Raw genomic sequence first — 67,011 nt, forward strand, 5'->3', positions numbered from 1 at the left:
GGGATGATTGAATCGCTAATACCAGTTATTTGGAGTATCTTTATCTGCTGATTGTCAAACTCTGGAAAACACATATTGCTATTGTGGTGTAGGCTCTGGGGCTGCTGTCCCTCCATCCCGCATTCATCTGAGTCTAAATACACCCCTTTGAGCCATGACCATGTAAGCCACGCCCACCATTTTACACAAGCCATGCCTGTATTTCACACCACATTTTCCCCTTTTCATATGCCACGCCTATAACGGCATGCCCTGCCCCCTAATTATAATACAACTCTGCCTACAGCCAAAGTGTCCTGGAATTTTTTTTTTTTTTTACAATGTTGGCAACTATGGTAATGTACAAAGGCCTACATAGGGAAGGGAAAATATTCGCACTCCAGTTGCTAAAAATTTGCCAAGTGCCAAATGTCTAAGAATTCTCATTTCAAGTAAAAAGAGCTTTACAGTGGGTGTCCCAGTTATTCCCCCACCCCTTTTACAGTAGGTGTCCCAGCTCACCTCAGTCTCCTGGAATGTAGGTATCTTCTCCCTCTCAAGTCATGTGATGAGGGGAGAGACGGCCAGCAGACTGTCGATCGCCCCCTGCTGGCTGGAGGGAGGAGAGCCTAATCCAAGTGTCAGCAGGAGTGAAATTGCTATCGCTCCTGTCAGTGAGGAGCTTCTCAACACAGTACCAGGTACCCACTTGACCCTGCCCTTGTACTAGCCCTGGTTTCAGTATCTGTATGTGCTGATTTTATATATATTTTTTTCTTTTCTCTGAAGGAGCCTGGAACTGACCCTGCAAGAATAGAAAATCCCTGTCTGCCACTAAGGCACTTTGCTTTTAAGGCCTGTTGGGGGCTGCCAACATACAGCTTTATTTGTGAACTAAGTGGTGTCAGTCTTTTACAAATGACTAATTTACAGAGTATTTTAAAAGTGTGATCCTACTAGCAGAAAGATCCTGAATTAGTCATATGTCTAAGACCCCTTTCACACTGAGGCGGTTTTCAGGTGTTTTAGTGCCCGAAAACCGCCTCTCATTCATTTCAGTGTCACTTCTCACTCAGGTGGTGCGCTTGCTGGATCTGGGGGGGGGGGGGAGTCCTGCAAGCAGCAACTTTAGGCGCCCTGCCCATTGACCTGAATGGGCAGCGCTTCCAAAGCTATTTGCAAAGTGGGTTAAAGAACCTTGCTGGCAGCTAAAAAGCACCACATAAATGAGCGCTGCTGCAGCCCCAGTGTGATCTAGTTGCAATTCACGCATATGCTCATACTTGCGTTATGTGTAAATGACTGCACTTAAATGTAAATCTTCCCTGCATGACTGATCTTTAGCTCGCTATGCGCTTTGTTCCATGGACCACAATGCATCTGGGTTCAGATGCATAAAGTGTTGCCTGTGTGCAAGAGGCCTACAAGAGTTTATACAAGCACCTGTGTGTACCAAAGTAAAGTTGCGCAGGCCATTCATGTCTATCGGTCATCTTGGCTTACCTCATGGGGGGGGGAAAAATATATGATGACGTTTGCATTGCAAAAGCTCCAAATATGTATTATGCACTTTGTTTTTGTTTTGTTTTTTCCTCATGTAGTAGTGTAAATAAGCCCTTTACATTGGCAGAAAGCATGTGTAATATAAAATCCTGCCATTGTCTGAATACTTAAAGCGTAGAAATGTTTTCTGAACTTGACTCTGTGGCACAGCATGGGTTAACAGGAACCAGAACTAGTTCCTTATCTGTAACGGCTTTTGTCTGTCTGCGCTCAGGGATAATAAAGATGGCTATACAGTGTGTGTGTGTGTGTGTGTGTGTATTGCCTTTCTCTGAGGTGCACTGCTGTAACAATGGGGCTCCTGTATGGCCTTGAAATTTTTAGGCTGGGAAGTGTAGTGTGAGCAGAAGGGCTGGACTTAGGGTGTCCTTGCAGTTCTGTCCTTGGAGGGGATTGAGTGAGGTGATGGGGTGTGTCTGCCATGTAATGATGTAGTCACAGCTTCAGACCTAAACCAAGGATCTGGCCACTCCTCTAGCTCATTCAGACAGAAGCTGAAGCCACATTGAGATCTCCCTCCAGCCTTCCACAGCCTAAGATCATGTATGTATATGCTGCTCTTTATTTGCCTTCTGTTCTATGCATGCCTTTACTGTGCCTTTCTTCAGGCGACAGCAGCGCAGGGGTTAAACGCAGTGCTTTGTGCGTCTCGCTAGTGGCATCAGCAGGATGAAGCGTCACTTCGGTTACGCTTCAATCTTATTACAGGAGGACCAGTGTGACCCTGACCACCTCCTGGCAGTGGTCCCTGCCCTATGATACCCTGGCATCTCCTTAGACTTGGCAGTAGCTTCAGTGATGCTTTCATTGCTGCCTTTTCTGATCTCTGTTCTAGTTCATAGGAATGGCGTAGTATTTTATTCTGCACCAGGCTCCTTAACCTGTTTTATTCTGGTATTTCTCTTGTGTAACATTGCTGCTTTAAAAAAAAAAAAAGCTTTCTGTCTTGACAATGGAATCCAGCACAGGCCTGTTTGTAGGACGAGAGCTGGAGGCTTGCCAGATCTCTATCTACATTTTAAAGGCCCTGCTCAACGACCATTTCTACGTATGAAGGAATTGCTGACGTCCTCACTGTCGGTTTTCCGTTCTCTTCCTGATTCTAAAAATACTTGGTCGTTGTTTTGACGCAAAGATCCGTTCCCATTATCGTTCCTATTTTCTTGATTCTACAATTGCTAAGTGACGCTGAAGCCGATTGTACAATCTGATTGTATAACTGCTTGTTGTTGTGTAGGGGCCTGCCTGAATTTGATGCAAATAAAATGAATGGTTTAAGTTTGTCTTAAAGTGGTTGTAAACCCTTTTCCACCACTTGTACCTGCAGGTAAGGCTTGCCTGTAAATACTGTAAATCTTCTGCACGGTTTAGATTTATCATGTATGCTTGCGCCGATGACATTGGCACAAGCTTATATGGTTAATCTAAATCATGACCGGTGGCTCCCACGTGTGTGTGCGGGAGTGATGTCATTGCGGCTCCGGTCAATCAGTGCTGGAGCCTGGAAATAACTCTGGGGGGGGGGGGGGTGCATGTCACTGGTCACAGCAGTATACAGGGACCGCTGCAACAGCTTAGTTCTAAGGTAAGTATTTCATAATGAGCTAGTATGCAATGCATACTAGCTCATGCCTTTTCGTCTAGCATGGGGGTTTTTTTTTTTTTTTTTTTTTTGTTTCTAACCACTTTAAGTCTAGTACATGCCCCTAGTGTGTGTGGTTTTTCTCAACCCAGCGGATTGAATAAAAAGTTAACTGCCTCAGAGCCACTTTGCTAACAATCCAATGGGGGTTATTTACAAAAGGCAAATCCACTTTGCACTTGAAATTGCACTTGGAAGTGCAGTTGCTGTAGATCTGAGGGGGACATGCAAGGAAAATAAACAGCATTTTAGCTTGCACATGACTGGATAATAAAATCGGCAGAGCTTCCCCCTCATTTCAGATCTACCCCTCAGATTTAGACTGCACTTCCAAGTGCACTTGTAGTGCAAAGTGGATTTGCCTCCCTGCTGTTCTAGTGTATTCTGACAGGGGAACCTCCACCCCCCCCCCCCCCCCTCCCCCCAACCACATAGGCAAAGCTGTGCTGCAGGCAACAGATATGTGGCCTTTATTGGGTCCTCAGCTCTAGCGTTGAATGGTATGATTCATCAGTATGTGCCAACCAGCATAGGAGTAATGGCTGCCGCTCTGCTTTTTTTTAAGTATCTTGGTAAACGGAGATGAGGATGACACAGCCCCCAGTGCTAAGACGAGTATTTCGTAACTGACAGGGGAGTTCTTGGAAGTTCATACTATACAGGAAACTGAACATCTAGTTAGTAACTTGGAGGAACGTCACAGATCTAAAGTTTAGGGTAGGAGGCTCTCTTCTAAATCTGACTACAGATGGCCCTTAAACTTCAGCTAATGTAGTGCACACAGGCTCTCTATATGGAGCACAAACATGGAAATGTTGCTTTATAGCAGTGATGTCTGTCAGTCGTATGCTTCCCATCAGAGGAGGCACTTATGACCTCCTATATCAAAGTTAACCAGTACTGTGACTTAAACTACAGGGGGGGGGGGGGGGTGATGGGGTGGTGTGTGTGTTTTTGTTTTTTCCCTAGTGTTGCACACCCCCCAACATTTAATATTCCCAATGTGCCTCCTATTCCTTGCATTGCTTACCTGGTGGTCCTGCCAGTCCCTCTGCTTTCCTATCACACTAGACAGAACAATTTTTAGTTTTCAGGCTGTACTGAGAACATGGCCTGATCTCTCCAATGATCAGACTTGTCCTTTTTTCATTCAGCCTGTCCCCATCCATCCCCATCATACAATGCCGATTGATAATCCAGTCCAGTGGCAGCTGGTACTCAGAATTTGTGGAGGGAGGCAGGCAAACAAATTCCTGGGGGGGGGGGGCGGCAGAACCCCATCAAATGCAGCCTCAGGCACTTTGCCAGTATGTAGAACTGATCTCTTCTCTCCCCCCCCCCCCCCCCCCCTGCCAGGGGGAGAAAGATGGCAGTGCTGCAAGGAGATTGACAAGTGTCAAAAGGCAGTTCACTTACCGGGCTGTGGTGTCCTCTCCTGCTGTCTCCTTCCATGGGCAGCAGTGGTGTCTGCTCTTCATGCTTCCTCTGCTCAGGCCATGCGTTCCACTGAGTGGCTGACGTCACTTCCGGTTTATCACTGCACAGGGAAACGGGAAGGGACGTCTTAACTCAGAACAAAGCACCCGGCCAGGTGGAAGTTGTCCTGTGCTATGGATTGCGCCACATGGCAATTCAAAACCCCACAAATGAAGCGTCTTGTCTGCAATCACATGACTGCATAGATGTGGCGCTTCCCATAGTGCACTGTCTGGCACCTGAACACGGTGCACTTAAAGGACTTCTTATTTTTTTTTTTTTTCTTTACTGCCAGGGGGTTGGGCAGTGGACGGAACCTGGAACCAAATTTGCATATGTCATTTTCGTGGCCCTTATCACATGCTAATGCCTGACACCCCCCCCTTGACTGCTTGAGCGGGGGGGGTCAATGTTGGGGCACACTGGAGATGTGGACTGATGCTCAAGACTGCAGTCCAGGTCTCGGCAGTTGCATGCACACTTTGCAGTGTTCACTTTAACAGCATTTGTGTTCCCTCCAAAATGAATGGCCTGCTTTAATGCATGGTAATGCAGTGTGTAAATAGGCCAATTTAGCGCAGAATAGAGAACCACTGTTTCAATCAAGTCGCTATTTCCAAAAGGGGGGGAGCCACTAATTTTGTAAGTGCTTTTATACGCTAAGATAACTAGTTTGCTGAGGCAAGACTAGTTTGAATGTGCTACTGTACCTGTAGGAAATTTTAAAACGGCCCATTCAATTTAAAATGGAAGTGAAAGTGTATATCTGCATAAGGGAGCTATGGGAATAACGGCAGACACTGGTCTTGCCACTGAATGACTGTGACGGGGCAGCAGCATGTCAACACAAGTTTATTAATTGGCAGGAGCAGGCTGAGTTCCCAGCACAGCCAGAAAACTTGCCATGCTCATTCCTAGTGTCTGCAGTAAAGCAGAGGGACAGTTTGGCAACTCCCAGCTATCTTACACAAACAATAAAAAAAAAATATATATAGTTTTGTCATTAAAGCACATGGTACAGCAGGCACACATCAGAAATGGGGTAACTTTATTTAAGAACTGATGGAGCCCCCATGCATCTGACAGGAGAACATGCATATTAATGCAATCTGCACATCTGATCCTAGTCTAATGGAGACATGAGTATTGAATGCCCTCAACTACAGGCACCTTATTTTCAAATCATTCCCTTGCTTCTGAGTTTTACATTTTCTGCAACACTGATAATACATGGCAGGAAATCTTAGCCTGTGATGGGACAGCTGGAGAAAAGGAGTTTGCACAAGTTAAAATGGCTGGAAACTTTCAGATCCTTACTGATCCCCAGTGGTAAGTAGAATGCAGGCAATTACCTGTAAAGTCTAGCAGAATCCATTTTGGCTGTATAGCTGGTAGGTGATTGCTGCAGACTAAGTATATGAACATGCTTTGCATAAAAATGTTTAGCTTGGGCTTTATAGCACCCACATTGCGCATGTACTACTGACTCAAATTCATGTGCCAGGAGTCGCGAAGTAATACTTTTTTTTTTTTTTTTTTTTTCTTAGTCACCATGGCAACTGTACAAAAAAGCCTCCTTTCTTCTGTGGCAAAAGAGAAGACCTCTACTCCCAAAAACAAGGTCACAATCGTAGGAGTTGGTCAAGTTGGCATGGCTTGTGCCGTCAGCGTCCTTCTGAAGGTATGTGCTAAAAATAACTCTGCTATTGTTGAACATGCGTCTGTCCTACAGAGAGGTGACCTTCACTTGGCCATATCAGACTACACAGAGCTTTTAACTGCTGCTAGGCTTTTGAATAGCTTGGATGCTGAAGAGATTGTGTTTTTACAGAAGCAGGATGTTTTTTATTTATTTATTTATTTATTTTTTTCCCTAGTAGAAATGGCTAAAACAACCCCATTCTGGACCATGGGTATTTAACATATTGTATGCATGGTTTTTACATGCACATAGTGTAAGGCCTTGCTCAACTAGAATAGATTACCTCCCTTCTACAGGCTAAATGGCAAGGCTTTGCAAGACAAAACCAGTCTGCAATGGCATGCAGCTGCTGGTGGGTTCCACTGACTTTGGATTCTTTTGCTAGCAGCACTGTGAACCACCATGGCAATGTGTACAGACCTGAGCAGCAACAATTTGGTGGTTGGTTAAAAAAAATGCAGAGATACAGCTGTTTTGCTGCCTCTGAACTCTTCCTAAAATAGGTAATCAAAATATGGCACTGCACCCATCTGTGCTATGCCAGCCAAAATCTAGTACTGGATGAAATTGGGAAAATTAGCCTGTTAAATGTTTGCTGTCCACCGAGCTTCCCTAATGGGAGACCCAGCAAAAAAGTAACATTTGTAAAGGTTCTAACCCTGCTTCATGCTGGACAGCATAGTGCCCTTGATTTAACATTAAAAGGGATGTACTAAAACCTGGAGAAACTGAATAGCACCAAATCAACTTATCTTCAGCTTGTTTTGTTGAGCTTTGAAAACTAGCTGGTTCCCATGCATGGCTGTTCCAGATTCTGTTTGCTCCAATCTTGGTAAATTTTATCCTAATGTCTTCAAATATGGTGGCTTCAATATTATTATATCTTTTTTTTTTTTTTTTTTTTTTTTTTTTAAGGAACTGCCTGATGTGCTTGCCTTGGTTGATATCTTGGAAGATAAACTGGAGGGGGAGAAGCTGGACTTGCAACATGGAAGTCTGTTTCTTAAAACGCCAACCATTGTGGCAAACAAAGGTAGGTTGTGTTTCTCAGACTAAAATTGTAGCAACTACTCTTTGGAGCAGGGGTCTTCAAACTATGGCCCTCCAGTTCAGGAACTACAATTCCCATCATGCCTAGTAATGTCTGTGAATGTCAGAGCTGTACAATGCCTCATGGGATGCGTAGTTCCGCAACAGCTGGAGGGCCGTAGTTTGAGGATCCCTGCTTTGGAGTAACAACCTTATTGTGTGTTCAGTGCATGTCTTTGTAAAGAGTGGCAAATTAACAAGCTGATCCTATCACACATCCTATGGGCTTGTAACGTGTCTCTGCTGCATGAGGTCTCAAGCATTATCAGCCCCACAAATGTGTAGTGGACTACAGAATATAGTCTCCTTGGGCTTTGGAGAGATTTTCTGTAGTCCATGATCAGGTGCACTTGGCCTGGGGTTACAACTCTGTTCCTTATAATCTGCAGTGTCACCTGAGACTGGAAGTGTTCATAAGATCACCAGGTGATAGAGAAGCTGTGGTTGGCGGGTCACAAATGCAGCCACCACTGTTGAGAACTGGTAAGCTTCAACCTTTTTATTACACTTTAAAATGGTCATCACAGGCACCACTGGTACGTGGATCATGCTAACAAGTAAATGCCAATGGTGTAATATTAGAATTGCAGGCCTCACTGTACAGGAGACTGTTTTAAACATGGCTTCTCTTGGCTACCTTCAGAAATGGGTGTGGTTTTTGTTTTGGTGGGGTGTTCCTTCCCCCATCTTGCATCTGAACTTCTGTTGACCTCATCATCTGAGCGTTTTGTAGCTTGAAGCCTGAAGCTACAAAATGCTGGGGGGGGGGGAGAGAGAATCTATTCTCAATGGAGATGGTTCACATCTCCACTCCATGTCGCCTGAAGCACAAACAAGTTCTGGACCTTTTTTTTTTTTTTTTTTTTTTTTTTTTTTTTTTTCCCGAATTGCTCGAATTGAGCAGATTTGGGCGTTTTTCTTTAACATTTGGTGACCTTTTGCCCTGCACAATCGCAGTAAATTTGCGCGATTTTCTGCTTCGAAAACGCTACGCTCAGGTGTGAATGCAGCCTAAAGAGCTACTTGAGGGGAAAAGCTGCTTGGCTCTAATCCACTGACTTTACTATGCTAAGGCCATAGTACAGTGCAATAAAGCTACTTTAACTGTTCAGTAAACCAATTGATAAGGATGTGAAGACTAGTACAGATGGTCTCATTTGTATTTGTTTGTCTGCAGACTACTCAGTAACAGCTGACTCTAAACTTGTTGTGGTCACTGGTGGAGTCCGTCAACAGGAAGGGGAGAGCCGTCTGAACCTTGTACAGAGAAATGTCAACGTCTTCAAGTTTATTATCCCTCAGGTGGTAAAAAACAGCCCTGATGCCACTATCCTTGTGGTTTCCAATCCAGGTAAGTACATGATGTCCTAACCAATTTGGTATTGGGCAAAACCACATGATAAAGAGTCAGGTTTATTAGCTGGAGCACTTGACTACAAAATGCTACTTGTTGCTTTCAAGAATGCATAGTTGCTGAGGAGATGATGCTGGTTGCATTCTAAACTAGTGCTATGCAGAAAAGGATGGCGTTTAGTGTTAATACTAGGGCTGTTGCTGATTAAAATTTTCATGTTTGATTAAAACGCACATGGAGATCAAACTGCTTTTAGCTGATCTCCTTGCATTGCAACTCTGCATTAGACAGTGGTAAATGTGGTATACAATCACCTGACACTAGTTGGTGTCCACAATCCATAACTTAACACAAATATGTTTTAAAGCGGGAGTAAACCCGCATAGATAGATAGATTTTTTTTTATTTTTTTCCCCTGCAAGGGAAAAGTCATAATGAGCTAGTATGCACCACACACTAGCTCATTATGAAATACTTACCTTAGAATGAGGCCCCAACATCTGGCCCGATCTACGCCGAGGGAGCTGACCTGTTCCCTTGGCATGTCTTCCAGGTATTGCGGCTCCAGCGCTGAGTGGCTAGAGCCGTGATATTGTTACTCCCACGTGTGAGAGATTGCTTTCTGGCGTCTGCTGTACTTTCAGCCGAGAAACCCCCTGTGCACTGACATTAATATAAATATTATTATTATTTTATTTTTATTTTTTTTCCTCCGGTCTAACTAATCACTCTCACATTATGGCATGGACCCTGTGCAAACAGGTGGGTATCAAAAGGTTAATGCAGACCATAAACTTTTCTCACATCTTTTTAGATCTCCGCAAGGATGCCAGGTCATGGGTAGAAAGAAAAGATCTAAGTGCTCACTGCTTAAGTATAAGATTTAACTTTTGTGTTCAAACACAAACTACTCACATAAAGATGATAAACACAGCATGTAAAGCCAACAATAATCATGTTGTTTCCATAGGGCAGCAGTGGGTGACATCATGCATAGCTCCTCTCCATATGCTTTATGTTTAATCAACTTCGACATCACTAGACTAACCCCCCCCCCCCCCCCTTTTGTTAGCAGACAGAGGCACTAGGGGGAGGAGTCCAGTGATGTCACTGGAACTCCCTGAAGACCCAGAGGCTGGCAGAGAGGCGAGTACCAATCAAAAGAATTTTGATTGCTCAAAAAATTATCAAATTTATCTTTAATTTCCACAGCTCTAGTTAATACCTGGTTTGTCATATGAGCTACTGCATATGTAGAAGCAAAATATTGGTATGCTTTTAAGCTGATAAAATACCAGTTGGAAGCTTGTTACTCTAACCAATATGGTGACTTTTTTTTTTTTTTTTTTTTTTTTGTTAGTTGATATCATGACCTATGTAACATGGAAACTAAGCGGTTTGCCACAGCACAAAGTCATTGGAAGTGGAACCAACTTGGATTCAGCAAGGTTTCGCTACCTAATTGGCCAGAAACTTGACATCAACACTTCAAGCTGCCATGGCTACGTTTTGGGTGAACATGGGGATACCAGTGGTAAGTGACAATGCTGATTTTTACTAGTGTATGGGGGTCTGTCGACAGCACTGTACCTCCTTGGTGGAGTGTACTTTTGTAGCCATACAGACCAAGGTACTTTTAAACAATGCTGGTAATCTGGTCTGTTGGGAGTTCCTCTGTGAATTGAACATAGGAACAGTAGTTCAGATAAGGGTGGCCTGCCACATGATGGGAAGGTGAGGGATCGTGGGGCAAGTGACAGGTCTGAGAAAAGTAGAGCAGTAAAGGCTAAAGGAAGACCTTGCATGTAAAACTTTACAAACCTTGTGACCATTTGTTAACCACTTGGTTCCCACACTACGTCTATTGACGTCATGGGGTTTCGGTGGTTATATCTAAATGATGCCTGAGGCCATAGACATCATTCAGATATTGCAGTTTTCAGCCGGCGATTCCCTACACCATAAGAATGATCATAGCGGCTGTTCTGCCGCTTGATCATTCTTGCGGAAGGGGACGCCCCCTCCCGCTGCCCTCCGGTGCTTCTACCGACTCACCGTTTCCATCGGTGAGTCGGTCACAGGATCCGCCGGCCCCAGCAAGTAATCATGGAGATTTCCGGCGGACTAGATTGTCCCCGGAGTCTCTATGATCGTTCGGAGGCCGGGTGCGATGTTATGATGTCACGCCCGGCCTCAGTATTCAAATTAACGGCGCCGATCTGGCTAGGAAGCCATGATCGGGGTGTTATTTTTTTTTTTCTGAAAAAAACGCGTTTGAAAAATTGCTGCGCAAATACCGTGCGAGATAAAAAGTTGCAATGACCGCCATTGTATTCTCTAGGGTCTTTGCTAAAAAAAATATATAATGTTTGGGGGTTCTATGTTTTTTTTTCTAGCAAAAAAATTAGGAATTTTACATGTAGGAGAGAAATGTCAGAATTGGCCTGGGTCCGAAGTGGTTAAATGTGTTGTAATCTTTTAACAGTTCCCATTTGGAGTGGAGTGAATATTGGTGGAGTCACCCTTCAGTCACTTAATCCTGATATTGGAACTGACAAGGATTCAGAGAACTGGAAACAGGTCCACAAAGATGTGGTTGCCAGGTAAGTCTTCTTGATTCTCAGATCTGCACTGGAAAACAAGCTATGCTGTCAAGCCTTCCCATTAATGTTTCTCCACCACGTGCTCTGTATTTTTTTATATATATATATATATATATATTTCTCTCTACAAAAGTTGCATGCAATACTTCAAAAACTGTAAAACTTTTGCTAGGGCTCCGGCCCTGATTTTCTCTAAATCAGGGGTCTCAAACTGGCAGCCCTCCAGCTGTTGCAAAACTACAAGTCCCATTATGCATTGTGAGGCTGACAGTTACAAGCATGATTCCCACTTGCAGAGGCCTGATGGGACTTGCAGTGTCGTAACAGCTGGAGGCCCCTGCTCTAAATCATCATTGCACTTAAGCTGGAAACAGCTTCAGCCATAGGTCAGTTGATGGGAATCTCTCCCATGGAGCCATTATGTTCTCCTGGTGGGGGAGCCATCCCACTAGAAGTGATTAATGCTAGCGGCTATAGAAGCTGCTAGCTAAAATCGGACAGGCTGGTTGAGGTACTTCAGCCTGCCCATACATTGGTCTATGACAGGCTTTAATATGTTAGTCACTAGTGCCTTTTGTAATAGCACAATATTGCATGAGACCACATTGGCGGGCTTTAGTAGTACAACTGCTTTGATGGCTTTTGGACAATAGTCCCAATTCATTATATACTGGTACAATGGGGGGGGGGGGGGGGGGTGTGAAGTGCAAGGAAGATATTGGGCCCTTTTGAGGGGTAACTGTTGGTTGTACTGGAATCAGGTCTGTCAACTTTAATACATCACACATGCCTTGTGATGTGGCCTCATGTCACAAACTCTTGCATACTAAGATTTGTATTTTGCCATTGTAGTGCTTATGATGTAATCAGACTAAAAGGATACACCAACTGGGCTATCGGCATGAGTGTGGCTGACCTGGCAGAGTCCATTCTTAAGAACCTGAGCAGAGTCCATCCCGTTTCAACAATGGTAAAGGTAAGTAAAATGTGGTGAAGAAAGCTTTAAGTGATCTTTGGAAAAATTCTATACCTTTGATCCCATCTGTGGCTGGCTTCTTAGTTCATTTTTTTCATCTCGTGCTGCTGTACAATCTCCTGCATAGCCACTAACTGGCACATGACAATCTGCTGCTATGTGGGCAGGTGTGAAATTTTGCTAGAAGGTAAAATGCACCAAAACCTGCAGGGAGCAGTTCATTTAAATTCTTGAAGTGCAGACTTTCTAAATTTTCTCCTAATCATGGGTGTTTTGTGAGTAGTTTATTAACTGGCTTTTGTCTTCCTTTTGCAGGGCTTTTATGGTATTGAGAATGAAGTCTTCCTGAGTCTCCCATGTGTCTTGAACGCACAAGGTCTAGTTCAAGTTGTAAATCAGAAACTGACAAATGATGAGAAGGCTCAGCTGCAGAAGAGTGCAGAGACCCTGTGGAGCATCCAGAAAGATCTCAAAGACCTCTGAAGTCCTAATAAAATGCCATTACAGTCCACGCCTTGCCTTTCTTACAGATTCCAGGTTTATAGTGTAACAATGGTTGTCAGAATAAAATCTGATGGAACTGAAGTGCTTGGTGTCTTTGAATCTCACTACAAATTGGCAAAGCCCATTAAAGGGTCACAACATGGCAACTTGTATTTATAGAATTAATCTGGCTTATTGAGAACCTTTACTCAGATGTAGGCTGTCCTTGCTGACTTGTGGAAATAACTTAACCCAACTGTCATAGGAATCTAGTTTAAGTATGTTCAAGAATTAAATCTTTTGGAAGAACAAAAACCAAAACTGCCTTAAAAGTAGTTAATGTAGCGTTTTGGCTGTTTAGGTATGTGAACAGTCACAAAATGACATGTATTCAAATTGTATATGGACCATTTTGGTGCTTTGAGCTACAAAACTCAGGTGTGACATACAAGTGTAAAGATTCACAAATGTGCACTTAGACTGCAGCATTGCACCTACAACCATTGGATCATGGGTGCAATGTCATGCTCATGCAGACACTTGCTACAGCTTTCTGCCTGTACCTCTTCCAAGACTATTTTTAGCATGTTATCAGCTGGCCGCCGGTAAAAGGCCACTATTTGGTCCTTTACCCTAATATGATCCACTGTGTCCAAGGCTATAGCATTGTGAGCAAGTAAAATGTGTTCTGAGACTGATCTCCTGTAGCGTTTCACCGTCCAGGATATGTTTTTTTACTTCTGTGGTGCACCACCTTAATTACTATAATATCATTTCCACCCACTTTACGGTTGCCTTACTCCAGGGGTAGGCAACCCTTTAAGTCAGGCATATGCAATTAGCGGACCTCCAGCTGTTGAACTACAAGTCCCTTGAGGCATAGCGAGACTCTGACAGCCACAAGCATGACACCCAGAGGCATGATGGGACTTGTAGTTTTGCAACAGCTGGAGGTCCACTAATTGCATATCCCTGCTTTAAGTGGTGAACAATATAAGAGAAGTCAAAGATCACCAGGCAGTGTCTCCTCCTCAAACCTAATTTAAACCTCTGCAGTACTAGCGTGTCCTAATTGGATGGCAATCATGGGTTTGGCTGCTGCCTCATTAGCCAAACCCATAAGGTGTACACTCACTACAGCATAAATTAGCACTTTACTTTACTCTACTTTTCTTTTTTTTTTTTTTTTTTTTTTTTTGGATGCTGCCCATTCATGGAATTGGGGCTTACTCTGCATGCTTCTGCAGGGTAAAAGAGGTTAAAACTGGTGTGCTCTACTGCACAAGGTTGCAGTGCAACCTCTGGATTATGCTTAGGTGCTACACCCACCAACCAGGACAGGGTGTACAATGCCTCCTGTGATGCGTACACACCTGGCCACTACAGCTGAAGGGTGTGGAGTGGTCTACCTGCAGCATGAGTGCAGTGCACCTGACTTTCTTCAGTAATCTTCCAGGAGGGCACACCTGAGATGACAAGTCCCACCTGACAGGAAACACAATCAACAATGTTTAACCACATCAATACAGTGCACTTACACCCCCTTCCTGACCAGACCAATTTTCAACTTTCAGCGCTCTCACACTTTGACAATTACTCAGTCATGCAACACTGTAGCCATATGAAACTTGCGTCTTTTTTTTTTTTATTTATTTTTTTTTTTCACACAAATAGCTTTCTTTTGGTGGTATTTAATCACTAGTGGGGTGTTTTTATTTTATTTATTTTTTCTTTTTTGGTGCTATAAATAAACGCCGTAAATTTTGTGGAAAAAAAATGCCATTTTTTTTTCCATCAAATTTTTTTGTAAATTAGTAATTTTTCTTAATTTTTGGCCAAAATTTATACTGCTACATATCTTTGGTAAAAATAACCTAAATGAGTGTAAATTATTTGGTCTTTAAAGTTGGAGTCTACAAACTATGGTACCAATCACTGAAAATTGATCAATCTGATCAGGCCTTCAGTACATCAGGTGTATCTCATTTCTTGAGACACTAACAAGTCAGGAAAGTACAAATACCCCCCCCCCCCCCAAATTACCCCTTTTTAGAAAGTAGACATTCCAAGGTATTAAGTAGCATGATTTTTTTTTTTTTTTTTTTTGTAATTTATTTTTCCCACAATTCTTTGCAAAATTACAAATTTTTAATTTTTTTTACAAAATTGTCATAACAGGTTTTTTTTTTTTCTCACAGAGCATATGCATACAACAAATTACATCCCAAAATACATTCTGCTACTCTTCCTGAGTATGGCAATACCACATGTGTGGGACTTTTACACAGCCTGTCCAACATTGAAGAAGCATCTTCAGGCGTTTTACGAGCATAAATGACACAGCCACCTATTACACTTTTTTGAAGGCCCTGGAGCACCAGGACAATGGAATTGCCCCCAAAAGCAGACACCCCAACGTATAATCTGAGGCATGAGTCCTTGGAACTTTTTTTTTTTTTTATACAAAGTTGTTCATTTATCAGATATTTCCAACACATAGCAAAGATGACACCCCAAAATACATTCTGCTACTCCTCCTTAGTATGGCGATGCCACATGTGTGACTCTTTTACACAGCCTGGCCACGTACAAAGGCCCAACATCCAAGTAGCACCATCAGATGTTCTAGGAGCATAAATGACATATAGTTTCCTGGCAACCTATCATTTTTGAAGGCCCTTCATATTTCTAACACATAGCATGTACATACCAAGAATTACAATCCAAAATAAATTCTATTGTGGAAAGGGTAAAAAAAAAAGCATTACCTGTGTAGTATCCACCAGAGCGCTGGTCTAGGCAGCAGGCAGGGATGTGCGTAGCGACGGCAATGGTAATTATCAAGGCAGCCGGCAGGAATATTGTCTATAGTCAGCACAAGGATATTGTCAGCACGGCAGTCCATAGAAATTGTCCAGGCAGAGACAGCCAGCACAGCCATAAGATTGGTCCTGGTACACTGTTACCTGCAGACACTCATTATCTCCACGCTCTCCAGCCCTTCCTAAACATACTGCCTCTTGCTACAGCTAATTATTTGCATAGTCCAGGTAGCGGTGTGGTCCGTTCATGTGGCAGGCAGAGGCATGGTGGCAGTAAGTCAGCGGCAGGCTGAGGGCCGCAATCATGTAAGACCTGTGCACAGGGGTAGAGGCTTCGACCCACCCAAATCTCTATGAAGCCTCTGGACTCCAGACCCTATTCCGAAAACCGGAAAAAACAATAAAAATTGTTTCCTTCATCCGGAAAAACATTTCTGGAGCCCCTCACATGCGAGACCCCTGTGTCCTAGAGTAGCAGGGCAATAGATCAGTCCAAGCGGTAGGCAAAAGCATAGTCCATAAAACAGGCCAGGGTCAGATGACATGAAAGCAGTCCAAGCGGTAGGCATAAGCGTAGTTGGTAAAACAGGCCAGGGTCAGATGACGTGAAAGCAGTCCAAGCGGTAGGCATAAGCATAGTTGGTAAAACAGGCTAGGGTCAGTTCACGTGGAAGCAATCTAAACGGTAGGCAAAGGCATAGTCACAGAACAGGCCAGGGTCAGTTCACGTAGAAGCAGTCCAAACAGTAGGCAGAGGCATAGTCAAAAAACAGGCCAGGGTCAGTTCACGTGGAAGGCAGTGGCATGGTTATTTGGAGAAGCATGAAAAAATGGTCAGCACAGATAATGGAAATGGTTAAAAATATGGGCTAATATTTTAGGGATGTATGATAGTTTGAAGCATTCACCAATGCAAAGGCCAGGTTGGGAGGGACAATCGGGACAATGGTAGCTGGTATCTTTTCGAAACCCTTTTTTGGTGCACACGCGACATTTTTTTTGCCGTCTTCGGCCTGTTTCAGATGGTGGAATTCTGAAGGGGAAGTGGCGCTCACGAAGTCGGCAAACAGCCTCAGAGCGAAGGTCTTCTGGGGGGGGGGTCTTTGGTGATAGATGAGGGACATGACAACTTCTTCTATGAATTTTAGGAAGGGGGTGGGGCTTTCCATGGATTTGGTGTAGACTATGTAGGAATTATAAATGGCCAAATGGATTAGATAGATTGCTACTTTCTTGTACCAGAATCGGGACCTCCTTATTGACAAATAGGGCTGAATCATTTGATCGTTGAAATCCACTCCCCCCATGTAGAGATTATAATCTTGGACACACATTGGCTTTTCAGTGGGACCTTGTCGTCTTTGAACCTCAATTGTAGTGTCCTCATGGATGGTGGACATCATGTACACGTCCCTTTTATTCTTCCACCTCAAGGCCAGCACTTCGTTGCATCTCAGTGATGCTCTTTCCCCCCTTCGCAGCTTTTTGTTTGCCAGTGATTGTGGGAAGCCCTTTCTATTTTTTCTGCAGGTTCCGCAGGCCAGGGTTTTTGCAAGGTTTAAGTGTCTGAAAAGGGGCAGGCTGGTGTAAAAGTTATCAAGGTATATGTGATATCCTTTGTTCAGAAGTGGGTATGCCAGGTCCCATACAATCTTTCCAGTTGTGCCCATGTAGGCCGGGCACTCAGGGGGCTGGAGCTGGGAATCTCTTCCTTCATATATGTGGAACGCATACAGATATCCCGTGGCTCTCTCACACAGCTTGTATAATTTTATTCCATATCTGGCCCTTTTGCTAGGTTTATATTGCTTTATTCCTAGCCGGCCTGAAAAGGGTACCAGGGACTCATCGACACATATATTTTGATCCGGGACATAGAGTTCTGCAAATTGTTGGGAAAAGAAATTTATCAGTGGGCGAAGTTTACATAACTTGTCATAATTTGGATGATTGTGGGGAAGGCACTCGGTGTTGTCTCTAAAGTGAAGAAAGCGCATTATCTTCTTGTATCGGGACCTGGACATTTCGGCAGAATAAATAGCCATGTGGTGGATGGGTTGGGTGGACCAATAGGCATGTCCTTAATTTTTTTTTGTAATACCCATGTTCAGGGTGAGGCCCATAAAAATGTTGAACTCCTCCAAATTGAGATCTCGCCACTCAAAGGGACGGGCATATGATGAGTGGGGGTTATTGGCAATATGCTGCTGGGCATATAAATTTGTCTGGTCCACAACTAATTGCAGAAATGTGTCGGGCAAAAACAGATGAACAAAATCGATCTCTGAAAAATTTTGGGTGTTGGTCTGCACACCTGGCTGTGCTGTGAAAGTGGGAAAAATTGGTGATGCCGAGTCGGAAGGCAGCCATGTAGGGTTGGCAAGACCATCTGGCATAAATGTAGAGGCCCTGGCTCTTGGGGGATGCGACACTCTAGTAGTTGGATTAGAATTTCCTGTGCTGCTCAGGCGTGATGTGCCCGCACTGGTACTGGGTCTGGGCAATTGTTGGTGGGGCCCATCGCCGGCAGCAAAGCTGGTACTAGGCATTTGTTCCCGGGGCCTAACGCTGACAGCAACGCTGGTATTGGGCCTGGGAATTTGTTCTTGGGGCCTATTGCTGGCAGGAGCTCTGGGCCTGGGAATATGATCCTGGTTTTCAGAGGGCCTTGCCCTTTTAGGAGGGGTCCCATTCTTCCTCCGAATCATTTTCCGATTCACTATTCGGGTTAAATGCCGAATTTGATTCGGAATCGGAATTGGAATCTGATGAGAATTCCCCGTTGCTCTCATCGGTCATGGAGAGGATCTGGAACGCCTCCTCACTGGTGTATAATCTTTTGGCCATGACGCTGATGGCTGTGTGACAGGTGACGTTCACTGATGGGCTGTGCGATGGGTGGCAGGTGATGACGGTGTGACAGGCCACGGACTGTGATGGGTGATGGTCACTGATGGCTGGCGGTCACTGATGGGTGATGGTCACTGATGGCTGGCAGTCACGATGGGTGGTGGTTGATGGCTGGCGATCACTGATGGGTGACAGGTGACGAGTGATGGCTGGCGGTCACTGATGGGTGATGGGTGACGGCTAGCGGTCACTGATGGCTGGCGGTGACTGATGGGTGACGGGTGATGGTTGGCGGTCACTGATGGGTGACGAGGAATGGCTGGCGGTCACTGATGGGTGAAAGGCGATGGCTGGCGGGCACTGATGGCTGGCGGTCACTGATGGGTGATGGTCACTGATGGCTGGCAGTCACGATGGGTGGTGGTTGATGGCTGGCGATCACTGATGGGTGACAGGTGACGAGTGATGGCTGGCGGTCACTGATGGGTGATGGGTGACGGCTAGCGGTCACTGATGGCTGGCGGTGACTGATGGGTGACGGGTGATGGTTGGCGGTCACTGATGGGTGACGAGGAATGGCTGGCGGTCACTGATGGGTGAAAGGCGATGGCTGGCGGGCACTGATGGGTGACAGGCAATGGCTGGCGGTCACTGATGGGTGACAGGCGATGGATGGCGGTCACTGATGGGTGACAGGCGATGGCTGATGTGTGACGGCTGGCGGTGGCTGATGGATGGCGGGTGAAGTCTGGTGGTCACTGATGGGTGACGGTTGATGTCTGGCGGTCACTGATGGGTGACGCCTGGCGGTGGCTGATGGGTGACAGGTGATGTCTGGTGGTCACTGATGGGTGACGGGTGATGTCTGGCGGTCACTGATGGGTGACGGCTGGCGGTGGCTGATGGGTGACAGTTGACGGTCACTGATGGGTGACGGGGGACAGCTGACGGTCACTGATGGGTGACGGGTGACAGCTGGCGGTCACTGATGGGTGACAGGTGCACCGCTGACGGTCACTGATGGCAGTCTCCTAAGTGACAGGTTCACTTTATTGGGTGACTGTGGTGACTGTTGGGTGACAGATGACAGTGGGGGGGGGGGGGGGGGGGGCGGCGGCGATCTGATCAGTGTGGTGTTTGTGCAGACACTACAGAACACAGATCGATAACTCGCTGCTCCAGGCTCTTCTCTCCTCACACTGGAAACGGTGTGTGAGGAGAGAAGAGCTGGGAACAGTCAGTTACCACTCTGTGTTTACATTTAGTGATCGGCTGTGAAAAGTTCACAGCCGATCACATGGGTAAACAGCCAGCCAATGGCTGTTTACCGGCATCGGTGACGAGCAGTGTTCCCGGGGAACACGCCGCCACCGATATGAACGAGCAGCGCGCTCCCGATCCCGCGCATGCGCCGTTTACATAATACGAGCACTAGCTGTGATCGGCCGTGACTTCATCACGGCCGATCACATGGTAAACAGCCATGACCAATGGCTGTTTACCACCCTCAGTGGTGAGCGGTGTCTCCGTGACACGCCGCCACCGAGGGAACGGGGATGCGCGCGCACGATCGCGCGCATTCCCTGTTTAAACGGGAGGCCGTCATATGACGGCCTCCCGCCACAAGAGCTGCGCCACCTGGCCGTCATTTGACAGCCGGCGGTCAGCAACAAGTTAAAAGGCACACCTGTCCCTCCAGTTATTGTTTTCCCGGCAGGATGGCAGCAAAACCTGTTTTCTTTCCTTAACCACTTTCAGACCAGACTTTTTTTATTTATTTTTTTTGTGATTTGGCACTGTGCCGCTTTAACTTGCGCGGTCTTGCGACATGGCTCCAAAAAAAATTGACTTTATTTATTTATATATATATATATATATATATATATATATATATATATATAATTTTTTACATTTTGCTATAATAAATATCCCACCAAAAGTGTGTGGGTTTTTTATTTTTTACACTAGTAATGGCGGTGATCAGCAATTTTTATTATGGCAGACACCAGACCTTTTTGACACTGTCATTTATACAGCAATCAGTGCTATAAAAATGCACTGATTCCTGTGTGAAGGGGTTAAGTGTGTCCTAGGGGTGTGTTGCTAACTGTAGGGGGCGTGGCTGTGTTGTACACATCACTGATCTCTGCTCCAATCACAGGGAGCAGACATCAGTGTCACTGTTGCTAAACAGAACAGGCAGATGCTTGTTTACTTTAGCACATGGGTGCTCAACCTGTGGTCCTCCAGCTGTTGCGGAACTACAAGTCCCATCATGCCTCTGCCTATGCTTGTAACGGTCAGTGGCTTGCAATGCCTCATGGGACTTGTAGTTCCTCAACAGCTGGAGAGCCACAGGTTGAGCACCCATGCTTTAGCATCTCCCCATGAGATGATTGCGGGTAAGTGCGTGCCGATCGAGTCCATGGGACCTGCGATCGGACTCGCAGAGGTCCTGACAGCGCGCGCCATGGCATGGCGGCAAATTTAAAGGGATGTACCTGTACGCGCCATTCTGCCCTCGCGTGTGGCGGTCGGGGAGTGGTTAAAAGAGTAAGGTCTGGGACCGAGGTCTCACCGCTGGAAAGTCAGATTAAAGCAGTCTGTGGTGGCTGCAGAATTTTATAGGTTAGCAGGGAGAGTCTGTGCAGGCTATGAAGGAATGCCGGCGCTTAAGGTGGAGATGCTGGCGACCCTACTGTCATTCAAAGCCTCTGAGAAGCGAAAGGGGCCCAGTCCCATGGCCCCTTCCATTAGGGAGAGCTCCCCCTCTCAGGATGGGACATCCACAGGCTATACTGGTGGCGGAGGCCTCAGATCAATACTCATGAAGGAGGAGAGTAGTCAGTCTGAATCTAGACTAGGGGCCATCTCTTTGCAACCGAAGCCTTGGAGACCCTCCATGTCTGTCTATACCTCCTGAGGGTGTTTAGTAGGGATGAGCTTGATGTTCGACTCGAACATCGGCTGTTCGCACGTTCGGCGAATACCAAACGTTATGGGCCGTTTGCGCTACAAATTCGTGTGGTGCTCACGGCCCACAATGCATCGCAGTGCATTGCTGGCTCATGATTGGCCAAGCATGCACTGTGACCCCGCATGCTTGGCAATCACAGCGCCGGCAGCAAGGAGAGCCATGATTGGCCACAGGCAGGATGCCTGTGGCCAATCATAGCTCAGGCTGTGTAGTACACGCCCCAGCGCGGCGGCCTTGTGTAGTGTGTGTTGGCATCTGTAGGAGTTAGTGGGTGTTCTCTGTGTACCTGCAACACAGTATATGCCGTTCGTTATCGGCCGATTTAGTGTTCTTGAGCTTTTAGCAATCTGCAGGAGATTCTGCGTGCCCTGACCGCACTATACACCATTATATCCACCTATATTGCTCTTCTGTAATAGAGCTTTCCGTCAGCTGTAGGAGATTGTGGGTGTTGTCTGTGTGCCCTGACCGCAGTATACACCATTATATCCACCTATATCGCTAGCTATATTGCTCTTCTGTAATGGAGCTTTCCGTCAGCTGTAGGAGATTGTGGGTGTTGTCTGTGTGCCCTGACCGCAGTATACACCATTATCCACTTATATAGCTCTTCTCTAATTGAGCCATCTGCAGGAGTTAGTTGGTGTTGTGTGCCTCGAGCACAGCACAGTATACACCAGTATCTACCCTTTAATTCCTGTTCTATAATAAAGGCATCTGCAGGAGTTTAGTGGGTGTTGTGTGCCTCCAGCACAATATACACTACCCAATTGCTGGTTTTCCCATCTCCCTTCAGGCTATTACCATGTCTGGAAGGCCAACAAGGAGAGGCAGACAGGCACGAGCCGATAAGAGGGCAAGCTGGCTCTGTGTCTAGAGACAATGATGCTGGTCGTGGGCGCGGTGCATCGTCATCATCAGCACGTGGCCATGGGACACGCTTGTCCTTTTCGGCAGCTGGACGTGTTGAGCCGCATCATGCCGAAGACTTGGTAGAGTGGATGGCCAAGCCCTCTTCATCCTCCTCATCCTCTCTCACTCAGGCTCAGGGTACTAGCAAAGCAGCTGCCAACACATCGTCTTCCCTCGTCTCAATGTCATCATCAGTGACTCCTTCCCTAGACCCACCACGTCCTCCTCTTTGAGCAGTGTTGGGTACATGCTCCAGGAGGATGCCCAGTGTTTTGTAGGCTCTGATGATGATATTCAGCTAGAGGAAGGCAGTAGCGTGAGCGCAGAGAGAGGAAATGCTCAAGAAGGACAGCAATCTGGCAGTCATGTTCCACAAGCTGCAGCATACTGCCAGGTTTGCTCCAGCGATGAAGAGGGAGGGGATGATGAGGGCACTGACTCCACGTGGATGCCTGGTAGGAGAGAGGAGGCACATATCCAACGAGGCAGGATGCCCTCCGGGGACCAGCTTAGGGGCAGCACACCGACTGAATCACACCGCAGAGCTCCGCCTGTGCAGGGCGCTGCCTCTGCGCGTTATTCTAAAAGTTCTTTGGTGTGGGCCTTTTTTGAGACGTGTGCATCAGATTGCACTGCTGCTATTTGCAACATATGTCTCAAGCGTATCTCGCGTGGCCAAAACATCAGCCGCTTGGGCACCACACGCTGGACCAGACATATGTTGACCTGCCATGCAGCTCGTTGTCAAGCGTACCTCAAAGACCCACACCAAAGAACAAAGCGGACCTCTCCTTGCTCCTCATTAGCTGGGATCTCCAACCCCACTAGACCTTCAGTCCTCTCTGAAACCTGCTCTGAGAGGAATGAAGGTGTAGAATTAGGTGTGTCACAGCCAAGTGCTTCTGGGCACTCTGCTAGCAGTACACCCACGTCCGATTATAGCAGACAAATTTTCCTGCCCCAGCTGCTGGACCGTCGAAAGAAGTTCACTCCCAGCCATCCACATGCCCAGCGGCTGAATGCTAGCTTGGCTAAATTGCTAGCAATTCAACTGCTGCCTTTTCAGTTGGCCCCCTTCTGTGAGTTTGTACAATGTGCGGTTCCTCAGTGGCAGGTCCCCAAATGCCACTTTTTCCCCATGGAAGGCGATTCCGGCTCTCTACCGGCATGTGGAAGGCAATATCCTTGCCTCGCTAGACAAGGCGGTCAGCGGTAAGGTGCATATTACCGCTGAATCCATCAGGCATGGACAGGGACTTTACCTGTCTTTCACAGCCCATTGGGTCATTCTTCTGGCAGCTGGGAAGGATGCAGGACAAGGTGCAGTAGTGTTGGAGGTTGTTCCGCCACCACGCCTCCAAAATGCTACTACTGGTTGTGACACACCTCTCTCCACCACCCCCTCCTCTTCTTCCTCCATTGCCTCTTCCAGTGCTCTGTCCTCAGAACCAGCGGTGCTCCGTAGGTGTTCAAGGGGCTACGCAAGCAAAACTATACCATACGATGCCGTACAGTGCCTGCGCTGGTTTGTTTGGGGGACGAGCCACACTGGGGCAGATATTTTGTCAGCTCTGCAGGGGCAGGCCGAGAGGTGGTTGATGCCACGCTAGCTTTAGCCATGAATGGTGGTCTTCGACAATGGCACCATCCTCCTCTCCGCCCTCTGACAGGGACAACTGACCCATGTGCCCTGTGTGGCTCTCGTCCTTAACCTGGTGGTGCAACGGTTCTTGGGCAGGTACCCGGGCTTATAGGATGTCCTGAAGCAGGCCAGGAAAGTCTGCGTGCATTTCCGCCGATCATTTAATGCCTGTGCTCGGCTGGCTGAGCTCCAAAAGGAGTTGAACCTGCCCAAGAACCGCCTTATATGTGACATGCCCACCAGGTGGAACTCAACATTGGCCATGCTGCAGCGGCTGCACACGCAGCAGAGGGCCATCAATGAGTACCTGTGCGACTAGGGCACCAGGACAGGGTCAGGGGAGCTCAGTTTTTTCTCACCACGCCAGTGGGCCATGATCAGGGATGCATGCACTGTCCTGTCACCGTTTGAGGAGGCCACAAGGATAGTGAGCAGTGACAGTGCATGCATCAGTGACACTGTACCTCTTGTCCGCCTGTTGGAGCATACGCTGCATGGAATAATGGACAGGGCTCTTGAGGCAGAACAGAGTCAGGAAGAGGACTTCTTTGCCTCTCAAGGCCCCCTTTATCCAAACAGTGTTCCTGCTGTCCCACCCTTCACACAGGAAGAGGAGGAGGAGGATGATTGTGTCAGCATGGAGGTGGAGGCTGGCACTCAGCATCAGCAGTCTTGTAGGGATTATCACATCCCTTCAAGACTGCCTATGCTGAGTGACTGTCCTGTTATGTTGATTGTCTATCCTCTTCCTCCTCCGCTGATATGTTGGAAGAATGTTTTTGGTTCTGGGTGATGCCATCAGCCCAATTTTTCAGCCCCTGTTTAACAGGGGCATGTAATACAATTTTTTGATGCAATGCTTTGCAGCAGGGCTCATTCCTGCACTACAACTAGAGTATATGGGAGAGGTTGCAGTGTCGTGGCACCAGTGCCTAAGGCCCAATTTTTCAGCCCCTGTTTAACAGGGGTGTTTAATTACAATTCTTCACAACACTGAGAGTAACTGTGAGGACTTATAGTGTTGTGGCGCCAGCACCACAACCACCAAAGGCCTAATTTTTCTACCACTGTTCAACAATGGAATGTAATTACAATTCTTGATAAAATCGTTCATAGCAGGGCGCTCCAGCCCCCACCAAGAGTCACTTTGAGGACTTACAATGTTGTGGCAACACCAACACCTTGTTCCGCCATTTCTGCAGGGCATATAGGGCAGGCCCCTACTTTCAAACATTCAACTTACAAACGTCTGCTACTTGCAAATGGAAGGAGACAACAGGAAGTGAGATGAAAAAAGACGGACGGCAAAACAAATTATACAGGGGTGATATCCCTTCCCTATGTTTTCCAAAAAGCTTAAAAATAGATTTTTTGACTGGAGCTACACTTTAAAAATGTACCAGTTCAAAATTACAAACAGATTCTACTTAACACAACAAACCTACACAGTCCCTGTCTTGTTGGCCTGGGGGCCCCACACCTTTCCTTTTTTTAATGTGGGTACAGGGTTCCCCTTAATATCCGTACAAGACCCAAAGGGGCTGGTAATGGGCAAGGGGGCTACACATGCCATTTTTCTCAATGATTTTCATCCATATTGTTGGAACCAGATATTACATTAAAAACGCAAGCAGTTTTAAATGACTTTTTTTCTGTTAAATGTCATTTTGTGCAGGGACTGTTCTAAACATGGGAAACACGTGGCACTTCACAGGCATACTATAGACACCCCCCAGGCACGATATTTAAAGGAATATTTCACTTTTTTTTTCACTTTAATCGTCATTAAAATCAGTGCTCCTGCCAAAACTGCCATTTTTAAAAACATTTTAGGCATTGAGCCAGGTCCCCAAACCCTTTTTAGGACAGTATCTTGCATATTAGCCATTAAAATGAGCACTTTATTTCGAACGATCGAGTCCCATAGACTTCAATGGGGTTCTAAAGTTCGTACGAATTTGCGGTCCATTCCAAAGTTCTGATACGAACCGAACCGGGGGTGTTCGGCTTATCCCTAGTGTTCAGCTGCCAGCTACACGGGTAGCTGGCACAAGATAAACTGTAGAGGGGACTCGGAAAGCCTCAAGCCAAGTCCTTCCCAGTGCACCAGTCTCTTAAGGATATTATCCTAAGGGAATAGAAGGATCCAGAGCGCAAAGTTTTAAAACTAAAAGCCTGGAAGCGTAGATGTTCTCTTAAGACAGAGGAGGAAGAAATGTTCTTTAAGATGCCACCTTTGGATGCTTCTTTAGCACAAGTATCCAAACGTTCGGACCTCTCCTTTTGAAGATTCCGGGATCAGATGGATAAAAAGTCAGGAATCTTGTTACGCAGAGCATTGGATGCCAACGCTGCAGCTATGGTAGAAACAGAACTGCCCTATCGGCAGCTCTTCTAAACTCCACTAAAATAAATCTTTGGGTAAAAACCTGGGATGGAGATTTTACTTCTAAATTGCATCTTTGTGGGATACCTTTTGAGGGCTCTTTGGGGCAGGCTTAGAACAAGTCCTATCCCGATCATCAGATAAAGGCAAAAAATTCCCAGAAGGGATGGGTGGGATTTTTTTTTTTTTCGAGGCCCTCAGTCAAAAGACCGTTTCAAAGGCATGAGGGAGCCTAGGAAGAAGTGAGGGTCTGGTAAGGGCAAGGAGAAGGTGGCATCCTTTTTTTCCAGGCCCGTATTCTCTAACAAGGAGTCCAAATGACGCCAACATAAAGGTTGGTGGAAGGCTCTCGTGGTTCCTTCCCCAATGGGAGAACATCACGCATAGCCCTTACAGTATAAGTCTTGTAAAGGGGGGGTTACAGACTGGAATTTCTATCTACCCCCCCCCTCCAAACTTTACTCTCCCATCTCCCCAGGGACCCACTAAAGGCAGAGGGCCTTTTGGAGAGTATCGGGTTCTGGCAGAATAGGAAGTCATTACCCCTATTCCTGCGGGTCAGATTGCCCGGGGGATTTACGATCACATATTTGTGGTACCAAAACCCTTGGGCAAATTTTGACCAATTATAAATTAAGGAAGGTGAACCGGTATTTGTACAAAAAGTTCTGGATGGAGAGCATTTACACGGTCAGAAGACACCTCCAAGAAAGCGTCTTCATGATCTCGCTAGACTAAAAAGATGTTTATTTGCATATTCCCATTGCCAAGAAATGTCAGAAATTCCTGTGGTTTGCAGTTCAAACCAGGGTGTCCAATACTGGCAGTTCAGGGCACTCCCCTTTGGCTTGGCAGCCAGCCCGAGGATCTTTACAAAGGTCCTCGCCAAAATGGTGTCATTTCTACACCTACAGGGGATAGCTTTAATCCCTTACCTGGATGACATGCTAATTTACAGCCCAACCCAAGAACAGCTCCAGTCCAAACGAGACAGGGTGCTGTCAACCTTAAAGACCCTGGGTTGGTCAGCCAGAAGTCCTCCCTAGATCCTGCACAATCCAAGATTTTTTACTTTTTTTGGGGGGTACTGGACTTGGTGACCCAGAGAATCTTCCTTCCTCAAGTAAAGATTGCAAAAGTGCAGAGGGCTGTGTTCACTCTTCAACAGAGAGGGGAGGCCTTTTTGAGGACCATAATGAGTATTCTGGAGCTGATGTCATCTTACATCCCTGCGGTTCACTGGGCCCAGTTCCACCATTAGGGGTCCCAGGGATTCCTTTTCTCCTTGGGATGGGAGAAATGAATCCCTGGACCTAAGGGTTACCCTCTCGAGGGAGGTAAGGAACTCCCTGGATTGGTGGCTCAACCCATCCAATCTGTTTGGGAGGTTGGAACTGGAACCAGCAGGACTCTCTGAATATAACTACGGATGCAAGTGGCTGGGGAGCTCATCAAGGAGATCTTTTCGCCCAGGATTCTTGGGACCCGGAGCAGACCTTGGCTTCCTCCAATTTCAGAGAGCTGCTAGCAGTCGGAAAAGCTTTAAGCTTTTTCAGAGATCAAATTCGGGGTCAAGAAGTACAAATCTTCTCAGACAACATAGTAGCCCTGTCCTATCTAAATCACTAGGGGGGAACAAGGTTGAGAGAGTTAATTACAGAGGCTGACCCAGGAAATCAGCAGAGGAAACTGTTCTCTCAATCTCAGCAGTCCACATAGAGGGTTCCTTAATGTGCAGGCAGACTTTCTCAGCAGTCAACCCATTCACTAGGGGTAGTGGGAGCAAAGTATTTTCTCTAGTTTGCCAATGCTTTGGCAAGCCGGAGATAGACTTGTTTGCCTCCAAGAATAACAGGAAGGTACACAAGTTCTTCTCTCTGGCCAGAGGACAGGGCTCCCGGGGAGTAGATGCACTAGCCCACTGGGATTTTGCCCTGGCATATGCGTTCCCTCCCCTGGTGCTTATTCCCCGGGTTCTACAGAAGCTATCCTGGTCAGACGGGTGCCTTATTCTGATTGCGCCCTGGTGGCTGAGATGGGCGTGGTTCCCCATTCTGAAGAGATGGTTGGTGGCTCTTATTTTCCATCTCCCCTACAGGTGCGATCTCCTCCACCAGGGACCAGTTTTACACCCAGATCCCTGCTTTCTTTCCCTGACGGCCTGGTGTTTGAAAGGGAGATCCTAAAATGTAAGGGCTGTTTGGAAAAAGTGATTGATGCACTTTTGTCAAGCAGAAAGCCAGTCACTAGACAGATTTACGCTAAGGTCTGGAGAGTCTTCTCTCGCTGGGCTCAGTCTCTTCAGATAATCACAGTGGTCCTGGATTTTCTCCAGGATGGGGCTGACCAGGGTTTATCAGTCAATACCCTCAGAGTTCAGGTTGCAGCCTTGTCAGTCTTTCTGGATTGTAAATTGGCTCCTAAGCCACTCATAAAAAGATTTTTGTCAGCTAGGGCGAGAGTTACCCCGGTGAAAACCAACAGGTTTCCACCTTGGGACTTATCCTTAGTATAAGATGTCCTAACTAAGGGGCCTTTTGAGCTGTTGGCTCATGTTTCAGTTCATTTTCTTTCCCTTAAGATGGCTTTCCTTCTTGCGATCACAACGGCCAGAAGAGTCAGCGACCTACAGGCTCTGACAATTAAAGAGCCTTTTTGTTGCTGCTAGAGAATAGGCTAATCCTCAAACAGAATCCTTTATATTTGCCAAAAGTGGCCTCGGTTTTTCACAGGTCACAGGAGATTATTCTCCCCTCTTTTTGTCAGTTTCTTAAAAATAAGGAAAAAAAGTTAAATTTATTAGATGTTAAAAGATGTCTATTGGGCTATTTAGAGAGAGTGAGTGAGTTCAGAAGGACAAACCATTTGCTAATTAGTTTTTTGGGCCAAAAGAAGGGTCTTCAGGCCTCCAAGCCAACGATAGCCAGGTGGATTAAACAGACTATCACTGTAGCCTATGAGCATTCGGGCAAGCCCGTCCCAACTCATTTAAAAGCTCACTCTTCAACTCCGTTGCAGAAGGGATTCCCATCCCAGCTGAAGCGCTCCTGGAGCCTATCACAGTGCTGCCAAAAGAAGTCAAAGATCCTACAATCCCCCAGAGCTATCGTCCTATATCCCTCCTTAACGTTGCTGTTAAAATCCTGGCGAAAGTCCTAGCAAACAGACTTGGGAGTCTCATGCCCCAGATTATCCACCCAGATCAAACGGGGTTTATTCAGGGAAGGGAGGCAAGAGATAACTCCATCAGAGCTATTCAACTAATACATTGGGTCCGCACCAGCCCCAACCCAAAACCGTACATTATTCTTTCTACTGACGCCGAAAAGGCTTTCGATCGCGTCAATTGGACATATTTACAGGCGGTGTTAAAGGCTCAGGGGCTGGGAGTATGCATGTTGACCTCGATTATGGCCTTATACTCCTCCCTGCGCACAGGTCAAGGTGAATGGGGTGTTCTCCTCCCGCTTCCCGATTCAAAATGGCACGAGACAGGGGTTCCCCCTCTCTCCCCTCCTCTTCGCCCTGGTACTTAAGCCATTGCTATGTACTTTGAGAGCGAATGCAGATATAAGGGACCTGAAGGTGGGGAAGACTGAGCACAAACTGTTGGCATATGCAGACGATGTGCTCTTTTACCTCTCTGAACCCCTGATCTTGTTGCCAGTTCTGATGAGAGAACTAAAGAAATTCGGAGCGCTCTCCAATTTCAAGATCAACTTCTCTAAGTCAGAGATCTTACCTATTCACTTGACCCCCATCTCTGATGACCAGCCTACAAACAGCTTTACCTTTCACATGGGCCAAATCCTCCATTAGATACTTTTTTTTTTTTTAATCAGAAAGGTTTTTATTGTAACACAAACAGAGAAACACATTAGATTTTCTCAAATACAATCCAGCAACACTCTATGTTCTCATTGCACAAATATGGCACCAATCCACAGAAAAGTCAGTAACGTACGGTGCAAGACTATAACCAGTGATTCCATTTTGAAAAAAACATTCAATGTAAATTCAAACTACCCACTCCCCCAGATCTCCCTTGTCTGCAACATCACTCACAAAGTTCACCCCTGGGCTCAGACTTAACTCATTCCTAGCTCCAATATTTACTGATACTCTGAGCCCCTGTACACACGGTCGGACATTCTGCCAACCAAATCCGTCGGATTTTGTCTGTCGGATCTTGCCCGAAACTGTTGCATACACACGGTCGGACTAAGTTGTTGAAAAATCCAATCATTCAGAACGTGATGACGTAATTTCGTTACGATGGGACTACGTTCAGGCTAGTAGCCAATAGCTTTGATGTAGGAATTTGATCTGAGCATGCGTGGCACTTGGTCCAATCAAAATTCTCTACACATAATCAGAGTATGTCCAATCGAACCGGTTGGTTGGAAAATATTTCCAACAAGTTGGAAAATTGGGTCCGACGGATATCCCGACAGAATCAGTCCGATGCATACCACACACAGTCGGATTATCCGACAACGCGGTCCGATAGGACACATTCTGACGGATTCTCCGACCGTGTGTACAAGGGCTAAGGACATATAAACAATTTAAAGCAATAATCTATCCAACACCAAGTCTAGAGGTGAAAGGCCAGGGGTGTCCAGCCAGGGCGACCACAGTTTGTCAAATGTTTGTGGGCGTCCTCTATGTTGGTAGATATATTTTTCCAGCCAGAGTGTGTCCCCATCTGTGCTATCCACTTCCCAAGCGCTGGGGGGTCCTCCGCCTTCCAGCGCCTAAGGAGCAGCTTGCGGGCCTGAAACAAGGCCCTGGCAATGGCCGGTCTCTGACTCTTTCCTGTTAGGATGTCGTCCACTATCCTTAGCAGACAAGGCTTCAGGTCCATCGGCACCGTGACCCGAAAGGCACCATTAATCGTGGACACGACCCCCGTCCAGAACCTGTGTAGTTTGGGGCAGCGCCATAACAAGTTGATGAGGTCCCCATGACCTTTCACACACCGGAGACAATTAAAGTCCGCCCTCACTCCCATTAAAAATAGCCTGGCAGGAGTATAGTGGGCTCTAAGAACAATGTATAGTTGGGACAGTCGGGCTATGTTTAGCGAGCATAACTGTATCGCCTGTAATGCTTCCTCCCACTGTCCTTCCTCAAAGGTGCCTACGTCTTCCTCCCATCTGTTCGTCACTCCCAAGGGGAAATCCCCCAGATGGATCTGGAGGATCATAGAGTAGCACCTGGATATAAAGCCTCTGAACTGGGATACCCCCTCCATGTAATGGAAGACAGGCGTTGGAGAAAGAATCCATGGAGCCCCACTAATCTGCGCCGCCACTGCATGGCGCAGCTGCATGGCGCAGCTGCATGTAATTAAAAAGCATTGAGTTGGGAAGGCAAAACCAATCCCTCAACTCAGAAAAGGGGCACAGTTTCCCATCAGCAAAAATATGCTTCAGGAGCGTAACTCCATGTCTCCTCCACTGCCCCCCATCCCCCAGGTGCTGCAACTCCCCGTAGTGTCCATTAGCCCATATCGGGCTGTAACTGGTAAATCCCTCCACAGACTGCAGCTGCCTAAGCTTATTCCATACCTTTTGTATGAGTACATATGTTGGGAACTTTCTATTGGATTTGGAGTATGCCAAAGCCTCCAGGCCTTCGGCCACATTCTTTGTGCCTGTGGTGTGACACATGAGGGCCCCAATGGGGTCAAATCCGGCTTCCCTCCTGCTGACTGTGGTGTGGTAGACATAGCCCGGGCAATATGCTGTAACTGCGTGGCCAAGTAATAGATCCAAGGGTTACGGAGCGCCAGGCCTCCCTGCTCCTTGGACTTCTGTAATTGTTCAAGCGTAACCTGAGGAGGCTTGTCAAGCCATATAAAGGCCGTGAATATGGTATTAATAATGTGGAATATTTTAAGGGGGATTACCATAGGGGTATTATGCAGTATGTACAAAAGTTGGGGCATAAACACCATCTTAATAAGATTGACCCGCCCCACCAGTGACATTTTAAGTCGCGACCAGATTTTTACTCTATCCCTGATCCTGTTTATTAGGGGGGATAAATTAAGCAAGACAACGTCTCTAGGTTCTGGAGTGACCTGTACACCTAAATACTTGAAGCCATGTGTAACTGGCACCCCTTGAACCACCTGTGGGACACGGTCTGAGTCCGCGTCCAACAGCATTAGGGAGGACTTGGACCAGTTTATCACAAGCCCGAATAATCGCTGAAGCGTTTAATCAATGCCATAGCCTCTCCCAGAGAGTTTTCTGTGTCACCTAGAAACAACATAGTATCATCCGCATAGAGCATAAGTTTCTCATGAATTTCTGCATGTTGGAAGCCTCTAATGTGTGTGTTCGCCCCCATCAGTGCTGCCATGGGCTCGATGGCCACGGCGAAGAGGAGGGGGGGACAACGGGCATCCCTGCCGGGTACCCCTGTGTGGTTGAAACGGTAGTGATACTCGCCCCGCCTCCCTGATCACCGCCTGTGGAGAGCAGTAAAGCAGCCGAACCCATGAGAGAAAACTATCCCCGAAGCCAAAACCGCCCATAACAGCCCAAAGGTATTGCCACTCTATGCTGTCAAATGCCTTATGGGCATCTAGCGACAGCCGTGCCCTTTCAACCTGTCCTCCCGTCCCCATCTGCATGTTCAGGAATAGTCGTCGGAGGTTAATTGTGGTGGATTTTTGAGGCAGGAAGCCTGACTGGTCTGAGTGTATAATGCTGGAAATTACCCCGTTAAGGCGTAGTGCCAGGACCTTAGCTAGGATTTTTATGTCACTTTGTAATAAGGATATTGGTCTGTATGAGCCCGGGTCTAGGGGGTCCTTCCCTGGTTTAAGAATAAGGAGAATAGTGGTCCAGGTCATAGACGTAGGCAGACACTGTCCCTCTCTGGCCGCATTCAGTACCCTGAGTAGGTGGGGAAGGATAATACTCCCATATTGTTTAAAAAGTTCTATTGGTATCCGGGGCCTTAAAGTTGGGGAAAAGGCCCAGTGCCTCCTGGAGCTCCTCTATCTGAATTGGGGCATCTAGCTGCGCTCTCTGTATATCGGTCAGGCTGGGTAGTTTTATACCTTGTAGATAGCTCTGTAGGTCAGCTGGTGTATACTGCACTCGAGATCTATACAGATCCGAGTAAAATTTTACCAAAGTCTGCATTATAAGGTCAGGGGTGTTCACCAGTTTCCCGTCGTCAGAGCGCAGGGCACTAATAGACGGTAAGGTCTGCGAGGTTCGTACAATTTTTGCAAGAAGTCTGCCTGTCTGCTCCCCCTCCTCATAAAAGGCTAGTTTATTAAAAAAACTCTTCCTGTTTGCTGTAGAGCCAGTAATTCTATCAACTGCTTCCTGGGCAGCTAACCAGGCCTCCCTAGAGGTATCTGAAGGGTCCGCTATAAATTCCGCCTCTAACCGACTAACCAGCTGGGCCGCCTGCTCCCGTTGGGAATTTGTATTGGACTTAACCCCATTCACCTCCTTAATAAGTATACCACGTAGGAAAGCTTTAAATGTATCCCATGTTAAATTTAGATCAGGATGGTCATGATGCCGCTGCCAGAACTCAGATATCTCCGCAGATATCCTCTCGGGGGCGGAGAACAATTGAAGCCAGAAGGCTTTACAGAGTAAGATTACAAACCTCCCTTCTGGGTCAATTAACTTATCGTGCAATTGAAAGTCCACTATTCGGTGCACCAGCACACTCACACCCCGCGAATATGAGGTGTGAGTGGAGTGGTACGCCTATCCCACCCAGGAGTTGTTCACACAAAACAAAGAGTCCGGCACAAGATGTGTTTCTTACAGAGCATATATACCAGGGGAGTGTTTTTTAAGGACCGTGGACACCATGGTACACTTCAGGGGGCTCTGTAGGCCTCTAACATTCCAAGAGATCAATGGTAAATCACTCATTAGGCCGTGGAGATATATATAAGACACGGCTAGGCAGTGCTATAGCCATGAGCGACTGGGGTAGCGACTGGTGTCCTCCTTGCAGACCATGACAGTCCTCGGAGAGGCTCGTACCTGAGTCTTGGTGTTGCATCCGAATGAGGGGACTCAAACACGAGGCCCACGTGGCAGAGTTCGTGCCTTCACACAGAGTGTGGCAATCTAGGCAGTTGCTGGTTAAAACTGTAAAAAAAATATGAATCAAAAGACAGAAAGGGAAGTTAGGGATTTTAGCGGTGCTAATTAACAAGTATAATTAATTAGAGTACAAAATTTGTAATACAAAAAATTATTAGGTTTGAAGTTAAAATCAGTAGCACATTCTGCTTAAAAAATACAGGATAATACAATACAGTGGTCGCTTTTGTCAAACACACATAGTCCCAACATGTTTCGCATTAGGTTGCTTCTTCAGGGGATGTGTGAATGTTTGAACAGTATCTAAACCAAAAATACAAAATAATGTAGTAATGAAATATATCACAAAAGTCATAAGTGCAGACATAAGAGAAAAAAAAAAAAAAAAAAAAAAACACACATATCACACCCACCTTCAACCACTACGTAGATGGTAAAGTAGGGGAGTAGTCCACCTCAGGGGTTAATCGCAGCAGCGCTGAATCGCAGGGGGCTAAAAAGCCAGCCCAGGATAGCTAATAACAAGAAAGTGTACAATGAAAGTGGAATTTTTGGATTTTAGGGTAATTAAGAGTTCTTTGATAAATGACTCAGTATAAAGGTTGCTAAAATAGATCAACCTAAAGGGGTGAAAACCCTCTGAAGTACAGAAATTAAGAAAAATAATACGAAGGTATTTTAATTTAAGATGTATTACTTACATGAGTTAGATAGTTGTAAAAATAAGGGCGCACGTATTGAAAATTGAGCACTTGAGGAGACACACCTGAACGAAAATACCAACTGGGCGGCCAATTGAAAGGAAAACAAAAATGAACGTTAGAATAAATGGGTAGATAGGGTACAGATATATCTACATAGGGGTGCATGCATAAGCATCTAAGTGTTATAGAAACACAGACATTCAAGTATATGAGCATACACTGGGAGTTAAACAATGACATCCCAGAACATAGAGTTCTAAGCTAGAGAGTCAATGCGGAAATGATAAAAAACCACATGGCAATAACCCAAGTGTGGAAGGTCAAAAATCAATAAAAAGGATCAGGTTCAAAAAATGGGAAAGATCGGCTATAATAGGTGTAAAAAAATATATAGCAGTAAACTTACTAAGAAATACGAAGTTTGAAGGATCAGGCGTCACCCTTGACTGCGGCTAGCAAGGAATGACGGTGTCACGCTGGCTTTTTATAAGCCCCGCCATCAAGCTGACGTTTTGCGTAATCGGCCTGATGCGGACAAAAGGAGCGCTATTGCGCATGCTCACCAGTGGGACGAGACTGAGTAGGCCTACAAGTCCCATAATGCCTCAAGCCGGTGGGCGGGGGAGAGGGGGGAACGAACGATGCCTTCATCGCCGTCCTCCGTAGGGGGCGACGGCATAAACGAACGTGACCACCAATCCAATCGCCCAATCGGGCATAAAGAGGCAGAAATTATGGAAAAAGCAGGTCGGAAAGGAGTGACCAAAGAATGGCCAGTCCTTCCGACCGATCAAAGGGGAGCGTCGCAGCGCTGAAAAGGGGCAGCGGCACACAAGGCGCCTATGCCCCCGGGCGTCCGTGCGAACAGCACTGATGGGAAAACCAAAGAGGTGGACGGTTGTGGTGGGAAAAGAAAAGGAAAAAGAAAGAAAAGAAAAGGGAAAAAAAAAAAGGAAAAAAAAGAAAAAAATCATAATAAAATAAGAGAAAACTAAAATAGAAAGTGAAAAATAATAATAAAATAAAAAACAAAAAATAAATAGTTAATCATAAAGAGAGGGATTTTTTCTCTGAAGCTGCACGTCATAATACCGTGAACACATAACATATAGATATTACAATAATGTATTACTATAATTATTATCACAGTTGGTTACAAACAAATCAATACATACATATTACAAATTGAACAATAATAAAGAAAAAAAAAAAAAACCCTCACATATTCACCTCTCAGAGGGGCGGTCAACAGAAATAAAGGACCAGGGAAAGAGGAGAAAAAATATTTTTGAAAGATATATATATATATTTCACAAAAATGGTTTAAAGCTTAAGTTCTCATTAAAGCCAGGTGGAGTTGTAGCCCTTAAATTAAAAATCCATTCAGCTTCATGCTGCAGTAAAATATTGTCCACACTGCCCCCTCTCAAATCAAGAGGAATGTGTTCAAGTGCGGAGAAAGTAATAAATTTGGGATTAAAGGCATGGAAGAGGCCCACGTGCCGACTGATGGCCGTCTCCATTTTCTTTTTAAAAATAGGTTTGATATGGTCCTTGATTCTAATACAAAATTGACGCTTTGTTTTGCCTACATAGAATCCGCCGCAGAGGCAGCGGGCAAGATATATAACACCCTGTGTTTGACATGTGACTCGATGTCTGGTGGAGTGCCATTTGCCATTTGGTAGTTTAAATTTGGTATGTGAGTTGACATAACAGCAAACGTCACAATGGCCACATGGGAAGGTGCCATTAGTTACTTTTTTAATGTTTGACTTTGTTTGTTCAAAGTGACTATGCACTAGTTTGTCTTTGAGAGAGGGAACTCTTTTGAAAGTGACTTCGGGGAAATCTTTAATATATTTCTTGGTGGTAGGGTCAGCTAGAAGGAGTGGCCAAAACTTATGTAGAATTTCCTTAAACTTGCGATGCTGGTTGGAATAGCGAGTAATAATCCTAACCGAATCATTTGTGTTGGAACGTCGGGTAGAGAAAATAAGAGAGGTTCTAATTTTAGGTTTAACACGGTTATAGGCTCGTTTCAAACATTTATGGCTGTATCCTCTTTTTCTTAGTCTTTGGTAAAGATCATCAGCTGCTGATTGAAAGTCAGAGTTTTTACTACAATTCCGCTTTAAACGCAAATATTGGCTATAGGGAATACTATTGATCAAGGAGGTTGGGTGGAAGCTAGTAGCATGTAAAACCGTATTTCCGGCAGATGGTTTCCTGAATAAAAAAGAGTTAAGTCTACCTTCACTGTCCAAAGAAATGGTTACATCTAGAAAATTAACTTGTGACTGACTATATTGCATAGTGAATTTCAAATTAAAGTTATTAATAGAGATCAATTGAAAAAACTTTTTTAATTCCGTTTCCGTGCCTGACCAGAAGAAAAGAACATCGTCGATATAACGAAACCATGAAACGATTTTGTCCAAAAACGGTGACAGATCTTCTCTGGAGAAAGTTTCCTTTTCCCACCCCCCCAGGTACAGGTTGGCATACGATGGGGCACATTTAGTCCCCATCGCAACCCCCTGTACCTGGAGGTAGTGGGTGGAGTCAAAAACAAAAACATTGTATTTTAGAATGTATTCAAGAAGATCCACAACAAAAGTACTGTACTGTAGGAAAGAGGAGCCTCTTTCAGAAAGAAACCTACGTACAACTTCTACTCCCTTATCGTGGGGAATTGTGTTGTAGAGGCTTTCGATATCCAAGGCAACCAACCATGAGTTGGGAGGGAGAGACATTCCCTCAATCATTCTTAACAAGTCAATGGTATCTTTTACGTATGAAAATAAGGAAATAACGTGTGGACTTAGATAACTATCAACCAAAGCACTCGCATTTTCAGTTAAACATGAACATCCTGAAATAATAGGACGTCCCGGGGGATTTGTTTGAGATTTGTGAATTTTCGGTAATGCGTAGAAAGTTGGAATCTTCGGGTCCTTGGTATTTAAGAATTTCCATGTGTTAAGGTCAATGACCCCTTGTTGATATGCCTTAAAGATAAGATTCAAATAGATGTTTTGATAATTTAAGATGACAGTTTTAGAGATAGGACGATACCAATTTCTATTGGACAATACATTTAGGCACATGGAAGTGTATTGCGCAACTTCCATGATCACCTGGTTTCCGCCCTTGTCTGCGGGCTTAATAATTAAATTTGTATTTTTTTGTAAAGATTTGATAGCTGCTTTATGTTGTTGCGAAAGATTAGTAGGTAAAGGTGAATGAAAGGACAACTTCTCAATCTCTGTGGTTTCTTGTATAAACGCCCAAATATTTGGGTTTGCATTGAGCTGGGGAAATGCTCTAGATTTGCATTTAAAGGATGGAGGAGGGGGGAAGGAAACACCTGAGACTGACAGATCCGGGGCAGGCATTGCTGATGAATCGTCGTCATCGGTGTTGCCCTCCTCCCATAGTTCCATCAGATTTTTAATGGCATAATGTTCGGCTATATTTTCATGTGACCGAACATCCTCGTTTTTATTAAAGCATACCGTAGCAGGTTTATCAAATATAACTCGATACAGCAATCTACGAGCAAAAAGATGTAAATCCTTGATGAGTTGAAATTTGGTAGTGTTGGAATCAGGACAAAAAGTTAGTCCTAGTTTCAAGACTTCCAGTTCAGGTTCGGTTAGCCTCTGTGATGATAAGTTTATTATTGACAACTCATTTGTAGATGAATCAGGGTTACTTTGTGCATAGCTATCATTTAAATCATAGGTGGAATCGAGTCCTTGCCTAAAAAAATAGGTGCCAGTTTCAAATCTGCAGGTAAGGGAGTGCCCAAAGGCGAAATGATGACATTGGTAGTGCTTACCGATGGATTGGCAGATTGCAAAGAAGTTATAGAAGAAGTTACCTGAGCCGAAGGGGCTGTGCATTGATTTATCGTCGATTGTGTGCCTCGAGAGCCCGAGGAAAGGGAGTGAGAGGGGTGGAACATAGCAAGTGTGCCAACAGGTGCTGGTTTAGATGAGAAAGGTGGTGCCCGACGAGAAAGCGGAGTGCCCAATTGATTCCGAAGGGACTCAGTGGAGGCGTGTTCAGAGTTCCCTGAACTCTGAAAATGACATACGGCGTACGGCACCCCGAAAACCAATCACTGCCTTCAGGGTTCAAGTGATTGAATAATGACACAAAAAAAAAAAGTTTACAAAAAGTTGTCACTAAATGATATATTGCTCACACATGCCATAGTTATATGTGGAATTGCACCCCAAAATATATTCTGCTGCTTTTCCTGAGTACGAGGATACCACATATGTGGGACTTTTTGGGAGTCTAGCTGCGTAGGGCACCCCGAAAACCAATCACTGCCTTCAGGGTTTCTAAGGGTGCAAATTTTTGATTTCACTCCTCACTACCTATCACAGTTCGAAGGCCATAAAATGCCAAAATAGCACAAAACCCCCCCAAATGACCCCATTTTGGAAAGTAGACACCCCAAGCTATTTACTGAGAGGCATGTTGAGTCCATGAAATATTTTATATTTTGCCACAAGTTGCAGGAATTTTAAATTATTTTTTTTTTTGCACAAAGTTGTCACTAAATGATATATTGCTCACACATGCTATGGGCATAAGTCAAATTACACCCCAAAATAAATTCTGCTGCTTCTCCCGAGTACGGGGATACCACATGTGGGGGACTTTTTGGGAGCCTAGCCATGTACGGGACCCCGAAAACCAAGCACTGCCTTCCGGATTTAAAGGGATTGTAAAGTCAAATTTTTTATTTTTTTAAAATAACAAACATGTTATACTTACCTCCACTGTGCCACTCATTTTGCACAGAGTGGCCCCGAACCTGCTCTTCTGGGGTCCCTCGGCGGCTGTCTCTGCTTCTTCCCACAGGTGCTTCTCACGTTCATGCGAGCTCCCTCGCATTGGTGAGAAGCACCTGCGGGCGCGCTCCCGTGATACAGCCGGCGGCTATAGCCGCTCGCTGTATCACAAGGCCCCGCCCCCGGCGCGCTGCGTCATTGGATGTGATTGACAGCAGCGCGAGCCAATGGCTGCGCTGCTTTCAATCCATCCACTCCAGCCAATCAGCGGCCAGGCTGAGCGGCGAAGAGGACGGCGGGGGCGAGCGCGGGATTTTCAAGGGGTCAGGTAAGTAAAACGGGGGGACTGGGAGCGCTGGCAGTGTCAGATGTTTTTTCACCTTAATGCATAGAATGCATTAAGGTGAAAAAACATTTACCTTTACAACCCCTTTAAATATAAAATGCTACCAAAAAAAACGTAGCGATCGCAGGGATCAGGCCTGACTCTGCGATCGCTGCAGTTATGTGTTTAGTGTTTTGTAAGTGACAGTGATCGATCGATACTGCACTTGGGTGGGCTGGGCGGAGGGGCAAAACGCAGGTGCCAGCAGGTATCTGGGCTGATCCCGCTAACAATGCGTTTTTTTGGAACCCTAAACTGCTGGGGACGCTAGTATAGATATGATCAGATCAGATATTGATCTGTTCAGATTCTATACCACTACGGGAGGTTTATGCTTTGCGTGTGGGTGTTAGCGGTACTGGCACTAACCTAGCGTTGCCTGGGGTGACGCAGACCCTGACCCTAAAACCTAATTGATATCACCCGCCGGGTGATCAGGGGGTTAAACCTTTATTGGGTAATAAATGGTGGGTGCCCTGATGCTATAAAAAGCAAACTAACCAGAGTCACCCGTAACACTTATACGGTGATCACTGGTGAAAGGGTTAACTAGGGGCAATCAGGGGGTTCAATTTTTTATTAGGTAGTATATGGGGGTCCCTAGCGCTATATAAAAACCTGACGGGGAACCTAAATAACTAACTGGCTAACCAGCGTCACCAGTGACACTTATACTGTGATCGCTGGTGAAAGGGTTAACTAGGGGCAATCAGGGGGTTAAAACCATTATTGGGTAGTATATCGGGGTACCTAGCGCTATAAAAACCTGGCGGTGAACCTAAAAAAATAACTAGCTACCTAGCGACACTAGCGACACTAATGCAGCGATCAGAAAAATGATCGCTTAGTGACACTGGCAAAAGGGGGTGAAAGGGTTAACTAGGGGCAATCAGGGGGTTAAAACCATTATTGGGTAGTATATCGGGGTACCTAGCGCTATAAAAACCTGGCGGTGAACCTAAAAAAATAACTAGCTACCTAGCGACACTAGCGACACTAATGCAGCGATCAGAAAAATGATCGCTTAGTGACACTGGCAAAAGGGGGTGAAAGGGTTAACTAGGGGCAATCAGGGGGTTAAAACCATTATTGGGTAGCATATCGGGGTACCTAGCGCTATAAAAACCTGGCGGTGAACCTAAAAAAATAACTAGCTACCTAGCGACAATAGCGACGCTAATGCAGCGATACGAAAAATGATCGCTTAGTGACACTGGCAAAAGGGGGTGAAAGGGTTAACTCTAGGGGCAATCAGGGGGTTAAAACCATTATTGGGTAGCATATCGGGGTACCTAGCGCTATAAAAACCTGGCGGTGAACCTAAAAAAATAACTAGCTACCTAGCGACAATAGTGACACTAATGCAGCGATCAGAAAAATGATCGCTTAGTGACACTGGCAAAAGGGGGTGAAAGGGTTAACTCTAGGGGCAATCAGGGGGTTAAACCTTTATTGGGGGGTGATAGGGGGCTACCCTGGACCTAACACTAACTGCCCTGACAGTTTTTACTTTTACAACTGACACTGAATGCAGTGATCAGTAAATAAATGATCACTGCAATCAGTGACACTGTGACTGGGGGGGGGATCGGGGGGGGGATCGGGGGGGTTTGTGTGCCTTTGTGTACCTACATGTCAGTGTAGTGTTGGTGCACACTTACTTTTTGTCTTCTCCTCGAAGTCCGGTCAAAAAGACCGCCCCAAGGAGAATGACATCACTTCCTCCTTCCTGTGTATACAATACACAGTGGGAGGAAGCTTCTCATTGGCCAGGAGCCATCCCCTCATCGCGGATCGCTCCTGCAGCGAACCGGACCGCCGTATCCAGTGGGAGGGGGTCCGATCGGACCCCCCACCCACTGGAAGGCAGGCACGTACATGTACGTGCTTGTGCCTGCCTGTGCCATTGTAATGACGTACATTGGCAATACGGCAGTCCTTAAGTGGTTAACCAGGGGATTAAGCCGCTTTACCCCCTGAATAAGCTATGAACCAATGAATGCAAAGCAAGTGGTTGTTGAAATAATACAGATAAGGCCGAAACCTGGCCTTTGATAGTATGCAAGGCCAGATTAATTTCTAACCCCATCTACAGAAGTCAAGAATTCTACCAATGACATACTTCCTGGGGTGCCAACCCCTGGATTCACACCGGGAGACATAAGCTTTCCAAACTCTATAATCTATGATTCTGGAAGCCAGCTTCTCTGCATTAACCAAGGTAAATACCACTGGACCTGACAGCTCACGCTTCTTCAGAGTGTGGGTCTCAATAGCAAAACCGTTAAATTTAGCGTTTGTAAGGTAGGATGGAATACCGGCCCTTGCAAGAAAAAGTCTGGACGTGGTGGTAGGGTCCATGAGTCCCCTACCGCCATCTTTATGATCTCTGCATACCAAAATCTTCTGGGCCATGCCGGGGCCACAAGAATCACCGATTTCCTTTCCTGCTTGATCCTGCGAAGCAGTCATGGAAGCAGCAGAACAGGAGGAAATGCATAAATCAGTGAGAACTGATTCCCCGGGAATACTAAGGCATCTGTTCCAGATGCTAAGGGATCCCTTGTTCTTGACACAAAGTTGTTGATTCTCTTGTTGAACCTAAACGCAAACAGATCTAAGTCTGGGATCCCCCATCTTCGGCGCAATGCCAGGAAGATATAGGGGTGAAGGGAACATTCTCCCGGGAACAACTGCTGGCGACCCAAGTAGTCCGCCTGCCAATTTTCTATTCCCAGAATGAAGACTGCCGATATGCAAGGTACATTGATTTCTGCCCAAGTTAAGATATGATTCACCTCTCTCTGGGCTGCACGACTTCTCGTGCCCCCCTTGGGGATTAATATAGGCCACTGCTGTGACATTGTTGGATTGGATCCTGACAGGACAATTCCGTAACCTGAACGTCCAGGCCCTCAGGGCCAAGCGCACTGCCCAGATCTCAGGAACGTTGATGGGCAAGATCATTGTTACCATCTTCCAGGTAATTGGTAGGAAAGATTTTTCCTTCTGCAGATTCTTGATTATCAACTACCAACTGAGGCTTTGAGCACCATGGAGACAGATACATTGGGAAATCTAGAGCTTCGATCTTCTTGTTCCAAGCCAATAAGATACTGTTTTGCAGCAGCCTCAAATGAAACTGAGCATAGGGAATGGCCTCGAATTAAGCCACCATCTTTCCCAACAACCTCATGCAAAGTCGAATAGAAGGACTCTTCTTTGGCTAGACCACCTGAATCAGTTCCTTTATGGCCCTGATCTTTGCCTGGGGCAAGAATACCCTTTTCTGGGCTGTATCAAGAATCAGATCAGGTATTCTAATCTCCTTGATAGTTTTTTTCAAGGAGGATTAGCAACTGTTGCTATTAACCTTTTGCCGACCAGCCGATGCACTTGTACTGCGACAACTAGGGGGCGTGCGGATATTTATTATAGCAAAAATGTAAAAATATAGCTTTTTTTTGTTTATAGCGCAAAAAAAAAAAAATGCAGAGGCATCAAATACCACCAAAAAAAAGCTCTATTTGTGGGAAAAAAAGGATGTCAATTTTGTTTGGGGGCAACGTTGCATAGTATAGCAGCTTGCTATAATAAATATCCCCCAAAAATATATATAAAAAAATTGTTTTTTTCCTCAGTTTAGGCCATTATTTATTCTTCTACATATTTTTGGGGAAAAAAAAAATCTCAATAAGCGTATATTGATTGGTTTGCACAAAAGTTAAAGCGTCTACAAAATAGGGGATAGTTTATGGCATTTTTATTATTATTATTATTTTTTATTAGTAAGGGAGGCGATTTTTATCGGGACTGCGACATTATGGTGGAGACGGACAATTTTGACACATTTTTGGGACCATTGGAATTTTTACAGCAATCAGTGCTATGAAAATGCATTGATTACTGTAAAAATGTCACTGGCAGTGAAGGGGTTAACACTAGGGGCAGTGAAGGAGTTAATGTGTTCCCTAGTGTATGTTCTAACTGAAGGGGGGAGGGGACTGTGCAGAGGAAATGACAAATCGCTGTTCATACTCTGTAGGAACAGACAATATGTCTGTTACCCCCTCAGAGAACCGGAAACTGTGTTTACACACACAGATCCTGGTTCTCAGTGTGCCCCGAGCGATCGCGGGAGACCGGCGGTGATCGCGATAGCCGGGTACTTGCATCAGCTCCGTGAGAGAGCACACGCACCCTCTAGTGGCCATCTGTGTTACCAACTGCGACTACAACTACAACTGCAACAGCTGGTCGGCAAGCGGTTAACTAGTTGCACTTTCAGTACAATTGTTAACAACACCCTGACGCAGAAGAAAACTCATGTTTTCTGAGAGAAGTGACATTGAAGCGGGGTGTGCAGAATGCGAGGCTGAAGGCAAAATGGCAGACAACATTCGTACCAAGATTGAGAACGACAAGACCACACCATTTGATGCTCGTTTTCCTAACCAGAACAAACATGGTTTCCAAAACTACTTGGATTTTCAGTGATGTGAGACGTCTTTAAATGCCAAAGAACAGGATCCCTACCCATGTCAGTGGTATCAATGTGTATACCAGTCAACGTGCCCCAACTCCTGGGTGGAAAAGTGGGATGATCAGAAAGAAGCAGGCACATTGCCGGACAAAATCTGAAGGGTCTAGGTTAGACTTGTGAAGTTGATTCCTGTAATCTTGAATGTTATTCATGTTGGACCTGATGTTTCAGTTGTTTTTTTCCACATAAATTTTGCCTCCCTTGTAAATCAATGGATGAACATTCAGTAACCTCGGCAATAAAACATGAAAATGTATTTAAAAAAAAAAAACACATTTTGGCGAGTGCAAAAACATTTAACATGTGCAAACCAAAACAGCAATATGCCAAATGCCCCATGAGCTCCTTTGCAAATAGAGAAGTCCATTGAAATCAATGGGTTGCCTTATGAGTGTCACTAAAAAGTGCTGTGTGAATAAGGCCTAAAAGTGAAATTGGTGTTTTACACCCTCCTCAAGCTGGACTTGGATTACAACATTGAAGACTGGTTCACACCATGAATTGCACAAGAATACACTGCACATTCCTGTACGAGCACATGCATTCTGGGTGCAGTTTAATTGAATGTGCTGACAATTACACTGCAGCAAAAGTAGGGCATACACTATATTTTACAAGATGCAGAGCAACCAGAATCTAGTACAGGCAAACACACTGCATTTATAACCTGCGTTTGGGGTGTCATTACAGACTGCAGTGTGTGTTGATGCAATGCCAAGTGTGGTGTGTTTTTAAAACGCCTGTGCAGGTAAACCCCCCCTCCCATGTACTTTTATAAAGCTGGCTATACACTACAAGCACCCACTTGAACAATACATTGGTTATCAAATTAGACAGGCCCTCGCACTGCATAGTTGATGGTAGATCTATAGGATAATTAATGCATTATGTTGGGGGGTTAGCAACCCATAGATCACTATCTACCTGTAGATCGTGGTCTGGGTTTCTGACCTGCCATCCCAGGGCATCAGAGTGCACTGCAGAGGGACTACTTGTAAAGTTGGAGCAAGAGCTTCATAAGCCGACACCTCCTCTGTAGTGCTGGCTCCTGTCCCATGCGGATAGATACCAACTCCACTTCACCTCTTATCTCGACTTGTGGTCTCCAGAGTGGTGCCAGCAGCAGGAAAGATCTTCAGATCAGTGAGAAGCAATACACTGAGCATAATAGTATAGAGCTACTTTCACACTAATGTGCTGTGGGTTACTCACACCATGGGTACAGTACCTGCTGCCCCTAGCCATAGACCCATTATATCCTGTGGGTTTGATGCACTTTCAGAAAGTACACCACACCTGCAGGCCATGGTAGAAGTCCATGGCAAAGCACAGTTAAACCAGGAAAATTACCAGTTACACTTACCGGTAACGGGTTTTCTAGGAAATCTTCCAAGACGGCACACCTGAGATTATGAGTCCCACCTGACAGGAAACACAATCAACAATAATTTAAGTTTATAAGTTTATAATTTATAATTCATTAATTATAATTATTATAAGTTTAAAAGGCCCCTCCCTTCCCTCTGTCCCTCAGGAATGACAGAGTATAAACCCACACCAGTGCCAGACAATCTGTGAAATAAACACACCATTAACAATTAGGGTTAGGGAAGTAGGCCTGCCGTCCTGGAAGATTTCCTAGAAAACCCGTTACTGGTAAGTGTAACCGGTAATTTTCTCCACTCATCCTCGAGGACGACACACCTGAGACGATGAACAAGAAGTCCAGGCCTACCTTAGGGCGGGACCACCGCTTGTAGGACCTTCCTGCCAAATGCCAAGTCCTGAGAGGACAACAGCTCCACTCTGTAGTGCCTCAGGAAGGTATTTTGGCTCGTCCAAGTTGCTGATCTGCAGATTTGGCCAATCAAAGCACCTGCCTTCTCTGCCCAGGAGGTCGCCAGAGATCTAGTTGAGTGAGCTTTTTTTTTTTTTGTAAAATCTTTATTTAGAAACATTTTAACAAAGGAATACATATAACACAGATATGCAAGGACCATATTCGAATTAGACATATGGCAAGAAACAAATAAACATGCATGTCCTGTCTAAGGAAGCAATGAGAAGATGGCCATAGTAAAGCATGTATACCTAATGCCTTGCTTTAGGCTAGTACCTGTAGTTTTCCCTTCATATCCATATCAGTTCTGTCTTTCATGAACAGTGGCCATACCATAAAGTTCACTAGCTCCGTGGGGGGGATAGGTCGAGACCCGTCTCGCCCCCCCAGGGTATGCGCAAGGACGGGAAAGCAGAGGCAGCCCCCCAACGGCAACCCCAGGAGAGGGGGACCAAACTGCCTCCATCTTCCACTCCTGGTTCGCCCCCCCCGGTGGGGCAAACCCACAAGAGTCCCACGGCCTGGGAGGGGGGAATAAATAAGGGCCCCCCTCTGATCAAGGGGACCCCCCTCCAGCCAGGCGAGGCAGCCACAGGTTCAGCTAGTGCACAGGCAACACAGCTCACAACTACATCTCAATGTCGGAGAAGCAATGTGTAGGTAAGGTCATACATAAGGGTGAAGTAGAGAGAAGAAGAAAGGGAAAGAAGATTGGAGGGGGAGAGAGTGAGCGGGGGGTATAGGAAGGGTAGAGGGCGGGTGGATGGGGAAGGTAGATGGAGCATACCTCCATTCTGAAGAAGTTCGATGATTCTGCACCAGGCGAGTCTCAGCGGTAGTTTTGCCCTTCCAGGGAGGGGCATAGTGGTGAATGTCGTGGTTCCACTGCTCCAAAAGATCTTAGGAAGGGGACTCACTCCCGGACACTTAAAGTGGGGTACCCCTTAAAAAAAAAAAATTAAAAGTCAGCAGCTACAAATACTGCAGCTGCTGGCTTTTAATAATCGGACACTTACCTGCCCCAGGGTCCAGCGATGCGGGGGAACGAAGCCCCCCCTCATTCCCCGCTCCGCTCGCGGCGCCGTCATGCATACTGTGGGCACCCGGCTGTGGCTTCACAGCCGGGCACCCACTGCGCATGCGCGAGCGGCGCAGGGCGCTGTGATACGCCGTACAGTCACCTGGGACACGTGACAGGTCCCAGGTGAATGTGCGGCGCAAGGGGAAGTGATGTCACCAGCCCGGGCAATGAAGAAGGCAGACTACGAGGGACCCCCTAGCAACCGGTATTTAGAGGTGAGTAAAAATATTTTTTTTGCCAATTATTTTTTTTTTATTTTTTTTATTAATTTTAAGCAGCTTTTCATTTTTTGGTGGCAACACCACTTTAACTCAGAGGTCCAGAGGAAGGACTCAGAGGCAGGGGCATCAAAAATCATAAAGGGAAAAAGAGGAACTCGAAATAGTGTAAAACCCTTTTATTATAAGGATAAAAAAAAGTAAAAATACACTTACAGGTGTATAAAAGAAAATAAGCCTTAAGTCCGTGGCGCCGGCCGGACGCACACAGACAGACCCGTTCTCCTGGAACCCGTCACAAACACGATGTGATAAGTAGCGTACCGTTCAGCCCTACGCGTTTCGCAACAAAATTGCGTCATCCAGGGGCACCATTGCCATCCCTGGATGACGCAATTTTGTTGCGAAACGCGTAGGGCTGAACGGTACGCTACTTATCACCTCGTGTTTGTGACGGGTTCCAGGAGAACGGGTCTGTCTGTGTGTGTCCGGCCGGCGCCACATACTTAAGGCTTATTTTCTTTTATACACCTGTAAGTGTATTTTTACTTTTTTTTATCCTTATAATAAAAGGGTTTTACACTATTTCGAGTTCCTCTTTTTCCCTTTATGATTTTTGATGCCCCTGCCTCTGAGTCCTTCCTCTGGACCTCTGAGTTAAGTGTCCGGGAGTGGGTCCCCTTCCTAAGATCTTTTGGAGCAGTGGAACCAGGAGGACATCGAGGAACCCCCCCTTGGCTGGAAGTGGTGTCTATTTTTATAAGTATCGTGTGACCCTCTGTAGTGGGGGGTCATGCCTATCTGGTAAGCAGCAAACCTTATCGTATGGTGGTGGTGGATTGAACACAACGTTTTCCATTTTGGACCTAGTAGTGAACCTCTACGAATATTGTGGTTTATCCGTAGAGGATTTTTATTTACAGCTCTACGTCAACTATTCTGGTGGCTCTCATACACGGACTTATTGTTTTACACTGGGTGTTTATGTTTTAATTTTTCATGTACTTGGAGGTTTATGCTATGGAACTTTACTGTATGTGCTAAATTGCAGTGGTGGTAAAATGTAGTTTCAGTCTCCCTCCGCTGGGCCTCTCCCTGCCTGATGAAAGATGTGTTCATCAGCATCTAACCAGGTGGAGGCGTCTCCTGCCAGTTCAAAAAAGTGTGACTGCCCCCCCCACAGTGATCCGCAGCTTTGCTGGAAAAAGCATTGCATAAGTAGCATGGAGATGTTGAAGCCTCTTTTTTACATCTGTAAATCTGGATCTGCGTTTTTGAATATCCGCCAAATAGTCAGGGTAAAAGGAAATGCGGGCCCCAATAAATTGCATGTTGCGTCGTTCGCGGGCCTGGCGTGGCACTATCTCCTTTTCCTTGTAATTAAGCAGCCTGGCTAACATAGTGCGGGATGGGTGCCCTGATGGTAGGGGTCTGGATGGGACCCTATGTGCTCGCTCCACCGAGTACAATGGCGTGAACACCTCCTTCCCAAAGATCTCCAGTAGCCATCTTTCTACGAACCTTGTGGGGTCTCTACCCTCCGTTTTTTCGGGGAGCCCCACGATGCGTATGTTGTTCCTACGCAAGCGATTTTCAATGTCGTCTGACTTAAGTTCGTTCGCCCTGGCGATCCTGGCATTAATTTGTGTGTCTCTGAGAACATATCCTCGATATCGCTTATGCCACCCTCCGCTGCAGTGGTGCATTCCCTGGTCTTTTGCAGGTCATGTCTAATAAAACCCAGAACTTCCTTAAGACCCCCAAAATGTTCCTGGAGAGTATGCACGGACGCTGTGCACCGATGTACAGCTTTAAGTATTACAGCTAGTGTGGGTTGCTCATCCTCGTCCCCCTCTTCCACCTCATCTGGGTCAAGGGATGGCTGATCACTATCCTGCGAGGGGCCCTGTGCAGACCATGCATCCTCGGCCTGTGGCTGGAAGATGGCCGGGGTGACTGACAAATCCTTAGGGGGATCCTTCACAGTGCCCCTGGGTGTTTTGGGGGTCTTACCTGCATCTTTGGATCCGTCCGTGCCTTGTGCGTTCTGGGAGAGGGAGGCCGCCGCTCCATTTTGATTGTCTGCTGAGCCACTGAATTCATGCTTTTTGCGGGTCATCATGCCACCGCCTGCACCCGGTTTCAGCTCCAGGGGGGTCTGTGGAAGGTATCCAGGAGAAGGTAATGTAATCGGAGAGGTTTTACCGGCTGGCAAGAGGATCTATGCAGGATCTGGAGAGGGAGCTCAGTGAGACACGTCCGTGCACATGCCATCCCTGGCCATGCCCCCCCTCCATTAGATACTTAGGCATACAATTGACGGACTGCTTTGATACCCTCTATGCTTAAAATTTCCCCCCCTTAATTAACACAGTAAGGGCGGATCTCTCCCAGTGGACCAAGACCGCCTTCACGTGGCTAGGTCGTATTAACATTATTAAAATGAACATCCTGCCACGTATACTCTTTTTTCTGCAGATGATACCTATATCCCTCCCCAGGCATTTTTTTACCCAAATAAATAGTGCATTGTCGGAGTTTGTGTGGAACACAAAGAAACCGAGAATAGCCATGAAGCTACTGAGGCGCTCGAAACAGACAGGTGGCTTAGGGGTCCAAGATATCCTGAATTATCATATGGCTATCGTCCTTCAAGAGGAAGTAAACCCTGATGAGTTTACTTCCTCTTTCATTCCCTGCAAAGGTAAAGCATAATGGACTACTATGCATCGCATAGTAGTCCATTATGTGTCACTTACCTGACACAGGAGCCAGCAAAGTCACCGCTAACCCCTGTAGTCCGCCGCATCCATCTTCTCGGTGGGTCTCGCTGTTCCGCCGCTGTCATTCAGCGAAGCCGCGATGACGTCACTCCTGCACATGCGCACGGGAGCCGCCACTCGCGGCATATCGCCGTTGACCGCGGCGCGCTCAGTAGACAGCGGTGCGCCATAGACAGCGGTGCCTGTCTTTCAGCAAATATCTCCTAAACGTGTAGGTTTAGGAGATATTTCTTGGACCTACAGGTAAGCCTTAATCTAGGCTTACCTGTAGGTCAAAGTGTGTTGTAAGGGTTTACAACCACTTTCAGAGGTTCCTCAGCTGGAGGTTCCACACTCGGTCCAAACTGTGGGTCTCCTTAGAAAAATGGTTAGCTGGGAGAGATCTGGCTTATGCACCTTGGTTATCCCAGGAACATAGGGGACTATCAGATAACACCTCCCCACTAACAGTACACGCTCTTTCAACATGGGACAAAATGAATTTGACCTTAAGTTTATCCCCTCCTATGTCTCCACTAGCCCCGCTGGGGGGGTTCCTGTGGTTTCCGCCAGGTGAACAAAGGGCCTTCTTTGATCCCTGGGTGGACGATGGGAACGCCAGCTGCGGAAAACTGATGAGCAATGGTAAATTGGTAAGACCAGGCATAAATGCTCCACAATGAACTACTTGAGGTATAGACAATTTCACCACTTTTTCGAGGTCCACGGCCACTCAATAAGAGATATAGCATCCCTCACGCCCTTTGAGCAGTTTTTCGTAGAGGATGAACCAATTCCCCACATGATCTCAGAAATGTACCGCTTGCTAAGTACTGACACCGAAAAAAATAGACCAATGTATATACGGGTATGGGAGAGAGACCTGCAGCTTAACTTTTCCACAACTCAATTGTCCCACCTTTACAAATTCACTCACACAAGCTCCATGGAATCTAAAACCCAAGAAATGAACTACAAAATTTTGTCTCGCTGGTACAGAGTACCGGCAGACCTAGCACTTATATACCCATCGGGTGTCGGACCAATTCTGGAGGGAATGTGGCCACACAGGCACACTCCTACACATTTGGTGGGAATGCCCACGAATCAAACCATACTGGGCGGACATCCAATCTCAAATAAAAGAAGTCCTGGATGTAGATATTCCACTATCTACAGCTAACTACCTCATGCACATCCCCCCCCCCCCGGTCCCGATTGGTAGATACAAAAAAAGTGCTTTGCCGCATCTGCTGAACGCGGCTTAACACCTTCTTCCAATCTACTGGAAGCAAACCAGAATTCCCTCAAGGGAGGAATGGATCAAAAAGGTCAATGACATTAGAGAGGCTGAACACTGGATAGCGACATGTAGAGGCACGAGGACTTGGTTTGGCATTATATGGAAGCCTTGGATGGACTTCATGTCCGACACTATTTACATATCCTCCAGCCTGGACCTGGCTCTATTGGAGCTAACAGAACCGTCCCTAAGATCTCGCACATTTATTGGTACTGTTGCTTAGTAAATGACATTCACCACTATGCCCCTCCCTGGAAGGGCAAAACTACCGCTGAGACTCGCCTGGTGCAGAATCATCGAACTTCTTCAGAATGGAGGTATGCTCCATCTACCTTCCCCATCCACCCGCCCTCTACCCTTCCTATACCCCCCGCTCACTCTCTCCCCCTCCAATCTTCTTTCCCTTTCTTCTTCTCTCTACTTCACCCTTATGTATGACCTTACCTACACATTGCTTCTCCGACATTGAGATGTAGTTGTGAGCTGTGTTGCCTGTGCACTAGCTGAACCTGTGGCTGCCTCGCCTGGCTGGAGGGGGGTCCCCTTGATCAGAGGGGGGCCCTTATTTATTCCCCCCTCCCAGGCCGTGGGACTCTTGTGGGTTTGCCCCACCGGGGGGGGGCGAACCAGGAGTGGAAGATGGAGGCAGTTTGGTCCCCCTCTCCTGGGGTTGCCGTTGGGGGGCTGCCTCTGCTTTCCCGTCCTTGCGCATACCCTGGGGGGGCGAGACGGGTCTCGACCTATCCCCCCCACGGAGCTAGTGAACTTTATGGTATGGCCACTGTTCATGAAAGACAGAACTGATATGGATATGAAGGGAAAACTACAGGTACTAGCCTAAAGCAAGGCATTAGGTATACATGCTTTACTATGGCCATCTTCTCATTGCTTCCTTAGACAGGACATGCATGTTTATTTGTTTCTTGCCATATGTCTAATTCGAATATGGTCCTTGCATATCTGTGTTATATGTATTCCTTTGTTAAAATGTTTCTAAATAAAGATTTTACAAAAAAAAAAAAAGCTCACTCAACTAGATCTCTGGCGACCTCCTGGGCAGAGAAGGCAGGTGCTTTGATTGGCCAAATCTGCAGATCAGCAACTTGGACGAGCCAAAATACCTTCCTGAGGCACTACAGAGTGGAGCTGTTGTCCTCTCAGGACTTGGCATTTGGCAGGAAGGTCCTACAAGCGGTGGTCCCGCCCTAAGGTAGGCCTGGACTTCTTGTTCATCGTCTCAGGTGTGTCGTCCTCGAGGATGAGTGGAGAAAATTACCGGTTACACTTACCAGTAACGGGTTTTCTAGGAAATCTTCCAGGACGGCAGGCCTACTTCCCTAACCCTAATTGTTAATGGTGTGTTTATTTCACAGATTGTCTGGCACTCGTGTGGGTTTATACTCTGTCATTCCTGAGGGACAGAGGGAAGGGAGGGGCCTTTTAAACTTATAATAATTATAATTAATTAATTATAAATTATAAACTTATAAACTTAAATTATTGTTGATTGTGTTTCCTGTCAGGTGGGACTCATAATCTCAGGTGTGCCGTCTTGGAAGATTTCCTAGAAAACCCGTTACCGGTAAGTGTAACTGGTAATTTTCCTGGTTTAACTGTGCTTTGCCATGGACTTCTACCATGGCCTGCAGGTGTGGTGTACTTTCTGAAAGTGCATCAAACCCACAGGATATAATGGGTCTATGGCTAGGGGCAGCAGGTACTGTACCCATGGTGTGAGTAACCCACAGCACATTAGTGTGAAAGTAGCACTATACTATTATGCTCAGTGTATTGCTTCTCACTGATCTGAAGATCTTTCCTGCTGCTGGCACCACTCTGGAGACCACAAGTCGAGATAAGAGGTGAAGTGGAGTTGGTATCTATCCGCATGGGACAGGAGCCAGCACTACAGAGGAGGTGTCGGCTTATGAAGCTCTTGCTCCAACTTTACAAGTAGTCCCTCTGCAGTGCACTCTGATGCCCTGGGATGGCAGGTCAGAAACCCAGACCACGATCTACAGGTAGATAGTGATCTATGGGTTGCTAACCCCCCAACATAATGCATTAATTATCCTATAGATCTACCATCAACTATGCAGTGCGAGGGCCTGTCTAATTTGATAACCAATGTATTGTTCAAGTGGGTGCTTGTAGTGTATAGCCAGCTTTATAAAAGTACATGGGAGGGGGGGTTTACCTGCACAGGCGTTTTAAAAACACACCACACTTGGCATTGCATCAACACACACTGCAGTCTGTAATGACACCCCAAACGCAGGTTATAAATGCAGTGTGTTTGCCTGTACTAGATTCTGGTTGCTCTGCATCTTGTAAAATATAGTGTATGCCCTACTTTTGCTGCAGTGTAATTGTCAGCACATTCAATTAAACTGCACCCAGAATGCATGTGCTCGTACAGGAATGTGCAGTGTATTCTTGTGCAATTCATGGTGTGAACCAGTCTTCAATGTTGTAATCCAAGTCCAGCTTGAGGAGGGTGTAAAACACCAATTTCACTTTTAGGCCTTATTCACACAGCACTTTTTAGTGACACTCATAAGGCAACCCATTGATTTCAATGGACTTCTCTATTTGCAAAGGAGCTCATGGGGCATTTGGCATATTGCTGTTTTGGTTTGCACATGTTAAATGTTTTTGCACTCGCCAAAATGTGTTTTTTTTTTTAAATACATTTTCATGTTTTATTGCCGAGGTTACTGAATGTTCATCCATTGATTTACAAGGGAGGCAAAATTTATGTGGAAAAAAACAACTGAAACATCAGGTCCAACATGAATAACATTCAAGATTACAGGAATCAACTTCACAAGTCTAACCTAGACCCTTCAGATTTTGTCCGGCAATGTGCCTGCTTCTTTCTGATCATCCCACTTTTCCACCCAGGAGTTGGGGCACGTTGACTGGTATACACATTGATACCACTGACATGGGTAGGGATCCTGTTCTTTGGCATTTAAAGACGTCTCACATCACTGAAAATCCAAGTAGTTTTGGAAACCATGTTTGTTCTGGTTAGGAAAACGAGCATCAAATGGTGTGGTCTTGTCGTTCTCAATCTTGGTACGAATGTTGTCTGCCATTTTGCCTTCAGCCTCGCATTCTGCACACCCCGCTTCAATGTCACTTCTCTCAGAAAACATGAGTTTTCTTCAGCGTCAGGGTGTTGTTAACAATTGTACTGAAAGTGCAACTAGTTAACCGCTTGCCGACCAGCTGTTGCAGTTGTAGTTGTAGTCGCAGTTGGTAACACAGATGGCCACTAGAGGGTGCGTGTGCTCTCTCACAGAGCTGATGCAAGTACCCGGCTATCGCGATCACCGCCGGTCTCCAGCGATCGCTCGGGGCACACTGAGAACCAGGATCTGTGTGTGTAAACACAGTTTCCGGTTCTCTGAGGGGGTAACAGACATATTGTCTGTTCCTACAGAGTATGAACAGCGATTTGTCATTTCCTCTGCACAGTCCCCTCCCCCCTTCAGTTAGAACATACACTAGGGAACACATTAACTCCTTCACTGCCCCTAGTGTTAACCCCTTCACTGCCAGTGACATTTTTACAGTAATCAATGCATTTTCATAGCACTGATTGCTGTAAAAATTCCAATGGTCCCAAAAATGTGTCAAAATTGTCCGTCTCCACCATAATGTCGCAGTCCCGATAAAAATCGCCTCCCTTACTAATAAAAAATAATAATAATAATAAAAATGCCATAAACTATCCCCTATTTTGTAGACGCTTTAACTTTTGTGCAAACCAATCAATATACGCTTATTGAGATTTTTTTTTTCCCCAAAAATATGTAGAAGAATAAATAATGGCCTAAACTGAGGAAAAAAACAATTTTTTTATATATATTTTTGGGGGATATTTATTATAGCAAGCTGCTATACTATGCAACGTTGCCCCCAAACAAAATTGACATCCTTTTTTTCCCACAAATAGAGCTTTTTTTTGGTGGTATTTGATGCCTCTGCATTTTTTTTTTTTTTGCGCTATAAACAAAAAAAAGCTATATTTTTACATTTTTGCTATAATAAATATCCGCACGCCCCCTAGTTGTCGCAGTACAAGTGCATCGGCTGGTCGGCAAAAGGTTAATAGCAACAGTTGCTAATCCTCCTTGAAAAAAACTATCAAGGAGATTAGAATACCTGATCTGATTATTGATACAGCCCAGAAAAGGGTATTCTTGCCCCAGGCAAAGATCAGGGCCATAAAGGAACTGATTCAGGTGGTCTAGCCAAAGAAGAGTCCTTCTATTCGACTTTGCATGAGGTTGTTGGGAAAGATGGTGGCTTAATTCGAGGCCATTCCCTATGCTCAGTTTCATTTGAGGCTGCTGCAAAACAGTATCTTATTGGCTTGGAACAAGAAGATCGAAGCTCTAGATTTCCCAATGTATCTGTCTCCATGGTGCTCAAAGCCTCAGTTGGTAGTTGATAATCAAGAATCTGCAGAAGGAAAAATCTTTCCTACCAATTACCTGGAAGATGGTAACAATGATCTTGCCCATCAACGTTCCTGAGATCTGGGCAGTGCGCTTGGCCCTGAGGGCCTGGACGTTCAGGTTACGGAATTGTCCTGTCAGGATCCAATCCAACAATGTCACAGCAGTGGCCTATATTAATCCCCAAGGGGGGCACGAGAAGTCGTGCAGCCCAGAGAGAGGTGAATCATATCTTAACTTGGGCAGAAATCAATGTACCTTGCATATCGGCAGTCTTCATTCTGGGAATAGAAAATTGGCAGGCGGACTACTTGGGTCGCCAGCAGTTGTTCCCGGGAGAATGTTCCCTTCACCCCGATATCTTCCTGACTTAGATCTGTTTGCGTTTAGGTTCAACAAGAGAATCAACAACTTTGTGTCAAGAACAAGGGATCCGTTAGCATCTGGAACAGATGCCTTAGTATTCCCGGGGTAGGGATGAGCTTCGTGTTCGAGTCGAACGCATGTTCGACTCGAACATCGGTCGTTCGTGCGTTCGCCGAATTCCGAACGTTTGGGCCGTTCGCGGCAAAATTCGTGTGGCCCACAATGCACTGCGATGGCGCAATGCATTGCTGTCTCACGATTGGCCAAGCATGCACTGTGACCCCGCATGCTTGGCCAATCGCAGCGCCAGTAGCGGGAAGAGCAATGGTTGGCCACAGGCATCCTGCCTGTGGCCAATCATAGCTCAGACTGTGTAGTGCACGCCCCACACTATATAAAGCTGCCTTTCAGGCGGCCTCGTGTAGTGTTTGTTAGCATCTGAAGCAGTGGGTGTTCTGTGTACCTTCAACACAGTTACACACCAATCGTTTTTGGCTGATTTACTATTTTGCTCTTGTGTAGTGGTTACTGTCTGTGCCCTGACCGCAGTATACACCACTATATTCACCTCACCTATATAGCTAGTGATCTAGCTTTAATAATAGAGCTTGCAGTCAGTAGTGTTAGTGCGTGCTGTCTGCGTGCTCTGTACCCAGTACATACCACTATATACACCTACATAGCTGTTCTCTATTTGAGCCCGATTGTCATTTGCTGGAGTTATTGGAAGTTGTGTGTGCCTCCAGCACAGCACAGTATACATCTGTATATACCCCTTTAACTCTGCTGTTTTCTTGTTATTGTCTGCGTGCCCTGACCGCAGTATACACCGTGATATTCACCTCACCTATATAGCTAGTGGTCCATCTTTAACAATAGAGCTTGCAGTCAGCAGTGTCACTCAGGAGATAGTGCGTGCTGTGTGCCTGCTCTGTACCCAGTACATACCGCTATTATCCACCTACATAGCTGTTCTCTATTTGGGCCCGATTGGCATCTGCTGGAGTTATTGGAAGTTGTGTGTGCTTCCAGCACAGCACAGTATACATCTGTATATACCCCTTTAACTCTGCTGTTTTCTGGTTATTGTCTGCGTGCCCTGACCGCAGTATACACCGTGATATTCACCTCACCTATATAGCTAGTGGTCCATCTTTAACAATAGAGCTTGCAGTCAGCAGTGTCACTCAGGAGATAGTGCGTGCTGTGTGCCTGCTCTGTACCCAGTACATACCGCTATTATCCACCTACATAGCTGTTCTCTATTTGGGCCCGATTGACATCTGCTGGAGTTATTGGAAGTTGTGTGTGCTTCCAGCACAGCACAGTATACATCTGTATATACCCCTTTAACTCTGCTGTTTTCTGGTTATTGTCTGCGTGCCCTGACCGCAGTATACACCGTGATATTCACCTCACCTATATAGCTAGTGGTCCATCTTTAACAATAGAGCTTGCAGTCAGCAGTGTCACTCAGGAGATAGTGCGTGCTGTGTGCCTGCTCTGTACCCAGTACATACCGCTATTATCCACCTACATAGCTGTTCTCTATTTGGGCCCGATTGACATCTGCTGGAGTTATTGGAAGTTGTGTGTGCTTCCAGCACAGCACAGTATACATCTGTATATACCCCTTTAACTCTGCTGTTCTATAAAAAAGGCATCTGCAGGAGTTAGTGGGTGTTGTGTGCCTCCAGCACAATATAAACTACCCAACTACTGTTTTACCCAACTCCCTTCAGGCCATTACCATGTCTGGAAGGCCAGCAAGGAGAGGCAGACAGGCGCGAGCCGATAAAAGAGGGCAAGCAGGCTCTGTGTCTAGAGACAACAGTGCTGGTCGGGGACGCGGTGCATTGTCATCAGCACGTGGCCATGGGACATGCTTGTCCTTCTTTTCTGCAGCTGGACATGTTGAACCGCAACATGCCAACGACTTGGTAGAGTGGATGACCAAGCCCTCTTCATCCTCCTCATCCTCTCTCACCCAGTCTCAGGGTAGTAGAAAAGCAGCTGCTAACACATCGTCGTCCCTCCTCTCAATGTCATCATCAGTGACTCCTTCCCTAGACCCACCACGTCCTCCTGAGGAGTCTCCTGAACTCTTTGAGCACAGTGTTGGGTACATGCTCCAGGAGGATGCCCAGTGTTTGGTGGGCTCTGATGATGACACTCAGCTAGAGGAAGGCAGTAGCGTGAGCACAGAGAGAGGGGATGCTCAAGAAGGACAGCAATCTGGCAGTCATGTTCCACAAGCTGCAGCATACTGCCAGGTTTGCTACAGCGATGAAGAGGGAGGGGATGATGAGGGCACTGACTCCACGTGGGTGCCTGGAAGGAGGGAGGAGGAGGAGGAGGAGGAGGAGGCACATGTCCAACGAGGCAGGATGCCCTCCGGGGGCCAGCTTAGGGGCAGCACACCGACTGAATCACACCGCAGAGCTCCGCCTGCGCAGAGCGCTTCCTCTGTGCGTTATTCTAAAAGTTCTTTGGTGTGGGCCTTTTTTGAGACGAGTGCATCAGATCGCACCGCTGCTATTTGCAACATATGTCTCAAGCGTATCTCACGTGGCCAAAACATCAGCCGCTTGGGCACCACATGCTTGACCAGACATATGTTGACCTGCCATGCAGCTCGTTGGCAAGCATACCTCAAAGACCCACACCAAAGAACAAAGCGGACCTCTCCTTGCTCCTCATCAGCTGGCATCTCCAACCCCACTAGACCTTCAGTCCTCTCTGAAACCTGCTCTGAGAGGAATGAAGGTGTAGAATTAGGTGTGTCACAGCCAAGTGCTTCCGGGAACTCTGCTAGTGGTACATCCACGTCCGATTATAGCAGACAAATGTCCCTGCCCCAGCTGCTGGACCGGCGGAAGAAATTTACTCCCAGCCATCCACATGCCCAGCGGTTGAATGCTAGCTTGGCTAAATTGCTAGCACTTCAACTGCTGCCTTTTCAGTTGGTAGACTCGGCCCCCTTCCGTGAGTTTGTACAATGTGCGGTTCCTCAGTGGCAGGTCCCCAAACGCCACTTTTTCTCACGGAAGGCAATTCCGGCTCTCTACCGGCATGTGGAAGGCAATGTCCTTGCCTCGCTGGACAGGGCGGTCAGCGGTAAGGTGCATATTACCGCTGACTCATGGTCCAGCAGGCATGGACAGGGACGTTACCTGTCTTTCACGGCCCATTGGGTCACTCTTCTGGCTGCTGGGAAGGATGCAGGACAAGGTGCAGTAGTATTGGAGGTTGTTCCGCCACCACGCCTCCAAAATGCTACTATTGGTTGTGACACACCTCTCTCCTCCACCCCCTCCTCTTCTTCTTCCTCCATGGCCTCTTCCAGTGCTCTGTCCTCAGAACCAGCGGTGCTCCATAGGCGTTGCAGGGGCTACGCAAGTACGCAGGCAAAACGATGCCATGCCGTGCTTGCGCTGGTTTGTTTGGGGGACAGGAGCCACACTGGGGCGGATGTTTTGTCAGCTCTGCAGGGGCAGGCCGAGAGGTGGTTGACGCCACGCCAGCTTAAGCCAGGAATGGTGGTTTGCGACAATGGCACCAACCTCCTCTCCGCCCTCCGACAGGGACAACTGACCCATGTGCCCTGTGTAGCTCACGTCCTTAACCTGGTGGTGCAGCGGTTCTTGGGCAGGTACCCCGGCTTACAGGATGTCCTGAAACAGGCCAGGAGAGTCTGTGTGCATTTCCGCCGATCATTTAATGCCTGTGCTCGGCTGGCTGAGCTCCAAAAGGAGTTGAACCTGCCCAAGAACCGCCTTATATGTGACATGCCCACCAGATGGAACTCAACATTGGCCATGCTGCAGCGGCTGCACACGCAGCAGAGGGCCATCAATGAGTACCTGTGCGACTACGGCACCAGGACAGGGTCAGGAGAGCTTGGTTTTTTCTCACCACGCCAGTGGGGCATGATCAGGGATGCATGCACTGTCCTGTCACCGTTTGAGGAGGCCACAAGGATGGTGAGCAGTGACAGTGCATGCATCAGTGACACTATACCTCTTGTCCACCTCTTGGAGCATACGCTGCGTGGAATAATGGACAGGGCACTTGAGGCAGAACAGAGGCAGGAAGAGGAGGACTTCCTTGCCTCTCAAGGCCCCCTTTATCCAGACAGTGTTCCTGCTGTGCCACCCATCACACAGGAAGAGGGTGAGGAGGAGGAAGAGGAGGAGGAGGATGATTGTGTCAGCATGGAGGTGGAGGCTGGCACTCAGCATCAGCAGCAGCAGTCTTATAGGGATGATTTACAGTCCCAAGAAACACGTGGACTTGTACGTGGCTGGGAGGAGGTAGCTGCGGATCATGTTGTCCTTAGTGACCCAGAGGACTCCGGACCGAATGCCTCAGCTAACCTACGCTGCATGGCCTCCCTGATCCTGCAAAGCCTGCGGAAGGATCCTCGTATTCTTCGGATCAAGGAGAGGGACCATTACTGGCTGGCCACTCTCCTTGATCCACGGTACAAGGGTAAGGTTGCCGACCTTATCTTGCCATCGCAGAGGGAGCAGAGGATGAGACATCTCCGGGAGGCCTTGCAGAAAGCTCTGTGCAACGCGTTCCCAGAGACTGGGAGGTCACAAACTCCTGGTCCTGGACAACGTGTTGCTGAGGCATCAGTCAGAAGGAGCGGTGGAGAAGGTGGCCGTCTGACTGATGCTTTCAGACAATTTTTTAGTCCGCAGCCCCAAGGTATGATTGGTTCCAGCACCCATCGCCAGCGTCTAATTTACATGGTGCAGGAATACCTAGGGGCAAGGTCAGACTTGGACACCTTTCCCACTGAAAATCCTCTGGCTTACTGGGTCTTGAGGATGGATCACTGGCCAGAGCTTGCACAGTATGCAATTGAGCTACTGGCCTGTCCTGCATCCAGCGTTCTTTCGGAACGCACCTTCAGTGCTGCTGGTGGCTTCGTTACCGATCACAGGGTGCGCCTGTCCACCGAATCAGTTGATCGACTGACCTTCATCAAGATGAATCAGTCTTGGATCACCCACAGCTACCAAGCACCTGAAGCTGATGTAACCGAATAATTTTTTTTGAAATACCACATCCCTTCAAGACTGCCTATGCTGATGCTGAGTGACTGTCCTGTTATGTTGATTGTCTATCCTCTTCCTCCTCCGCTGATATGTTGGAAGAACATTTTTGGTTCTGGGTGATGCCAGCAGCCCAATTTTTCTGCCCCTGTTTAACAGGGGCGTTTAAGTACAATTTTTGATGCAATGCTTTGCAGCAGGGCTAATTCCTGCAAAAAAACTAGAGTATATGGCAGAGGTTGCAGTGTGATGGCACCAGTGCCTAAGGCCCAATTTTTCTGCCCCTGTTTAACAGGGGCGTTTAAGTAAAATTTTTGATGCAATGCTTTGCAGCAGGGCTAATTCCTGCAATAAAACTAGAGTGTATGGCAGAGGTTGCAGTGTGATGGCACCAGTGCCTAAGGCCCAATTTTTCTGCCCCTGTTTAACAGGGGCGTTTAAGTAAAATTTTTGATGCAATGCTTTGCAGCAGGGCTAATTCCTGCAAAAAAACTAGAGTGTATGGCAGAGGTTGCAGTGTGATGGCACCAGTGCCTAAGGCCCAATTTTTCTGCCCCTGTTTAACAGGGGCGTTTAAGTAAAATTTTTGATGCAATGCTTTGCAGCAGGGCTAATTCCTGCAAAAAAACTAGAGTGTATGGCAGAGGTTGCAGTGTGATGGCACCAGTGCCTAAGGCCCAATTTTTCTGCCCCTGTTTAACAGGGACATGTAATTACAATTCTTGATATAATATTTCACAGGAGGGCCCCTTCCTGTGCCCACCCAGAGTAACTGTGAGGACTTATAGTGTTGTGGCACCAGCACCACAACCACCAAAGGTCAATTTTTCTACCACTGTTCAACAATGGCATGTAATTACAATTCTTGATATAATCGTTCACAGCAGGGCGCTCCAGCGGCCACCAAGAGTCACTTTGAGGGCTTACAATGTTGTTGCAAAACCAACACCTTGTTCCGCCATTTCTGCAGAGCATATAGGGCAGGCCCCTACTTTCAAACATCCAATTTACAAACATCTCCTACTTGCAAACGGAAGGAGACAACAGCAAGTGAGATGAAAAAAGATGGACGACAAAACAAATTATACAGGGGTGATAACCCTTCCCTATGTTTTCCAAAAAGCTTAAAGATATTTTTTTTGACTGGAGCTACACTTTAAAAATGTACCGGTTGAAAATGACAAACAGATTCAACTTAACACAACAAACCTACACAGTCCCTGTCTTGTTTGCACCGCCTGTATACTGCTGTTCTGAGTATATAGGGCCTGGGGGCCACACGCATTTCCTTTTTTTTAATATGGGTACAGGGTTCCCCTTAATGTGCGTACAAGACCCAAATAGGCTGGTAATGGGCAGGGAGGGCTACCCATGCCATTTTTCTGAATGATTTTCAACCATATTGCAGGAACCAGATATAACATTAAAACCGCAAGCAGTTTTAAATGGTGTTATTTCCGTTTAATGTCATTTTGTGCAGGGACTGTTCTAAACACGGGAAACACGTGGCACTTCACAGGCATACTATATAGACACCCCCCAGGCACCATATTTAAAGGAATATTTCACTTTTTTTTTTCACTTTAATCGTCATTAAAATCAGTGCTCCTGCCAAAACGGTAGTTTTTAAAACTTTTTTTTGCAGTGACCCATGTCCCCTGAGGCAGGAGGCAGATCGCCAAACCCTTTTTAGCATACTATCTTGCATATTAGCCGTTAAAATTAGCACTTTCCAATTCGAACGTTCGAGTCCCATAGACTTCAATGGGGTTCTAACGTTCGTGCCGAACGCGGGGGTCGTTCGCAAGTTCTGGTGCGAACCGAACCGGGGGGTGTTCGGCTCATCCCTATCCCGGGGAATCAGTTCTCACTGATTTATGCATTTCCTCCTGTTCTGCTGCTTCCATGACTGCTTCGCAGGATCAAGCAGGAAAGGAAATCGGTGATTCTTGTGGCCCCGGCATGGCCCAGAAGATTTTGGTATGCAGAGATCATAAAGATGGCGGTAGGGGACTCATGGACCCTACCACCACGTCCAGACTTTTTCTTGCAAGGGCCGGTATTCCATCCTACCTTACAAACGCTAAATTTAACGGTTTTGCTATTGAGACCCACACTCTGAAGAAGCGTGAGCTGTCAGGTCCAGTGGTATTTACCTTGGTTAATGCAGAGAAGCTGGCTTCCAGAATCATAGATTATAGAGTTTGGAAAGCTTATGTCTCCCGGTGTGAATCCAGGGGTTGGCACCCCAGGAAGTATGTCATTGGTAGAATTCTTGACTTCTGTAGATGGGGTTAGAAATTAATCTGGCCTTGCATACTATCAAAGGCCAGGTTTCGGCCTTATCTGTATTATTTCAACAACCACTTGCTTTGCATTCTTTGGTTCATAGCTTATTCAGGGGGTAAAGCGGCTTAATCCTCTGGTTAACCACTTAAGGACTGCCGTATTGCCAATGTACGTCATTACAATGGCACAGGCAGGCACAAGCACGTACATGTACGTGCCTGCCTTCCAGTGGGTGGGGGGTCCGATCGGACCCCCTCCCACTGGATACGGCGGTCCGGTTCGCTGCAGGAGCGATCCGCGATGAGGGGATGGCTCCTGGCCAATGAGAAGCTTCCTCCCACTGTGTATTGTATACACAGGAAGGAGGAAGTGATGTCATTCTCCTTGGGGCGGTCTTTTTGACCGGACTACGAGGAGAAGACAAAAAGTAAGTGTGCACCAACACTACACTGACATGTAGGTACACAAAGGCACACAAACCCCCCCCGACCCCCCCCCCCCCCGATCCCCCCCCCAGTCACAGTGTCACTGATTGCAGTGATCATTTATTTACTGATCACTGCATTCAGTGTCAGTTGTAAAAGTAAAAACTGTCAGGGCAGTTAGTGTTAGGTCCAGGGTAGCCCCCTATCACCCCCCAATAAAGGTTTAACCCCCTGATTGCCCCTAGAGTTAACCCTTTCACCCCCTTTTGCCAGTGTCACTAAGCGATCATTTTTCTGATCGCTGCATTAGTGTCACTATTGTCGCTAGGTAGCTAGTTATTTTTTTAGGTTCACCGCCAGGTTTTTATAGCGCTAGGTACCCCGATATGCTACCCAATAATGGTTTTAACCCCCTGATTGCCCCTAGAGTTAACCCTTTCACCCCCTTTTGCCAGTGTCACTAAGCGATCATTTTTCGTATCGCTGCATTAGCGTCGCTATTGTCGCTAGGTAGCTAGTTATTTTTTTAGGTTCACCGCCAGGTTTTATAGCGCTAGGTACCCCGATATGCTACCCAATAATGGTTTTAACCCCCTGATTGCCCCTAGTTAACCCTTTCACCCCCTTTTGCCAGTGTCACTAAGCGATCATTTTTCTGATCGCTGCATTAGTGTCGCTAGTGTCGCTAGGTAGCTAGTTATTTTTTTAGGTTCACCGCCAGGTTTTTATAGCGCTAGGTACCCCGATATACTACCCAATAATGGTTTTAACCCCCTGATTGCCCCTAGTTAACCCTTTCACCCCCTTTTGCCAGTGTCACTAAGCGATCATTTTTCTGATCGCTGCATTAGTGTCGCTAGTGTCGCTAGGTAGCTAGTTATTTTTTTAGGTTCACCGCCAGGTTTTTATAGCGCTAGGTACCCCGATATACTACCCAATAATGGTTTTAACCCCCTGATTGCCCCTAGTTAACCCTTTCACCAGCGATCACAGTATAAGTGTCACTGGTGACGCTGGTTAGCCAGTTAGTTATTTAGGTTCCCCGTCAGGTTTTTATATAGCGCCAGGGACCCCCATATACTACCTAATAAAAAATTGAACCCCCTGATTGCCCCTAGTTAACCCTTTCACCAGTGATCACCGTATAAGTGTTACGGGTGACTCTGGTTAGTTTGCTTTTTATAGCATCAGGGCACCCACCATTTATTACCCAATAAAGGTTTAACCCCCTGATCACCCGGCGGGTGATATCAATTAGGTTTTAGGGTCAGGGTCTGCGTCACCCCAGGCAGCGCTAGGTTAGTGCCAGTACCGCTAACACCCACACGCAAAGCATAAACCTCCCGTAGTGGTATAGAATCTGAACAGATCAATATCTGATCTGATCATATCTATACTAGCGTCCCCAGCAGTTTAGGGTTCCAAAAAAACGCATTGTTAGCGGGATCAGCCCAGATACCTGCTGGCACCTGCGTTTTGCCCCTCCGCCCAGCCCACCCAAGTGCAGTATCGATCGATCACTGTCACTTACAAAACAATAAACACATAACTGCAGCGATCGCAGAGTCAGGCCTGATCCCTGCGATCGCTACGTTTTTTTTGGTAGCATTTTATATTTAAAGGGGTTGTAAAGGTAAATGTTTTTTCACCTTAATGCATTCTATGCATTAAGGTGAAAAAACATCTGACACTGCCAGCGCTCCCAGTCCCCCCGTTTTACTTACCTGACCCCTTGAAAATCCCGCGCTCGCCCCCGCCGTCCTCTTCGCCGCTCAGCCTGGCCGCTGATTGGCTGGAGTGGATGGATTGAAAGCAGCGCAGCCATTGGCTCGCGCTGCTGTCAATCACATCCAATGACGCAGCGCGCCGGGGGCGGGGCCTTGTGATACAGCGAGCGGCTATAGCCGCCGGCTGTATCACGGGAGCGCGCCCGCAGGTGCTTCTCACCAATGCGAGGGAGCTCGCATGAACGTGAGAAGCACCTGTGGGAAGAAGCAGAGACAGCCGCCGAGGGACCCCAGAAGAGCAGGTTCGGGGCCACTCTGTGCAAAATGAGTGGCACAGTGGAGGTAAGTATAACATGTTTGTTATTTAAAAAAAATAAAAAATTTGACTTTACAATCCCTTTAAATCCGGAAGGCAGTGCTTGGTTTTCGGGGTCCCGTACATGGCTAGGCTCCCAAAAAGTCCCCCACATGTG

General features: G+C 46.5%; 1 protein-coding gene and 2 pseudogenes across 1 annotated transcript; 2 read left to right on the forward strand and 1 right to left on the reverse strand.

Annotated features, from left to right (window-relative positions):
• Positions 1-1,917: 1,917 nt before the first annotated feature.
• LDHB (lactate dehydrogenase B) lies at positions 1,918-12,893 on the forward strand. Its single transcript, XM_077468483.1, has 8 exons — positions 1,918-2,085; positions 6,208-6,341; positions 7,278-7,395; positions 8,629-8,802; positions 10,166-10,339; positions 11,291-11,408; positions 12,261-12,384; positions 12,700-12,893. The coding sequence occupies exons 2-8, from the start codon at positions 6,213-6,215 to the stop codon at positions 12,865-12,867; spliced, it is 1,005 nt and encodes a 334-aa protein (XP_077324609.1). The 5' UTR covers positions 1,918-2,085; positions 6,208-6,212; the 3' UTR covers positions 12,868-12,893.
• Positions 12,894-44,838: 31,945 nt separating this feature from the next.
• LOC143963208 (cytochrome c oxidase subunit 6B1 pseudogene) lies at positions 44,839-45,093 on the forward strand (annotated as a pseudogene).
• A 9,952-nt stretch (positions 45,094-55,045) lies between these two features.
• On the reverse strand, positions 55,046-55,300 carry LOC143963209 (cytochrome c oxidase subunit 6B1 pseudogene; annotated as a pseudogene).
• Between the last annotated feature and the right edge of the window lie 11,711 nt (positions 55,301-67,011).

The sequence above is a fragment of the Lithobates pipiens genome, unplaced genomic scaffold (assembly GCF_037356315.1).
Source record: "Lithobates pipiens isolate NorthernLeopardFrog02 unplaced genomic scaffold, aLitPip1_a1.2 Scaffold_8, whole genome shotgun sequence".
NCBI classification, from domain to species: Eukaryota; Metazoa; Chordata; class Amphibia; order Anura; family Ranidae; genus Lithobates; species Lithobates pipiens.

What these genes read in the sequence shown, in the direction of transcription:
- LDHB (XM_077468483.1), top strand. Translation starts at nt 6,213, where the DNA reads ATGGCAACTGTACAAAAAAGCCTCCTTTCTTCTGTGGCAAAAGAGAAG. An exon ending in AACCATTGTGGCAAACAAAG is followed by an intron (nt 7,396 to 8,628) that starts GTAGGTTGTGTT and finishes GTTTGTCTGCAG; the next exon opens with ACTACTCAGTAACAGCTGAC. An exon ending in CCGTTTCAACAATGGTAAAG is followed by an intron (nt 12,385 to 12,699) that starts GTAAGTAAAATG and finishes TTCCTTTTGCAG; the next exon opens with GGCTTTTATGGTATTGAGAA.